This window comes from Oryza brachyantha, chromosome 4 (genome assembly GCF_000231095.2).
Source record: "Oryza brachyantha chromosome 4, ObraRS2, whole genome shotgun sequence".
In the NCBI taxonomy this organism is placed as follows: domain Eukaryota; kingdom Viridiplantae; phylum Streptophyta; class Magnoliopsida; order Poales; family Poaceae; genus Oryza; species Oryza brachyantha.
In genome coordinates, this window is record NC_023166.2 from 21,358,371 (window position 1) to 21,427,418 (window position 69,048).

The 69,048-nt window shown below is 43.3% G+C and overlaps 10 protein-coding genes across 17 annotated transcripts in view; 1 reads left to right on the plus strand and 9 right to left on the minus strand.

Annotated features, from left to right (window-relative positions):
• Positions 1-549: 549 nt before the first annotated feature.
• LOC102703391 (NDR1/HIN1-like protein 2) lies at positions 550-1,814 on the minus strand. Its single transcript, XM_006652992.3, has one exon. The coding sequence runs from the start codon at positions 1,510-1,512 to the stop codon at positions 895-897; it is 618 nt and encodes a 205-aa protein (XP_006653055.1). The 5' UTR covers positions 1,513-1,814; the 3' UTR covers positions 550-894.
• Positions 1,815-4,135: 2,321 nt separating this feature from the next.
• On the minus strand, positions 4,136-19,998 carry LOC102712632 (exocyst complex component EXO70A1-like). Of its 8 annotated transcripts, none has more exons than XR_001550138.2 (14): positions 19,790-19,997; positions 19,565-19,660; positions 18,344-18,552; positions 18,012-18,245; positions 17,773-17,911; positions 17,469-17,681; positions 17,104-17,309; positions 16,794-16,994; positions 16,625-16,724; positions 16,372-16,499; positions 16,131-16,277; positions 15,385-15,534; positions 12,164-12,291; positions 4,136-4,486 (listed from the first exon to the last, which is right to left on the minus strand). XR_001550138.2 is itself a non-coding variant. In XM_006653838.3 (13 exons), the coding sequence occupies exons 1-12, from the start codon at positions 19,943-19,945 to the stop codon at positions 15,387-15,389; spliced, it is 1,977 nt and encodes a 658-aa protein (XP_006653901.1). In that variant the 5' UTR covers positions 19,946-19,997; the 3' UTR covers positions 11,975-12,291; positions 15,385-15,386. The 8 variants fall into 8 exon arrangements, 1 of the variants encoding a protein (XP_006653901.1); XR_001550136.2 differs by lacking the exon at positions 4,136-4,486 and adding an exon at positions 6,647-6,842; XR_005811704.1 differs by lacking the exon at positions 4,136-4,486 and adding an exon at positions 9,522-9,580.
• Positions 8,194-9,351, minus strand: LOC102703676 (NDR1/HIN1-like protein 1). The gene has a single exon (XM_006652993.3). It carries the CDS (start codon positions 9,303-9,305, stop codon positions 8,643-8,645), a length of 663 nt encoding a protein of 220 aa, XP_006653056.2. The 5' UTR covers positions 9,306-9,351; the 3' UTR covers positions 8,194-8,642.
• A 786-nt stretch (positions 19,999-20,784) lies between the features above and the next one.
• Positions 20,785-26,723, minus strand: LOC102712908 (exocyst complex component EXO70A1-like). The gene is made up of 12 exons (XM_006653839.3): positions 26,350-26,723; positions 26,127-26,222; positions 25,164-25,369; positions 24,845-25,081; positions 24,296-24,434; positions 24,018-24,230; positions 23,377-23,582; positions 22,815-23,015; positions 22,607-22,706; positions 22,371-22,480; positions 22,125-22,271; positions 20,785-21,188 (listed from the first exon to the last, which is right to left on the minus strand). The coding sequence occupies exons 1-12, from the start codon at positions 26,488-26,490 to the stop codon at positions 21,080-21,082; spliced, it is 1,905 nt and encodes a 634-aa protein (XP_006653902.2). The 5' UTR covers positions 26,491-26,723; the 3' UTR covers positions 20,785-21,079.
• A 3,644-nt stretch (positions 26,724-30,367) lies between these two features.
• On the minus strand, positions 30,368-31,809 carry LOC102713185. The gene has a single exon (XM_040523366.1). The coding sequence runs from the start codon at positions 31,692-31,694 to the stop codon at positions 30,888-30,890; it is 807 nt and encodes a 268-aa protein (XP_040379300.1). The 5' UTR covers positions 31,695-31,809; the 3' UTR covers positions 30,368-30,887.
• Positions 31,810-33,719: 1,910 nt separating this feature from the next.
• On the plus strand, positions 33,720-37,381 carry LOC102713464 (nudix hydrolase 26, chloroplastic-like). The gene is made up of 6 exons (XM_006653840.3): positions 33,720-33,998; positions 34,106-34,156; positions 34,274-34,366; positions 34,578-34,675; positions 36,535-36,649; positions 36,725-37,381. The coding sequence occupies exons 1-6, from the start codon at positions 33,774-33,776 to the stop codon at positions 36,809-36,811; spliced, it is 669 nt and encodes a 222-aa protein (XP_006653903.1). The 5' UTR covers positions 33,720-33,773; the 3' UTR covers positions 36,812-37,381.
• Positions 37,382-38,625: 1,244 nt separating this feature from the next.
• Positions 38,626-42,813, minus strand: LOC102703960 (receptor protein kinase TMK1-like). The gene is made up of 3 exons (XM_006652995.3): positions 40,368-42,813; positions 39,440-39,984; positions 38,626-38,982 (listed from the first exon to the last, which is right to left on the minus strand). The coding sequence occupies exons 1-2, from the start codon at positions 42,682-42,684 to the stop codon at positions 39,467-39,469; spliced, it is 2,835 nt and encodes a 944-aa protein (XP_006653058.2). The 5' UTR covers positions 42,685-42,813; the 3' UTR covers positions 38,626-38,982; positions 39,440-39,466.
• Positions 42,814-49,575: 6,762 nt separating this feature from the next.
• LOC102713739 (GDSL esterase/lipase At5g55050-like) lies at positions 49,576-51,092 on the minus strand. The gene is made up of 3 exons (XM_006653841.2): positions 50,692-51,092; positions 50,412-50,548; positions 49,576-50,321 (listed from the first exon to the last, which is right to left on the minus strand). Exons 1-3 carry the CDS (start codon positions 51,029-51,031, stop codon positions 49,581-49,583), a joined length of 1,218 nt encoding a protein of 405 aa, XP_006653904.1. The 5' UTR covers positions 51,032-51,092; the 3' UTR covers positions 49,576-49,580.
• A 5,528-nt stretch (positions 51,093-56,620) lies between these two features.
• On the minus strand, positions 56,621-58,149 carry LOC102714012 (E3 ubiquitin-protein ligase PUB23-like). The gene has a single exon (XM_040523630.1). It carries the CDS (start codon positions 57,972-57,974, stop codon positions 56,745-56,747), a length of 1,230 nt encoding a protein of 409 aa, XP_040379564.1. The 5' UTR covers positions 57,975-58,149; the 3' UTR covers positions 56,621-56,744.
• Positions 58,150-68,060: 9,911 nt separating this feature from the next.
• The window catches only part of LOC102704416 (PH, RCC1 and FYVE domains-containing protein 1), a 7,230-nt gene continuing 6,242 nt past the window's right edge, over positions 68,061-69,048 (minus strand). Inside the window, exons 8-9 of the mRNA XM_006652996.3 lie at positions 68,633-69,048; positions 68,061-68,499 (exon numbers count right to left, since the gene is read on the minus strand). The exon at positions 68,633-69,048 is cut by the window's right edge and continues 105 nt beyond it. Of these exons, the coding sequence (XP_006653059.1) occupies positions 68,382-68,499; positions 68,633-69,048 (534 nt within the window). The 3' untranslated portion in view covers positions 68,061-68,381. The remainder of the gene's footprint in view (positions 68,500-68,632) is intronic.

Sequence of the window (69,048 nt, forward strand, 5' to 3'; positions counted from 1 at the left end):
AGGTGTCTGACCTGTCACGAACAATGAAAACGACGATTGTTTTGTGTCTGTATGCTTCCATGACAACGACGCAAACCAAAAGAATAGCTATCACCACACCCACACTTGGATTAGTTCCATAGATTGATTATTAGAAGGGGAAAGAAACTCGCAAGACTTGGACAGATACATCCACTAGCACCAGGAGAGGCACTGAGAAGTGAAAAGTCTGTGCGCTTTCTGAAACAAACGATGAGGAGGAGATTTTTCCTTTCTTTCTTTCTTTCTTTGATTTCTTTCTTTCTTTGAGGGTAAAGTTTGGAAACTTTTTCGTTGTGATTACTATGTGATATGCTCACCTGACCTGTGCTGTGAATTTCATCACGTCACGGCTTGCCCGTGACAAAGCTATCCAACAGGAGAGATTTTTTTTTTTTTTTTTTGACAATCACTGACGATAAACAGGTAAACACTGGCATCTTTCAGCATAAGAACAGTGAGAAACATGCTCGCAATTCCCAGAATTCTGACAGAACCAACGATGCATCATAACAAGTAATCACTCAGAGATGGTCACAGAAAGTAGTAGATATAAGTAATAGGTGAACCTGAATAAAATCTGAATGTATCAACATATCCGATCTGTAACAGCAGTAAGTAAGCAGTGCCCAAAGAGAGGGGAAAAATAAGAACAAGACATAGATCAATGGATCGATAATATGTGCATGACAGTCGCTAGAGAACCTAAACCGCGACCATGTACAGCTACATCCGGCGAGCAGCTAAATCCCTCATCAACAAATCGAAAGAAACAAAAGAATCCACCCATCCATCCATATAGAACATAGTGATAGTAGGCTGGCTAATAATCCCCAAATGCGAACCAATCCATGAGACAGAGAACGGTGGGGGGAATCAGAACCAGACTTTGCAGTCGGTGGGCTGGAATGCGGCGGAGTTGGAGTTGGGCACCGGGACCGTGATCGGGCAGCTAATCTTGGCCTTGGGTCCGGGGACCTTGAAGGCCCAGACCTTGACCCTGAGCTTGGCGTTGAGCTTGACCTCGATGTCGAACTTGCCGCTGGTCTGCTGCGACCTGAAGTTGGCGGCGGTGATGTCGCCGGTGAGCGGCTGCTGGCCCTTGAAGGAGGGGGAGAGCTTGGTGGAGGCCTCGGTGGACTGGAAGAAGGGGTCGAGGGGGGCGTATCCGAAGCGCTGGCCGTCGAAGAGGGCGAGCGACTCGACGTTGTCGTAGTAGAGGCCGACGCGCTTGTTGGGGTTGCGGACGGTGAGGTCGACGTTGAGGTTGTAGGCGAGGGCGGAGTTCTGGGCGAGGGTGAACTGGACGAGGGAGGCGGAGTCGACGGTGGCGGCGATCATGTGGGGGCGGAAGATGAGGTAGAAGATGAGGGCGAGGACGCCGACGGTGACGAGGAGGGAGATGAGGATGCTGCAGAGGCAGCTGAAGAGGCCGCACGCCAGGCACTTGCACGGGCAGCACAGGCACGACACCGCCCTGCTCGCCGAACCCATCGCCGCGCCGCCGATCGAGATCTGCTCCTCCTCTTCCCTTCTGTTCTCTTCTCTTGTCGTGTGTGTGAAATCTCTCTCTCTCTCTCTCTCTCTCTCTCTCGATCTCGATGCCCAGGAAACAAGTGGAGGAGGATGGCAGACGCTTGGCTTGCTGTACTCGTATGTATATAGGACAGAATGGCTCGGCGACGCGGTTGTTGTGTAAAACGCGTGGGTTTTTGGAGGTTTGCACGGCGACGGCGAGGAATAGTAAATTTGGCAGCTGTTGTGTTGGGTTTGGCCGAGTTGTGGATGGTTTGCGCTGCGGCGAAGTGGCGGAGATGATGGTGGTGGAGGAGTGCGGGTGCGGCCACATGCATGTGGTGTGTGTGTGTCTGACGCTGTTGATGCGGAGAAGACGTTCGCGTGGTGGAGCTGTAGCCGTTGCCGGCCTGCTTGCCCTGGTGGTGGTTGAGACCCAAACCCACGCTCCGCTCCACCTGATTATTGTTGTTAACTCGCCTTATTAAGACCCAGAGCGATTCACAAGCAATGCACCTAAACAATTCGCCGTGGGACTGTGCAAATGCGTATTTAGTCTTTGTTTTCGCGACTCCTTTATTTATTTTCCTTGGCTTTAGCCGGCCACGCGGGACGCTTTGGCAGGTCAATTTCTTTTCGCTGCAGCAACTAACTGCCATGAGGATATATTAGTAATATTTTTGGCTGGTTAATATAAAGTTATGCACATGATCACGATTCCATCTGATTCTTACCGTTTATGTTATATAATATCTTCCAGAAATGTTTAAAATTGATCTCACCGAAACTGATTTTTGAGAACTATGCTAGAAAATATGTTTTCAATAGGTTTCTAATTTATTCTTAATATTTACGCATGCTTAAAATCAACTCTATTATATCCTAAATTTGTGTATTTTTATGCCTAATTTTTTTAAGTAAACTTAATACCAAGTTTTGTGGAGTAAAGTATTAGCATTTTCCTAAAGACGCTCTTAGAGCATCCAATAACTCTTTTATCCCATCATCTATCCTAAAAATAGAGGATTGAGGATAAAAATAGTGCTCCAATAAAATATCTATTCCATCCTCTATTTTTAGATATTCTCTATATCAGGAGAGAGAACATTTATCCATCATCTAAAACTCAACTATCCCCACTTTGACCATTATAAAACATAAAACAAATGTATGGTAGTTATATATATCAATAAAATATAATAGACTAGAATATAGATGCTCTAATATGGATGATCTGTTGGAGCACACAAATATATAGAGGATGAAACTGTTTTAGATGGACATCCAAACTAAGATATAGAGAACCAAACTTAGATGAGCTATTGAAGATGCTCTTATAAGGATATTCACATTGGAACGACCTCAATTGATGTTTTTTGGCTGGCCTTATGACACCTCCCCTCCCCTCTCCGGTAGTATCACCTCAAAATCAATCATCTATGCTTCAAATCCATCAGTTAGTCATCGACCCCTTCTTTTTTCTCCTACGATGGAGGGTCAAGGTGGTGTGGGCCTATGAGAGGCGTGTGGGCGATGAGATCCATAGAGGGTCTCTTCTCAGCATGACGACCATGGTTAGGAGCTTAATGGTGCATCTTACCACATCAAGGTAAATCGAGCCTTGTGCCCCTATCAGATCGACGTTGCTCTCTATCCCTTTTCCGATCACAGAGGGTAACTCGATTCAACGATGATGACGATGGCCTATGCTAGGACACGAGGATGTAGAGCTACGACATCCCCTATGAGGACCCTTGCCGTGTCTTTGTGCTACTTATGCTGAAGGTGCGCATAACTTTCAAGACTACTCGCCCCGTTATCTCTCGAACACGACAGACCGCGTCAGATGTGGTGTGTGCCGTTAATGCTCTAAGGATGCGTTGGCATACTCGATATTTGCACACACATTTTCGAATAATTAAATTGTATGTTTTAAAGAAGTATATATATATATATAGTTAATTATTTCATCTTTAATAAATTTTTAACTTTATAGTAGTTAATTTATTATTTATACCGTTAAATAGTTATAGAAAACCGGATAATATTTCATATCTCATCCTTCATAAAAAAACGGAAACTAGATGGTTGTAAATCCTTGCAGACATCATCGTTGTTTCTGCGTGTCAGGTCCAAACGAAGCAAAGGCGGAAACATCCTTGCAGCGCAGATCGATTAGATTGCGCAAATCAATTAGATTGATGAAGCCGTGTCTGGTTGCAACGGCGATCGATGTCGCGGCATTAGTTTATGCGGGGCGACTCGTCACAGTTGAAACGTTCGCTTGTCCCGCGCTTGCTTCCCATCCCACTTTCTTCGATTCACTCAAAGGCCACACGATCCACACGTCGCTCACGTGTCACTTTCAAGTATAAGCCAGATCGCTTGGCGTTTCAACGGGAAATTTCGTCAAAACTCTGCCGGCTATTCAGCTGTTTAGCGCAACAAGCAACCGGTTTCTGCGTCAATTTATTGCGCAAACACGCGTGACGACTAACCTATGAGATTGCTATCCTTTTCTTTCCTTTTTTTTTTTCTTTGACCTACACGGCGTACGACTACTTTGGGCCTTTGAAGCAGATCAGACGACACAGATGGGGCACTTATCAAGTTGGGAATAAGTTCATCGTAGATCCCTTAACTTAACGTTGAATATGTCTTATGTCCTTTAACTCTAAAACCAGAAATGTATATCCCTAAACTTACATAAACCGTTCAAGGAATGCTCCCTGGTAGTATTGACTCCAATTTTTAGCTGGTTTCGCTGACGTGGCGTGTGGTGGGCCTCACGTGACTTTTTTTTTCATTTTTTTTCTTTCTCTTCTTTTTCTCTCTCATGCTCTCCTCTCTCTCATCTTCCTCTCTTTGCGGCGGCGGCGGCAGCGGCTGGCCGTGCTAGGGCTGCTCCAGGCTTACACATATCTACGTCGGCGCCAACCGGCTCTCCGGTAGCCTGCGAAAATTTCAAAGTCCTTCGGTTAGCCATAAGAAAAACAGAGTGAGCAAGAGTGTGAGATTGTTTTGTTGCTGACACTGAACGCACTCTTGCCGCCTCCCCTGGGCTTCCGCCCGAGCTTGTGGCTCCTTTTCTTGGAGCAAAGCATGTACAAGATGAATGCTATATATACACACACATCGTTGTGTTTTTTTTTGCACGAACTGTATGATACCAAAATCTAGAGCTAATCAGAACAAAGCTTCGAGCTCTTTTTAAGGCATGAATAATCATCGGGGAGAAGAAAAGAGGCTACTCGGTGATAGAAGTAAATCGGCCGTTGGAGATGGAGGCTCCAAATAATAATAGCCAGTCGTTGTCGCCGGCAAAGCGGCTGGCTGACGTTGTTGCCCAAGTGCGAGCACTAGCGCGTCGGCAGCAACCACCTGATCAGTTGCCAATGTGAGCTTCTGCACGCCAGCCATGAACTCCTCTGGCCGGGTGTGAGCTCGTACACGATCACCGCTCCCGTGTTGCCGCCACCGCCGCCGCTGACACGGGGTTTCTTGGGCGGCCGGCTCATTTCTCCCTCAACCGCCGCCGCTGCCGCCACCGACATGATCAGCGGATGTGGCCTTGGGCCGTGGATGCTGTGGCCTGGCCTCTTTGCCTTCGACGGCGATGGCGGCGGCGACGAAGACGACATGGTCCGATCGCTGCATCCTCGCGACGTTGTTCTCATCGGATGTAGTTGTTGCTGCTGCGTGGTATAGATATGAACACAGAGTGAGCACATGAGGTTGTTGAGCTGGACGAGCGAAGGCGGCAGGCTACCGGAGAGCCGGTTGGCGCCGACGTAGATGGAGCAGCCCTAGCGCGGCCAGTCGCTGCCGCCGCCGCCGCAAAGAGAGGAAGAAGAGAGAGAGAGAGCACATCATGAGAGAGAAAAAGAAGAGAAAAGAGAAAATGAAAAAAAAGGTCATGTGGGGCCACCACACGCCACGTCAGCGAAACCAGCTAAAAATTAGAGTCAATACTGCTAGGGACCTTCATTAAACGGTTTATATAAGTTTAAGGGTTATATAAGTTTAAAGGTATACATTTCTAGTTTTGGGGTTAAAGGACCTGATACAGATTCAACCTTAAGTTAAGGGACCTACAATGAACTTATTCGTTCAAGTCGTATTGCAGCCTGGGCTTGTTTGCGCAGCAAAACGCGCCCAATAGTAAATGGACCAAGCGACTCACGAGAAAACGTGGGCCGGTGTTGAGCATGACAAGAGGAATACTTGGGCCTCTGCTTCTTCTTCTTTTTCTGGTTCTGGATCGGACCAGCGTTACGTTCACCGATGTAAGTACCACAACCTCTGCAAAGCATTTCTATATTGTTTAACATAGTTTAAGAATATATTAAAATATTTTTATTTAGTTATTTTAGTAGTTAATTTTTAAATTTTGAATTGATTATATTTTATTTTTGAAACATCCGATTGCCTCTAGAGTCATTAGAATGATAGAAATAATGAGAATAATGACATAAATACTTATATTATAGTATAAAATTTAAATTCTAAAAATACTTATATTTTGGAACGGATGGAGTAATATTGACTGGTCTGATGCATGGCAACAGGCAATCGGCTGATGCTGTATCGATCCCAAATGAACGACATTTTCACACATCATTCACTGAACCATCATCCCTTGTGGACAAGTCCGCAGGGTCTCGAGGTCTTCCCTTAGAATAGCAGCCAATCCCCCCGGCCTTTTCACTTTCCCCACTTTGAAGAAACATCCAGGAAGCTAGCTAAAGTCGCCCTTGATCAAAAGCTATTTGCAGGACTAGAGTACAGTGTGTGCTACTATATACCACTGACCCTTACCCACCGATTGATCGAATACTATACATACACACCGGGTAGTTTAGAGTATCCCCAACAGCTCATCCATCATATCCTCTATCTTAGAAATAGAGAATGAAGAATAAAAGTTGAGCTCCAGCCAAACATCTATTTCATCATCTATTTTTGGATGTCATTCATATTAGGAAAGAGAGCATCTATATTTAGATGTTCTCTCCAATCCTCTAAATAGATATAGAGGATGTCATATATAGATGATTTGCTGAAGTACAAAAGAATATGAAGGATAAAAGTGTTTTAGATGTTCATCCAAATGAAGATATGGATGACCAAATTTAGATGAGCCGTTGGAGATGCTCTTAATTAGCTTAGCTACGTACGTACAGAGCAGCAGATAGGCAGGCACATCCCAAAATTATAAAGCCCTCATGGGCACGACATTCTTCATGCATGGAGCCAACCCTATCTCTGTCTCAGCTTCCTTTATATCATCATCATCATCATAATCACAACTGCACAGGAAGCTGCATTTGAATGTACACATACTAGCAGAGTAGCAGACATGGTGTACTGTGTACAACACTTCATCCATTTTAAATTAAAGAACACATTTTGTTTTATCAAAACAAGAGTTTAACTAAAGATTACTATAGTAATATATCACTTATGTGACACGGAAGTATAATTATAAGAAATAATTTTAAACATGAATACGGTAATACAAATTTTGTGTTATAAGAAGTATATACTAATAAAGTAATCTTTGGTCAAACATTTATTCGAACGAAACAAAATAAGCTATATATTTTGAAGGGGAGGAATTATACGATGTATGTGTATAACCAAACCAAAAAGGCAAGGTATCAAATTGATTTTGATAGGGCCAACATGTATTCTGCAGAATACTTTTGCTAGCTAGCTACCTACGTTGGTGCGAGCCGATCCAGCGAAAGGGACTCGCAACTGAAAGCGTTATCTGCTACCATCCATTCTCCTGTACCATTGTCTACTACTAGAGTAGATTAAAGATGGTGTCTATATCTATAATATGACGATATTATATACATTTTTTTTTCTGAAGAGCAGATAGTAGTGATCTGTATACGTGTACCATGCGTGCCCTAACAAAAGCACATGTAGAGTTTGGTTTAATTTGGTCGCATCTACCAACCATGCCAATTTGCCATGCATTCTAATCATGGCACGCGAGATCACAGATTAAGCGTCTATGCATGCATAATAATAATTCATCATGCAATTAAGATTACTTGTATTAATGTTAACTAGGCCATGGGTTAATTGGTCCATCATAGAAGCTAGCACCTCGCAGACTCATCGATGAATAACTAACTAAAAGGGAGACTACCTGTGAAAGAGTCACACGAGCTAGTCAATGAGGTTTACTAATACTAGCTGTTAAGTCATCACATGCTGTGATGCTGGATTGCTAGCTAGTTGACGTGTTCTTAGAGCTAGCTAGCAAGAAGCAAAGTAGCTTTCCTTAATTCCGATGATGATAAACATAAAAAAACGAAAGGCACCACAAATTGTCGATCGATCACTCTGAGAAAAAAAAAATGGCTCAAGATGGCGAAACAATAATAAGAGTTGCGTCGCCATCAGCATGTGCGATGACGTGCAATGGCTCTCCCCGGCCAAGCACAAGGAGGCCAGCTAGCGAGCGAGCTAGCTGCCCATTGGTCCACTCGCAACAAACTCTCATCGATCATCGATCGATGGCTGAACGGGAACTAGCTTAGATTTTCGTTGTCAGTACGTCTTGATCTTTTACAAAGGAGGCGCTTTAAACTAAAAGCTGAGGTCCAAGATAAAGGTCAAATATATCAAGCACAAGCTTTCATTTTTTAGAGAAAAGATTGAAAGGCAAGACGATCAGAAAACCAGGAGATATATAATAAACATATTTAGTGTACCCACCTTCGAATTATTGCAATGCAAATCGAATTATGCAGGTCCATCAATCCAATATTAATCCAACATGTATGAAGCAGCCTTCACGTCTACGCCCCAGCTGTACGTACGCCTATCTTTTCAGAATACAAATTTCCCTTTCACTCCAAGCTACACTAGCTCCAACCAACTACGGTCTAAATTATGAAGCTGGTACTAACTCCGGTGTGATCGATCGATTTTCTTCACTTATATGATACTGATTCTGAAGAAAATTAACCAAGAAGAGGAAGAAACTAACATATGTTTGTTGAGATCGAAATGAAAGATAAAGAAGCAGGAGAAATTGAGTGTGGGCTAGGAAATGGAAGAAAAAAAAGAAGCTGTACGGTACGTCTAGTCTAGACATCGACGGAGCAGGCGGCGGCCTGCTGGAAGCGGAAGTATCCGTCGCCGCCGCCGGTGGTGCCGCCGTAGCTGCCCTTGCCGTCGTTGACGGTGAGGAGGGCGGGGCAGTTGACCTGGAGGTGGTAGTGGCCGGAGATCCAGGTGCCAACCTTCCAGCGGACCCAGCCGTCGAGGCGGATGTCGATGAGGACGTAGCCGGCGGTCTCGTCCTGGGCGAGGGCGACGGCGAGGTAGGGCGGCAGGACGACGTGGTCGAGCGACTGGAGGAAGGGCGACCAGACGGACTGGTCGTAGTGGCCCTGGTACTCCACGGGGAGCTGCGTGGGCACGGTGATGGCCGCGCCCTTGTACTGCGCGTACACGTCCACCTTGTCGTAGTAGACGCCGACGCGGCCGTTGTCGTTGCGCGCCGCCACGGTGGCCTGCATGGTGGTGAAGAGGTAGGTGGACGCCGGCGGCGTGACGTTGAGGCACAGCACCGACAGGTCCTGCAGGTAGAAGCGCGGCTTGTGCGGCCGCAGTGCCACCCACACCACCAGCACCACGAACACCGTCAGCAGCAGCAGCGCCACCACCGCCCACACCACCTTCCGCCGCAGCTTCTTCTCCTCGCACTCGCACCCCTTGTGCCCGCCACAATCCTTTATCACCGACATCTTCTTCCTACTTCTCTTTGCTTTCTCTCGTTTTTGATGATCTTTGGAATGGAGGTCGCCGCTGCAGGTGAGGAGAGCTATATATATCGGTCGGTGAAGTCGCTCATGTACAGTGCAGCAATGGCAGATTGCTGATTGATTGATCGGGAATTTGGAACCAGAGCAGGAGGTGATCAAAATGCATGGAAGGCCAGTGTGAGCAGGTTCAGTTGTTGGCTGCTGCTGCAGTGCTGCTCACTTTTGGGTGGCTCTCTCACTGGACTTTCCACGGTTGCCTGTTTAGCTTTGGGGTATTTAGTTCGAGAAAAGGAAATTTTTAAATGTCATAATAAATATTTGACTGGATGTTGGAAGAGGCTTCAGACACCAATGGAAAAACTAATTTCAGAACTCGTCTGAAAACCACTTTACGAATCTTTTAAACCTAATTAATCCATCATCACCACATGTGGTTACTGTAGCACTTATGACTAATCATATACTAATTAGACTTAAAAGATTCGTCTATGATTTCCTCTCTAACTGTGCAATTAGTTTTTTTTATCTATGTTACTGCTCCATGTATGTATCCAAAAAATTCGATGTGACGTTTTTGCGGAAAAATTTTGGGAACTAAACAAGACCTTAATTTCACTATTTTCAGCTTTCTAAGCATTATATGTTTCAAGGACTGTGGCTGGTTTATTGTGATGGTGGAGGAGCTGTTGGGGGTGAGTGGTAAGCCACAAAAGGAGCAATGATTGATTGAAAGGCGATTAAGTTTTGTTAAGGATTAGGGAAAAACACCTTTCGTCAATACAAAAAGTGCAAAGGGATGAAGGATTCTTTTTGAAAGAATCGATCAATGAGAGAGGAAGAAAATTAAAGGGAAGGAAGAGCGTTGGGCGCACAGGTGAGTGAGAGAGAGAGTGCCTTTGCATCATTTGGAAGGCGAGTGTGAGAGTGACGAGGCGCGTTAAACCTTGCTTTACACGCCACATAGCTTCCATATCGATCCTAATATTATAGAATCACCACTAATTAAGCTATAACGGGCATTACCAATGTCGTCATTTAGTAATAAGCACAAATGACGCCGAGTGAGTCAAACAGAGATAGTGAGATATTGGAGAGTACTTAACGATGTACGATCTTATGACGTCTGCAGCTGAGCAACATGTGCAATCAATCGTCTCATGCTGTTCAATTGCACTAAGCACTCTGGTTTTACGCTTTTGACCACCTCTTGTCACATAAGTAAACATAACAATGAACTGTGTACCTAGCCATCAGCAGGTAATTAACCAAGCAAGGATGATTCATTATTGGCAGTAAGAGAGCCACCAAGCGGGTAGGGTGTCCACATCAGATGAAGACATCCAAAGGAAAGGAAGCTTGACAGGAAGAGAAGAAGCCGTCCCCTAGAACGATAATAATAAATGGGTCCCGTACCTCTCCTTGTCCTAGTTGCCTAACTGTAACCCTCATTCATCACATTTTTGCCTTATTTTTTTAAAAAAAATAGTGAATGGTAATTTAGGCCTCAATATTTTACTTTCTATCATCTTTAAACTAGTCCATTTACTTTAGACTATATATTTTTACCATTATCGTAGTTTAGATCACTCCAAACAATTTTTGATATACATTAAGTCCTAAAGCACATTTGCGCCTATGTTTAGTGGAGGAGAGACTCAACATACCTAGAAAAAATGGTTGGGTGGTCTTATCTGCAAAGATGATAAAATTATCTGGTCTAAAATAAAAATATTAGTTCAAGGTAGTTTAAAGTAAAACTTTGACAATAAAATATAAAATAAACAGCAATTTACATTTTAAAAAAATATACCATGGTAGCAAGCGTCAACGTCTGGCCACACTCATGTCTAGGCGTCTCCTATCATGTGCATCGAAGCACATACACAAGCAGGGATTCACTGACTCACGAAAATGGCTAAATTACCAGCAAATGGCTATATGAGTTTGCGAATATTAGGTGAGATAGAGAACCAGAAGCACGCTTGCGATTCTATCATCCATGTGCCAACAAGAACCAGCTTTAAAAAAACTGGAGGCAAATGTGGAAACAATCAGCCAGCCATAGTACAATCACACTGGATCGAAAGGAACGATTGCCTAGCGAGACACGTAAATGAATAGAAGGATGGATGAGACACTAAAGTACACAACCACATAACATGGAAGCTTCTTCTACAGCCGTCCTTGCACCATGTTTGGGCTTGTGCGAAAACGGAGGGCGAAGGCCAACTAATTTTAATTGGGCACTAGTCTAGCATCTGCACTCAGCAGGGTTGTTGGCAGATAGAGTCCAAAGTATACAGCTCACATTGGGAACCCATGTTAGGGACGGCTCTTACATGCTACGCCCTGTAATCTTCCAATACATACCATTTTTCTTTAGAGGTCCCTATCTTTTCACTTATGATTATTAAGCTATTTTTTAATTATAAAATTTAAATTTGGAGTTGTTATTAAGGTTTTTTCATCGTAGTTCATTTTCTAGCATTTGCTTTAAATTAATAAGAACACTTCTATCAAAATTTTACCCACAAATTATTTTTTTAGTAGTTAATAAATCATTTCACTTATGCTCAAAAAGAAAGATGATGTAGTGAATTTGTGGTACCAAAATGTCACATAGGAGTATCTTTCACACTAGTGCGCGAGACTTTGAACCAGCCAACCAGAGTTCTGATAAATTGATTGCCTCTATCTAATACGGTATGACATATTGCAAGGAACGGTGCACCCTCCCATTACTGCGCACCTGATGCCTGCCGTATAATCGACTAATAGCATCAAATGGCAGTAGGCACAAATGCAGTGTTTGCACGGAATGGAAATAGTTGGAGGCTCACCTGTGCTGCTGTGCTCAGTTGACATAGCAAAATATACCTCGTGCTTTCCATGCTCTTTAACGATGGCAAATTCTGAACAAGGCTGGGGAGCCTGCTGCCCTGTTCGATGACTTCTACAGGAGTCAAGCCTGAGGCGACCATGACATATAGAGACATTAATTAGGGGGACCAGATAAATAAAAAAATATTGACGTATGCATCACCTACATGACAGCCCGAGTTACAAAGGTTTCATGGACAAACAAATCCTGACAGCATAAAGTAAACATAGGGCCTTTTCAGAAAAAAAATAATTTATTAATAAAACTTTTATATATGTGTTCTTAGCGATCTAAAAGGTAAGACTGAAAAATAAATTATGATAAAAAACCCTAAGATCATGTAAATTTAAATTTAAAAATTTAAAATTTGGCTTATAAGCTTAGAAAAACGAAAAGATGGAGGTGAGAGAATTTTGGCCTTGCCTAATGGGTTTGGGGGGGGGGGGGGGCCTAACAGAAATAGCTCAAAAAGAAGCCCGTTCCGTTAAGGGTCTTGCCAAGACCTGTTTTAGGTACGGTTATTTGTTCCTAAAAGTAGTGGTTGATAAACACCTTTTATGATCGAATGGAAGTTTATCAACCTCTCTTTGTCACCCAGACAGAACTAGCATGCTTAACTACCCCGCGGCAAAAAAAAATAGCATGCTTAAAAATGATACAAAGATACGGCAGGAGTCAACGGCGAAAGCTTAAACAATGAAATGAATGTGTAAGAAGTAATTATGTAAGAAAAACAATATATATGTTGTTAAGTTCCCCAGGACAATGCCCTAAAGGAAAAGGATACCCAGAGTGGATTAACATTTTTCTTGCAATGTTTCGCAATTCTTCATGAAAAAGTTTTACACCAACATAGAAGGTGTGGGAGCACAATATTGCCATAAAACTACTAACAAGAACTCATCTTTCTCTACCAAAATCTTTACAAACCATGCATCTTTTCTAGTATGATATGAAATATCACAGGAACGATAGGCGAAAGCAAATATGTATGAAATATAAGGCATATATGATTTGCATTCACCAAATTAAGAAACAGAAACAGAATTCGTTGATCGAAACAGTTCCAATAAACTGCGAACATCATCCTTTGAAGCAGAAAATGGATGAGAAGATGATAAAGTTGCCAGAAGCACAACCAAGAACCAACTATATGCCAAGCCTCTAAGGACATCTACGAAGAAAAGGGAGCACCAGAAAGTACTGCAACCACAAAGGTGCTATCATCTTTCTTAGTCTGAATATAATGGGTCCTCATCCACTATGGCACAATGTCATCATAAAGGCAATAAAGAAGAATCTGCTATCAACTTTCTGTACATTAAGCTCTTGGATCTTTGCAATTTTGTTAACGAGAAGGGAGGAAATCATTTATGTAGGAGTAAAGAAACATATTATCCTGTCATAAGTGGGGTCATACTTATGCATCTCAATATACCAAAAGAACCTAACAGAATGATCCTAACTAAAAGGATGGATAGGAAAGAACTAGAATAAAGAGAGCAGGTGTGGTCCTAGTATATACGGTAATAATGGTGGCCAATTAGATTTAACTAGTTTGCACTAATCAGAAAAAGACAATACTTAACATACAGTATGACAGACATTTTATTTTAAACAAAATAAGGCATGCACAATGTAGGTTACAGTGGAAAATTTTAAACAAAAGAAGTGGAAGAAGGTATGTTCATTCTAGTATAATATTCACCCAACACAACCACTTCCTATGTAGGAGCTAACAACCTATCCTCTTCCAAAATGATTCACATTTGTGCTACATACAAAATGACATCCATAAGCTCAGTTAATGCTGTCAACACCAGTCGTTGTTAATAGTTGTCTTCTCCTAGTAGCGACAAATTATCCTCTTACTCCTGATGTAGTGTGACAGTAATAAAGTGAAATATGATAACTATTCACATCATTTATGGTCGATAACTCCATGTCAATTGAAAAACAGCATGTAAACTGCTATACTTTGCCCTGAATGAGCTGCAGAATGCTTTCCTGTAAACAGCCTCCAAAAGATGAGAAATATTCTTCCACCCCTATCTTTTGGCTTTTGCCTATGCTTATAAACCAAATTACGGTGTTGTTCCATCTTTTCATCTTTTGCAAAAAAGGAAGTATAACTCTTTCCACATTCCCCTCTCTTGCTATCTGGGGCATGCAAAGATCAAATGTTTTCCTTTTCTGCGTCAATGAATGATTCATGTTCATTGCTCAACAAGTTCAGTACGGATATTGTTCAGTGCTGATATCAACTTAAACTCACTTTTAATTTAATTCCATCTCATCTATACAATTTGAACTTGTTGTTACCGAGAATGGCTGAGAGGAGTACAGATCAAAATTTAAGAAATCGGGCAACAAAACTACTGAATACTGTAGATTTGATATTTATGGACTTCAAATGATTGTACTGTTACTCTGAATCGTTGTTTGAGTTTTGATTTTACCGGAATACACACACATACAATATACAAGATCTGAAGAACAGGGAAAAGAAAGCTGCAAGCAAGGGAAGCTGAATGTATATTAAAAAGAATTGTGTGCTTTCAGGAAGATAAATGTTTTCTTATCGAAAGTAGTTTCGTAGCAACACACATGCATGTAACTAGTGAAACTAAAATGTATGGTTTGTTCTTATACTAACAGGATCTGGAGGGTGGTGAAAAGTTGGATGGGTTTCAGATTCCAGCTCCAGGGAGAGACAGATTGGAGCCTGGCAAGCTGGTGGACTACAACAAGGAAATTTTGTCGGAAATGCCACAGGACAAACTTCGACACCAGTGTTCCTGCCTCTTGGTTGCTGTGGAAGGAGAGGAACGCGAGAATTTTCAACCAAAGAAACCGAACAGTGCAATGGTTTGCGGACTTCAAAGAAGAGGTCACAGTTTCGATGGCGGCTATTTCTTCAGGGTGCCAGAAGGCATAGGCTAGTTTCTGGCTTTTGTAATCTTCCTTCTTTCTCAGCTGTATCTCTACAGCTGCTACCTCACCTAGTGCCTGTAACTAGGTTTCCTCAGGTTGTACAATTGTAAATTCTTCACTTAATGAAATTGGGCGACCAATCTTGAGTCTTCCCGGCAAAAAGAAATTAAAATGCACTTCCTTTTGTTCCAATGCACTATGACAATATATAGTACAGATAGGGTTCAGGAAAGTCTCTTGACATACAGTTAAGCGGGATGCTTGTTGCCATCGGAATTCGTGGTGGCCTGATCACTTCGTAATTTCTTTGCAAATAGATTACCAAGGGCTTGCTCAAGTGATTCTGGAGTATACTTCATATATTTTAAAGCGCCAGGGCTGTTCTCAACAAGAGGCCTACATGATGAAAAAGATAATTAACAGTACAAATAACATGATTTGTAAACACAAAGCTATTATACTTTTCTGTTTGTATGTTCTGCAATGATAATCCTGAAGCTATGTGAAGACTGAATAGGAAGTATGGACACAATTGTTTTCTTCAAAAAGTGTGCTACACACTTTTGTGGTTAAACTAGATCCAGAACCCCCAAAGAGCAAGAAACACTAATAATGTTCAGATTGGCATTGTCCAGACCTAGCTAGCACACCAACTATTAAGGTGTTTTCATGGTTGCGCAGACAGGGATATCAGCTAATGAAAAACTTGGTCATATTCTTTACTTGGTATAGAATTCATCAGTAAAGACTGATAACTCTCCTAAATAATGGCTAAAGTACTTATGTCATTCACAAACCAGATTACCTATACATTCATGTTATCTGGTACCATTCCACCATTTGCCACTAAAAGAGTAAAAGGCAATAGCCAGTTGTTGTTCAATGCACCCAAAAGATCTAGTAACCATAAGATAAGCAACAAGAAATGTCTTGAGAATGCTGATAACGAAATAAAACAATGCCATAAAACCAAAGTGAAATTGGAAAAATACCCAAAATGTTTCAGAAAAGATCTGTAAGCAGGTAACAATATTTCAGCAATCGTAAGAATTAAGGTTTCTCGTAAATCTCTGTCGGGGACATCCCAATTTATCTGTGTTTGGAAAGTTTCTTCAAATCGCATGTTGAAACGTTTGAATCTGAGAATAGTTGAAAAAACAGCATAGTAAATCATGAGAACCACCAAAAACAGAGAACATACTACATTGAGTTTCTTTGGTATTTCAGCCTAACCTCTCCTTGATCACAGATCTGGAGGTTGCACTGCTCTTAATATTTCTAAAACTAAAACTTCCTTGAGTAGCATCAGTAGAATATCCTACTAGTGAAATATAACCTTGAGTTGATAGGGACTCCACTACCTGCAAAATAAATTTAAAAAAGGTTAAAAAATAAACTGGTCTGTCTGTAAAAATCACAAGAGATGCATGGTTAAATTGTGCTATCGAGGTTAAGCTTTTCCATGAGTTGATGGGCACTCCAATACCTTTAGCCACGCGATTCTTCTATATTGAGTAGCCTGCTGTTGCACAATCCTCCGTTGTCTCTCAATCCAATCAGCGCCAAATAAATCCTTTGCTTCTAATCTGAGAATAAGAAAATAGTTATATCATTCAGCTAATAAGATTTTAGATCCTTATATGATTTTTATTGACCTGTGGATAGACTTGACAATATAATGGATGTTATTCATTAAGAAAAGGTGCTCCAGAGAAAGGTCCTTGTATTGCTTTGCTTTCGTAGCTAGATTGGTCTCCAGAGCATGTATAACACCAAAAAGTTGAGAGGTCACATCGGTATCTTTTCGATCTCCAACACAGGACTCTCCAAAGATCTGCTTTAGCAATGGTTGATACCTGCATCAGTTTGATAGTTGTTAAGTCAGATTTTTATTAACAATATTAGGCCATATTTTATCAGAGGTTATGTTGAAGAAAAACTCCCGATCCGGCAGATTTCACTTACTTAAAATGAATTTTGATATGATCAGTAACATAGCTGGTCAGAGGATGCACAGCCCCATCAACAGTCATACTCATTGCCGAGTGATTCACAATGTATTCCATGAAGTCACCTAATGTATTTTTCACAGTCTGTGAGAGGCTTTTAATCAAAGCAAGGGCAGATTTCCGGTTTTCAGAGCATGCATTACCCACAAAGATTGCCTCAACCTATCATAACGGACCCAAGAATAATGATTAGTTCTTCGAAATGAGAAAACACACTCATCCAGAATGAAATTTATTTCTTTCCCTCATATTTTTGCCCATAAACAAAAAAAGGAATACAAGTACATAAACAGCAAAAGTAAGGTGTCATTGTTTGTTCACCTCAGGTTGAAGTTCCGATGTGGCTTCATACATATCTAGAAGTACACCTAATTTATCTGGCGATGTTTGGGATTGAACAACAGCCTCTCCGAAACTGAGTAGAGTCGAAAGGCTTTTTGTTGTTACTTCAGCAAAACAATTATCCTTCCATGTACACTTTCTTCCAAATACTTGATCACACAGCATGCATTCACTACCAAAAAGCAACTTTACCTGTTAAAATAAAATAGTCAAATATTACTGGCAAACAGCATCTTGCATTTTAAACAATACGCAGTAAGGGAAGAGAATCGAAGAGAATCACAGTAATTCGGAAGGACTGTCTCCAGTGGTGAATTTTAGCATCCAAGGTCTGAGCCTGAACATGCTGCACTTCTTCTTTTGTAACATATTCAACTCCCAAGTTCTTAAGACTTTGTTCCAAAGTTGAACCCCGAATTTCTCTGTGGGAATGATGGAAGATGTGAACAAGCAAGCAAAATCGGAATCTGAGACACAATACATTACGAATAGAAAAGAGTTTCAAACTTTAGTAGATTGCACCTGTATATTTCCATAAACTTCTGGTGGCAATCAAGTTGAACCGATTTCTGTGATAACTTTGAGAGCAAAGTCAAGTAACATGGATCAATGAGTGTAGGAAGAGTGCACAAATCATACTGATTTAGCTGTGCTTCAGAGTAACCATCAGCTGATGGGCCAATAAGGTTCTGACTTGACAATTGCTGATCCAAACTTGGAAGACAGTTGAAAATATGCTCAAACTCTACAGGTTTGCTACAGGGGAAATGAGATAGTAAAGCGGTTTATCATGAAATCCTTAATTTGTAAATATTCCTCAATAGATATGTGTCTAAACAAACAGATAGCCAAACCTGCATTTGGTTAACAGCCTCTGGAATTCATTCTCCAACCCATGGACTGCTTTAGAAAGCAATTCATTAACATGTTCACGAACGTCATTACCATCTCTACAGCTTCTCTTGGAAGTAAAAAAGTATTTGGCACTTCTCAATTTATCAACTGCCTCAAGATAGGTATTAAGATCCTCATTCAGCCTGTCCAATAATATCACATGCTCTGCCTGTAAACATGGAAAATCAATCAAATGTTACTAATAAGGAACCCAATTCTAGGCAAATAAGAAGCAATCTAACATGATCGCCCATAAAAGTCATCAAGCGAATTTTTACTCCAACCAAACTACCAGAGCCCTCTAGGTCCTAGCAGAAGTTCAGTTATGAGACTTGGAATCTAAGTATTCCTGTAACCTTCGGCCGAGTTCGTGCATATAGAGGCCGGCGTTCGATCCATTTCAAAATCATTCGCATCATCAATTCATCAAAAACTGACATGAGTGATTAGGATTACTACCAGCAGATGTCCTTACGGAGAACCGGAGCAAAACACAAACAATTTACCACGCGAGCATTGCACTGCAACCTCTCCCCGACCAAAACCCAAACAATTTACCATGCGAGCACTGCACTGCAACCGCTCCCCCGACCAAAACCCAAACAATTTAGTACGGCACAAGCAAAGGAAAGGGAGGAGGACGGGGAGGGCAAATGTCTCACCGCGGCGCGTCGTCTCCGTCGCGCTTGCTAGGCGGCATTGCTAGTCCTCCCAACCCCACCTCCTCCGACCGCCGGTCGCCACGCCGGAGCCTTACCCGCCGCCGCCGCGCATGGGGTGTGCAAGCTGATCGGCCCAGCCGGCCTACAAATAGAGAACCCGCAGCATCGCCGCCGCGGATTGGGGTAGTTTAGTGGGCCTTAGTTAGCTTATGGGCTAGATGGGCTGTAAACTAACTAGGTTTCGGTGGGCCTAAGGTAGTTTATGGGCTAAATGGGCTGTGGACTACTAACTCGGTTTCTGTTGGGCCTAAGGTAGTTTATGGGCTAAATGGGATGTAGACTACTAACTGGTTTCTGGTGGGCCTCCAGTCAATGCCGGGGCCCGAATTGAAGCTTGTAACCAATGCACTGGTAATCATCATTAGCTAACGAAATCCTCGAAACGCACGGAGGAGGAGGTGAAAAATGGTAATTAATCCGCTGCTTGGCAAGGAGGATCGAATCAGGAAGCACATTTACCTCGCTAACAAGGTCGACGTGCCGCAAGATCGTCCCGGCCGCCCTGAGGCTCCTCCTGACGTTGTCGTGCGCCCTGCACGCCATGTGCGTCCTCTTCTGCACGCACGCACGCATGCAAACACCAGACCCATTCATTCCCAGTAACTCGTGCTCTACATGCGTCGTCTTCTTCCGGCAGGAGAAATAGACAGATTAAAGATCGAAACGAGAGCGGATTACTACCACCTTGGCAGGGCGGATGGCGCCATCAATGGCGGCCTTGTGGCTGCTCAGGGAAGTGCCTATCACGGCAGCCTCCTCGAGGATCGCCTCGCTGCTGTGTATCGCCTCGCGCAGCTGCTTCACCTTCGCGCGGATCGCCGCCTCCGCTGCTCGCTCCATCGCCCTATTGCTAACGAAAAGGAAACACGCAGGTTGAACGGTGGACGGCTATATAGTCTGTTGTGCATGTGGAGAGATAAGAGCAATTTTGAATGGAGGTCGCAGGGTTTTTTCCCCGTCTCTTTCGCCCACACATTCTTATCGCTAGTTTGTGTACACGTATAGCTCGGGTCGCTTTTGTATCAACCATGTGTGCATATACCACAACTCCAGGTTCGGTCCACCGCATCTTACGTTAAGGGCACCTTGATTTTAATCTCACTGTTCTTTTATGAGTGAAATTATTAAAGAAGCAAAAATATGTTTTCGGGCCAATGTAAGAAAGTAGAAAGTAGAAACTGTGGTTATGTGCTCTATTGGTCCCAAACTAATGGGGTTTTCTGAATTCAGTCTTTTTTTTTTGGGTGGGGGGGGGGGGGGGGGGAGGTGCTCTTCTGTTTTCCATAATTACAAGGTCAGCTAGAATACATTGAAATTTCACTTTGAGTTACCTAGAAAATGAACTAGAAAATGAAATGGGTATAAAACTTTTTGGTCATGCCTAGATTCATTTGTGTATCTAACACATATAAAAAACATATACATCGATACATGGATAAATCTAAGTAAACTATAATATAGAATAAGTAAATTATAATATAGAATAGAGGGGGTAATAATTATGGAGGAAGCACTAATAAAAGTTGACCCTGAGTTCACAAACAAGGAAAATAAAGGTTAGCCTGGACCGCGCATATGTGCAAGTGCAACCAAGTCAGCAATGTGGCAAACAGTTCCCACTTGCGAGTTGCGACTCGCAACTGCAAAATGGAGGCACTAAAAAAAACATTGGACAATTATTGCACACTGGCACACTGCTGAATGCTGATACTCGATAATGAATGCACTAATAACAAGAGTGTTTCCAACATATCAGACCGAGCCTAGCTCCTACCAAATCAACAAAAAATCATAATTGGCAACTAGGGCAGTATCTATACAAATCATGCACCAAATCACGGAAAGGTGCACATAGCAGCGGTTCTTTTTCTGCGTAGCAGGACTACGTAAACAAAAGATGCTAATAGGGCTCCAATTTACAGAAAATTGAATCACATCTTCACTGGTGTATATTAAGCAGCCACATATCCAACATCAAGTACGCTCTTGTTTTCCTTCAAACAAATTGCCAAGCAGTACCTCGACTTGCTCAGGAGTGTGCTTGACGTATTTTCCAGGTGCTTTACTGTTCTCAATGAGAGGCCTATAGATTAACAAGGTAAGTTTAATATGCTTCACCGACATCAGTCATACTGCAAAACCATATCAATAGAAATATGGAAATAAAAGAAAAGGAAGAACACTTTCATTTATTAAACAAAGAGGAAATAATCGGATGGCAATGCTCAATCATCAAAATTCTGCGGGCCAGGGCTTGACTGGTTTAGAACAAGAAAATTTGTTTTCTTGGTAAATGAAACAAAAAGGACAGGCAAATTTCTTAAAGAGCAAATCAGAGATGATACAAGGAACAATTATTTTGCCGAATGACAGCCAGTCAAGTCCAGTTCCATGTGGCATACGCCAAACCTGGGTATGGTGAAACCACCAAGAAAGCTTTATTCACACTGACTACTCCAGGGTCTGCTGCTATATCTAGTTTTCTAATAACAAACTGATAGCAACTTCCAGCCTAAACATTCAGAACCAGGGTTCACTTTTTCAATTGAGTGTCGTCAGATCCTGACCCCCAGCAGTATGACATTTTTCAACAAAATTTCAATCAAATTTTAGTTAAATTCTACTTTAGAATTTGAATTCATAAAAAACATTTGAAATTTCACCCAGAATCTACTTTTGCCCCTTGCTAAAACCTCAAAATCTCATGTTTTTCGTCGAAAATGTAAACCCCGATCAGGATTCAGGTCTAAATGTCTAAAAGTAGTATCAGGTTCTAGGGATCTATCTGCAAAATGCTAGAATTTGCAAAGAATCAAATTGGCAGGTACATATCATCATGGTTTTCTTTTACCAAATTTAATAACACAACTGTGGCACAACCAAGAAATGCACCAACTCACATATAACTGCTAGAAACAAATGCAAGACGACAGGAATGTTTGAATAGAAAAAAAAAGGAGAGTTACAGTCCATGCACCAATTCACTATTTACATGTAATGAGGTATCAAGTAAACATACCCAAAACGCTTTAGGAAAGATCTGTATGCAGGCAACAGAATTTCGGCAACTGCAAGTCTTAGTGACTCACGCAGCTCTGTATCTGGAACAGACCAGCCACACTGTTTTTGGTAAATCTCCTCAAATAGCACGTTGAAAGACCTGAATCTGGTCACATCACAGTGGGCGAAACAATGTTTGAGAAATTAAATGGTAAAACATAAGTCATTAAAAAGCAAACTGGAATTATTAGCGTATATGACCAACCTCTCCTTGACTGCGGCTCTTGAAGCTCCACTGCTATTGCCTCCCTCGCTTCCTACTTGACCACTACCTCCTGATGAAGTCAAACCTTGACCAGAGAGGCATTGCAAGACCTGCAAAATCAGAATATAGGCATAAATATTTACTAATCTCACTCTTCCTATTAAAGATCAACATTAGCAACAAAATGCAAGAGAATTAAACAGCAGATTTTATTCAAATATGTCTAGCAAATGGACCTTTGACCAAGCAATCCTTCTATATTGATTTGCATTTTGCTGTACAATTCTTCGATGCCTTTGAATCCAGTCATCCCCCAATAAATCTTTGGCTTCTGATCTGAAATGAACGAAATAAAAGAAGGGCATTAGACTGTATGCACCCATGCACTTACTGATCTATTGGCTATTGTGATTTTGCTTGCTACCTTACTTCATAGGAACATACCTGCGGACAGATTTTACAATATAATGAATGTTATTCATCAAAAATATGTGCATCAAAGCAGGATCCTTGTATTGTTTTGCTTTTGCATCCAGATTATTCTGTAAAGCCTGCATGATACTCATGGTTACAGTGGCCAGCTCTGAACCTGTTCCATCTTCCCTTTTAAACTCCTGGAAGAGCTGTTTTAGAGTTGACTGATAGCTGCACAAAGGTTAATTGCTGTCAATTTATTTTCGGCAAACTGGCAAAGCTATAGCCAATTGCAGCTTGGTAAAAACAAAACATTCTGAATGGACATTAAATAGGTAAAAATCAGATATCATGTCAAGACAATGTTTGGAAGAATGGTACAAAGAAGTTTAGCTACAAATGAGTTTGATTTTTTTTGGTTTTGGTGTATAAGTTCATCCAAAACAAGAGAAATACAACAGCAGTCAGCAATGATTGCAAAACACAAAGATTAGCATACTGGTGGATAGGATTGAAGAAGTAACACATGAAAATATAGCCAGGCACCTATCTAATTACAGGAAAGGTTAAGTGCACATGATCGTATACTTACTCAAATAAAAATTTAACATAGTTAATCACATAGCTTGTCAAAGGATGCACTGTCCCATCGATATGAATATTTTTTGTTGCATCCTTTTCGACAGCTTCTTCAAAATCACTGAAAGTCTTCTGCGCAGTTTGTGCTAAGCATTTTGTCAAACTCAATGCAGACTCACGCATTTGAGAGCATGATTCTCCAACAAAGATGGTGTCAATCTACACAATCAATTAAAAATATATTAGATATTACTTATTTCCACATCTAAAATAATTTGCATTTGGTTGGCAGTTTAAATTCTCCACAGTTACAATAAGATTTGTCTAGTAAACTGCATTTTTATTAAAGAATATGCAAACATGAAAATCCAAATACCAAAGACCATGGTGAAAATTGACTTTTGATAGAAGGTAAACTTAAGTACAGATGGACCAGCAGTGTAAGTTTGGAAATGTGGTATCAAACTGTCCTATGAGTATAATAATGCCCCATGTACTACTCATATTTTTAAATCTGCAGTGAGAAGTTTGGCATTTTGCAACATTCGTAGAAACTTACAGACAGATCATTATCGTTATGCAATTCTGCACAAAAGGGTTGTGGCTGGCCAATGGAACAATAAATAGATAGTTATGGTATGATCAGAAACTTACATCTGCTTGAAGTTCACACATTATTTCATACATGTCTAGAAGCACAAAAAGCTTCTCTGGTGATCTTTTACTCATAGCAATTGCCTCTCCAAAGCTGAGTAATGTAGCCAAACTATTCTTAGTTATTTGAGAAAAGCATTTATCCCTCAAAGATTGACTGCAATCAAAAACTTGGTCACAAAGCTGACGTTCCGCGGCAAAAAGAAGTTTAACCTGTTTAAAGCAAGTGTCAGCAGAGGAATATTGCAATATATAGTAGATAAGAGAAAAATCCTTACCGCAATTCTCATGAAGTGAATCCAGTTCCCTATTTTAGACTCCAAAATTTCCCAAGGCATTTTCTGCACTTCATCTTTGCTGAGTTTTTCAACACCCAAGCTCTTCAGGCTTGACTCTAAAGCAGAAGCACGGGCTTCACTGTGCAAAAGAGGAGAAAGTGCTTCAGCAAATCACTTCAACAATAGTAAAGCTGCATAGGAGGCAGTTAGCACATAGGTCCATACAAATACTGCAGGAGACAAGTGCTTTGAAATTATTCACTGAGATTCCTTTCAGCTGGGAATTGGTAGTGCAAACTAAAAATCTTTTTTCATGATTTTGACAAAGGCCAAAAGGGTTCACAAATATACTCAAATTGGCAAGCATGGCAATAGCTGCCTGGCGTTGCTCCTATACCCAAAATCTTTCAAAGTGAGCAGTTTCTTTATCTATATGAGATCAAATGGACAAGCATAACCAAAAGTTCTAGATTAACAACTTTAGTGTCTACTTATCCATGAAGTGATAAATAGGTACGTATAACCTGAAAAGATTTTTCCTCTTTTTACCTGTATATTTCTGAGCATTGCTGTTGGCATCCAGCTTGTACCAACTGTTGTGCTAATTTAGCCAGAAAAGGAATGAACCTTGGCTCAATAAGAGCGGGAGGACTGTATACAGCAGCCTCCGAGTTCTGCTGATTTTCGGAATGTGATGGGTTTTTTCCACCTTCAGGATGAGATTCAGATGATGGTCGAAGAGTACTTGGAAGGCAATCAAAAAGACGATCAGGCTCGATAGGTTTGCTGAAATCAGTCAGGAGAGTGCACAATGCAAGTTAGATGACGTTGAGGTAAAAACAATCTAAACTAGTAACTAAGACACAACCTGCGCTGAGTCAATTGCTTCTGGAATTCATCCTCCATCTTCACAAGAGCCTTAGAAAGGAGGGAATTCACATGGTTGAGCACACCATCACTGCTTCGGTAGCTCCTATTCGAGCTAAAGAAACGCTCGATACTTCTCAACCGATCGACTGCGTCTAGAAAACCTTGAAGATTTTCATGTGGCCCCTTCTGTATTTCACGCTCTGCCTGCACAGATGACAACGACTGTAATCAGACCTTTCTTCCAAGCAGTCCAACAATTTCGAAAGATAGCTAGGTACAGTTTTTGCATTCAGGGTCCTCAAATACCCATCAAAAGAAAATCTATATCCAACCATTTAGTTGCCAAACCCAATATGGTCAGCAAATACATGTTAAAGAAAAGATAGATGCCAAACCCAACACATTTTGAAATACTTACTGAAATGCATGTTAAATTTTTTACATGCATATGACCACATGCCATGGAGAATTCTCCTTACATATCTAACCAATTCATGCTGACCAATTGGTACCACACCAATGGCACATTCCCTCAGCAGTGATGTAATGTAAAGTATAATTGGAATAAATTCCAATATCTAAAAAATAATTTAAGCTAAAATTGTCACAGCAACATGCAGGCAAGACATCAAGGACAATCGAGAAGAAGGCCAATGGGAGATAAGCTCCTGCAAACAAATGAGAAGGACTGTGCATGCTGCAGGATTGCTGTTTTGAATTTCGGAGGAAACATGCATTTCGAAACTTAAAAAAAAAAGAGGGGCTAATCCACCGTGCAAGCTTCCAACAAAAGTGTGCATCACCCAGTGGAGTGAGATCACACCAACTACCCGTTCCCCACACCCATCGGGCACGGAAGAAGCCGCTACAATTTCAAGTTCCATTCATCCACAAGCGAGCACATATATTGTTATGGTAGCATGTAAGAAGTAGGGAAAATCGGGTTGATGCGATGGAGCACCTCTCGAGTCCGATCGAACTGTGTGAGGATGACATCAGCGGAGCGCAGCGTCCGGTCGATGTTCTCGTGGGCCGTCCGCACGGCGTGCGTCCTGACCTGCACACACAGAGCCATAGAGGAGAGGGCGGGCATGAGAACACCAGCCAGAGAAGAGAACCAAAGCCTCTGGCGAATTGAACCCTAGCGAGCGAGGGAGTAGAGTGAGCGAGTGAGCAGGCGGCACCTGGATTGGGCGCATGGCGGCGTCGAGCGCGGAGAGGCGGCTGTCGAAGGAGCCAAGGATGGAGACGACGGCGTCGGTGACCGACTGGCTCTTCTGCAGCGACTCCCGCAGCAGCGCCGCGCGCTGCGCCAGGGTCTCCATCGCCCGCCCCGCCGCTGATGCTCCTACTGCTACAGGTCGGCCGCCGCCTCCAGAAGGTTCGAGAAGGGGGAGGGGTGGATCTGGGGACGGGGAGGAGGGAGGGGTGGCTTGGTTGGGGAGACAGATCGACAGGGTGGATGGGAGATGGAGGAGGAGGAGGAGGACCCCACCGGCGGCAGGCGGAGGAGAGCAAGCAACGCAACGCAACGCAAGTCGATTGCTCAGCGGGGAAGGAAAGCGAGCGAGGAAGAGTCAAGTGCAACGGTCTGTGACTTCTCTGTCGCCTGGGCCGCCAGACGCGGCAGCTGTACTTGCGCACATGGAACGATTTTCAACCCTTTTTTCCCCTTGGAACAGAGGACATTTGAGGAATTTTCACGATAATTATGGTGTGTTTAGTTCGTGAAAAAAAAACTTTCTGACTATCATCGGATGTCGGAAGGGGTTTTGAGCATGAATGAAAAAACAAATTTTCATAGCTCATTTGGAAACCGCGAGATAAATCTTATGAGCCTAATTAATTCGTCATTAACACATGTGGTTTATGATAGCACTCATGACTAATCATGTACTCCCTCCTTTTCATAACGTAAGATGTTTGACTTTTTTAGTTATAGTGTTTAACCACTTGTCTTATTCAAAAAATTATGAAAATATCATTTATTTTGCTTGTGACTTACTTTATTATCAAAATAACTTTAAGCATCACTTGTCATTTTTTTATATTTGTACTAAATTTTTAAATAAGACGAATAGTCAAACGTTAAAACCAAAAATGTCAAACGTCTTATATTATGAAACGGAGACAGTAATAATTAGGCTTAAAAGATTTATCTCATAATTTCCTCATTAACTGTTGCATTTAGATGTTGAAGATTCGATTTGATATTTTTGAAAAAAAAATTTGGAAACTAAAATAGCCCTTAGGTTTGGGTTCTTTATGCGGTTACATTTGGTCGATTATGAACACGTAAAACGAGAAATTGATATTTGATTAATTGATTATTTAATATAGAAAAGGTTGACAGGTTTATTTGTTTATTTTGTTTAAGAAACCCGTATGTATACAATTTTCGTTGATACGCATGTTTGGTTGTTAGAAAAGCGTTAACTAATATAGATGAGTAGCCAAGCTCTGATAGCCGCGTACGGCTGGCTTTTCAAACTATTAAACGGTGTATTTTTTGTAAAAATTTTCTATAGTAAAGTTGTTTTAAAAAATCATATTAATCTATTTTATATTTTTTTAATAATTAATAATTAATTAATTATATACTAATCTATTACTACATTTTCCGTGTCAGTGTCAGAGCATAAAGTTAACTTATGCACACCAGCCGAACGCGGCCTAAGTGTCCTACGAAATTTCTGCATTTAAAAGGTGCTCATGTCTTTTTTTTTCTCAAAAAGTGTGGAATTTCAACCGTGTAGGGAATAGAAAATTGTGTGTAAAAAAGCCTGACAAGAAATAGAAAAAATACCATATGTTATACCAATCCACAATCTTTAAAAACAATAAAAATTTCTAAAACTACGAATAAAACCGGGACACATGTATAAAGAGAGACAATGGGCACGTGTGTGTGGTAAGACATATGATTGGGTATTGCATTAGAGAAAGAAATAACTCTTTTTTAATCAGGAAAGGCAGTGGAACAAATATTAGTGATGAGTGTAAAGGTTACTCGTCAACATGAGTGCATCAATTAACTTGTCTATTGGTAATCCATGTGAGGATAGCCCGGTCGTATACGCACAACTACCCAACTAAAGTAACTGTTTGTTGCATATAATCGACGCAAACATCCATGAGGTTTAATTTTCTCGCCTTTTCAGTACTCACGTTTTATGAAATATTAAATGTTAAATATTGTATATTTTTTAAAAAATAAAAGTTGCTTAAAAATTCAGATTAATCCATCTTTCAAGTTTATGATAACTAATATTTAATGAATCACTCGATAATAACTTTCATCGTTTTACATGCGTCGAATAAAATTGCGTTTGCGAACATAACCATTTACTTGCGAGGCAACAGTACGTAAGTTGTGGTTCGCTTGCTTTGGTATGTCCTAGCCGGGCGTACTGTGGCCTGATGGGTTCGTTGTTAAGTAATTTCTTTTCCTTGAAATTTGTTTGGGTAATTAGTTTTGTTTACTGAAATATAATTGACTTAGTTTTGAAAAATAGCATGTAGACACGCTTTTACTTGACGTCAGATATGAAGTAAAAAATAATATAAGAGATTTTTTTTTCAATCAAAGACGCTAAATTAATTATCTTTGCCTTTTTTCTGTCACCCCTTCTTCTTTTTTCCTCCTACACACTATACAATTGTGTAACATATATAAATGTTTGTTTAGATATACCACCAACCCCTGCTTGTTTGACATAATCCTATGCTTCATTGTTCATTAACGAAAACCAATGGATAAAAGCATCTTTGGACGGATATTGCTACGTTCATATTTGATTTTACTAGTCCAAAAGAGGCACGCGTAAACACAGGAATATTATAAGATGGATTGTATGAGTAGATCGAAGATGTTTCTAGCTCTAGACATATAGAGGTCGCTGTTGAAGAGGCTGACTGATTTTCGACAGCTTTTGTTTGAATACTAGAAATAGCTCGGTCAAGCTCTCTGTCATTCGTAGGATCCAAAACAACAGCATGGAAAAAACGATAGCAGTACCGAATTAACCAACTTGACGTTTGCAGATCTTAATTAGAAAACAACTTGGGAGAAGTTCAAATACTATATCCATTTTAAAATATAAGTATTTCCAAGGTATTTTAGCATATATTAAAAAGTTGCCCAAAAATTATTTGTAGTCACCTTAGTGGTTAACTTTTGAATTTTAAATTTATTATATTCTTTTTCTAAATATTTGATTGGCTATGGAATCATTTGTATGATCAAAATCATAATAATTAGAAATTGGTATAAAAATTATAAAAATAACTATATTTCATGATGGAGGAATTAATTACTAATGGATCGGCCGTTCTTGAAAAAAAAATCAGGGATCGAGTTTGACTTGTCACCTAAAGGGAAAATCCGGCATCACTGACCAATCCGCCCGTGTACCTTGATCTCGACAAATGGAGAATCGATTAGAGAAATTCTGAAAACGGTTGGAGGAGCAGGTCGTGACAGGTGGAACAGATTCTGTTCATAATTGTGTCATTTTAGGCCTCTCTAATGGAACGTAGACCCGGCCCGATCGTCGATTTCATCATGCATTACGTGATAACAGTAGTACGTTCCCCTGGCCGAAACAACCAGCTGCCGCCTGCCCATTGTTTTGGACCATGCGACCTGCCGTTGGCTGACAATAAATTGGCGGCTACAGCGTTAAAAATGGGTGCATTTAGGCATATAATAATGGACGGGTATTAACGCACACGCCACAACACAAACTGAAATTAAAGCGTAAAATCGCACGTTTTAGCTGTTACGCAGTAGTACTGTGATGTATCCTCCCCTCGTGGTTGATATGTTATTATCCGTTCCGTTCCATGTGTAGGAGTTTTTTCTTTTCCATGGTTTTGTGAGGGCGGCGTGAGCGATACGTACAAACCTGACAGCGCTTCACGTCGTCGTCAAGCGAGGCGAGAAGCCGAGAGAAAGTGTACGTGCGTACCTGCGAGAGGACCATGGAATATCCGCGTCGATAAACACGACCCGTGGAACGGCCAATCTTGTGGATGAATTTTCGCCACCTTTTCCCCCCAAAAATATCAAAACGTTTTGGTAATTGGTTTCGTACACCTGTCTGCCTGCTTGGATACACAACATACAGCTCTTTCACGAACACTTTATAAACAGACAAATGAGAAAAAAAAAAGCTGGAGACAAAATTCACCACATACGAGTTACTAAAATGTGCTTCTGCATATACCACTTTGATATACCAGGAACAAATGGCAGCATCAACCATTAGGCAGCTCTCTTCTCTCATGAAACAACAAAAAGGAAAGATGGGTTCCAGAAATGTTGGTGCAAATCTCTGGAATCGACCGAGCCACATTACTCAGGCTTTGTACCACCACGGCACCACCTCATACCACCTGTTACATACCACTAGTAGTAACAGCTAGTAGGAGTAGTAACCACTAACCACCCCAAGGAAAAAGGGAAAAAAAGAAAAAAAAAAAAAGAAGGAAGAAGATTTCTTCGTAACAGCTAAGCTGCAGACTCCAAACGTGTCCAGCTCCTCTGGACTCGTTCGCACTTGGCCGCTTACCCAGAATCCATTCTAAAAAAACCATCTCCTTCTCTCCTCCTCTGAGCTGCGGTGCACCAATCCAACACGCAAACCTACCCAATTCCCGTTTGTTCTCCTCTCTTTTTTGTACAGTTTTCTTTTCCTCCTTTTCTTCTAATGGACGACGGCTAGTAAACGGGCATCATCCCGACGAACGGCCGCGGCAGGGGCGGCGGCGAGGGGGATTTCTTCGCCGGGCGCTCAATTGGCCCCACCGGCGAGCGGAACCCGACGGTGACCGCGTCGCGCACGCACCAGTGGAACCCCGGCTCCCGCATGGCGCACGCCGCCGCCTCGCACTCCGGGCAGGACGAAGGGGGCGTCCCCTGCCGCAGCGGCGGGGAAGACCAGAGGGGCGGGTCCTCGCGCTCCGGCGCGAGCGGGAAGTACGGATCCGCCGCCGCCGTGTGCATGAGGTACCACTCGCGCTGCCGCTGCAGCTCCTGCAGCTGGGCCTCGTAGTCCCACACCCCGAATATCGGCGACGGCACGGGGGTCGAGGCCAGGGAGGCCAGATCCGTCGGCGGGAGGCGCTTTAGGATGGTCCTCTCCTGGGTCTTCGCCGCGGGGGGCGCGGCGGCCGCTGCCGCCGCAGCCGCCGCCTTCTTCTCGCGGCGCGAGCGGCCGCCCCGGCGCTCGCGGCGGGACCGGCGGAGGACGGCGAGGACGTAGCAGCCGGAGCCCTCCCGCGCGACGGCGGCGGCGAGGTCGGTCCCCTCCTCGAGGGGCACGCGGCGCGCCCTCCGCGGGCGCGCGAGCGTGGCCAAGATCTGCTGCGGCGCGAGGCCCACGCGGTCGGCGACGACGGCCTGCAGCTTGCGGACGCCGAGGGAGGGCTGCACGGTGACCGTCCCCAGGTCGACGCTCTGGTCGCCGTCGACGAATACGACGGGCAGCACGGCCGCGGGCGGCGGAGACGCCGCCAGCTCCCCCATGGCTCCCCCTACCAACCACCACCGATCCCACCTATCAGATTCCGGCGGGGGCGGAGGGCACAAGCATCGAATCGAATCGCCGAACCGGGAGCAATTCGCGATGAATCCCCGAGGCCGAAATGGTGCCGATTGGGAGAGAGGGGGAGCGATGGGAGGTTTTATAGAGGGAGATAAGGCGGTTGGGGTTGGGAGGGGCAGAATGGTAATTCCGGGAGTCCGGTGGGGGGCGTGGGCTGAAGTGGTCGCTTTCCTTGGGAACCAAGGCAGGCCAAGGCGCTGGAGGGCCCACGCGGCAGAGACCGCCATGGGCGTCGAGGTGGCCCCACGCGGCGACTGGCCGATCGGTGTGCCACGTCGGCCGCTTTACTTGCCCGCGGGTGCAATCGCGGCGTAGACGACGATGCGGCCGGTTGCCTTGCCTACGTAGACCCTGCGCGCGAGGCAGGCAGGCGTGGCCAACCGAGTCGGGTGACACGTGTGCGCGAGCGGTGAGACGGGCCGGATGGGTGGCTTTCCGTTGCTGTTGTGTTGCCCGGGGCTCGGCTGACGGCCGCGGCGCTTGCGACGAGGGGTGAGATGGTCCACGTGAATCCGCCATGGATTTGGCGTGATAAACGCGTTGGCGGCGGCGGCTACATGGACACCGTTTCCGCATCCCTCCTCCGTCACCCATAGCAGCGTAAAGCATTCTGTTTTTCTTTTTCTGCTGTTTCTAAATGCCTCGAGTAAATACTCACTTAATTTCGGGTGTTTTTGTCCGTATTGTAGTGAAATTTTCTCTATATAAATATGCATAACCCAGTGGAACAGTGTGGCCGTCTAAATTGGAGGACAGTTACTCCGAGATTTAAACGTGCCATTTGTATTACTACCTCTGAATTAAATTACCGCGATCAAATCCTACTATAAATTCCTGCAACATTAATTAAGCAGATCCTGACAAGACATGTACAGCAGGGCAAATTAAAAACACCGTTAGCACTAAAGATTTCGTCGGAATAAAACAGGCCGTGCAGCCATATATGTCATTTACTCATTTTATTATTGCTCCTTAAAAACCGATTAAAACACGGTAAAAGTATGCCCACATCAAAAAAAAAAAACAGAACAGATCAAACAGAGTGTTGTCGAAAGGAGGGGGGGTGACTGTTGCTGCAAGTTTTGTGGTGGTCTTTGACTGGGCTGGGCCGCCTTTCCAGGGTGTCCACAATTTATTTTTCTCCAAGATATATAAAAAAATGGGCCGTGTTTAGACTCCCAGCAACGTAGTCCTGGACAGGGTGGCCCAACGATATATTTTCGGTAAGCCTGCTTTGCCTGTCTTTTCTGGAAGGAACCTGCCTTCCAGCCAGCCCTCGTGTGAAGCTTCTTTTTATCGAAAGTTCAGAAACAAATGTGTATAGTAGAGTATAGTGCACTATTAGTCAAACAGTAGAAGTTTCCTCGAATGCTTCGACGAAATCTGTCGAAATTTCTCGGATTGTCTGAACGGAACTAAACATAGCACAGCAGTGGAAACTTCGCTTCTTGTAGCGGCAAGCTACGAAGTAGAACGGACCTGCCTAACTTGCTTAGCGGAGAGGATTTGGATTAAGCTACAAATAAAAGGGATCACAGGGGATTTGGATTTTCTTTCTAGAGAGAAACGAGTCGCACGCTCGAGTATCCACTATATAGGTGTTTAAAAAGGGCCTTTTCACATTGTTTGTTCTTAGCAAACTAAAATCAAATGCTGAAAAATAAACTATAACAAAAATCTCAAAATCAACTCAAAATTTAAAGTTAAAATTTTATATTTTGGATTATAAGAATAAGTGAAAAATGTGTGGCTGCAACCAAAGTGTTACAGTTGATGATACCTTATCAAATTTCGTTAATTCAGAATTTTCCAGCTTGATTTTTTTGGTCGCAGGCGATGGCAATCGTCATATTGGACTGGGCCTAGCACGCGGCAAAATAGTGTGGGCTGGGCCGAAATATTAACGGGCCCACATGTCGCCGATGCCGCAGGGCAAATCGGTCGGAGCGTGATTCTTCCCCGACGATCCGTAGCCGCAGGCGGTGGAGTGAGCGATATCGATGGTGGTTGCCGTCGCACGCCTGCCGTCGATTCTGAGCCCTATCCGCACCACCACCGCCACTCCCCGTCGCCTCCCCTCCTCCGCTCTCCGCCTCGCCCGCTCGCGGCCGCTCTCCTCCTCCTGCTCCGCCTCACCGCTCGCCGTCGTCGCCTCCATGGAATCGCCGCCGGAGGGATACCGCACCAACGTCGGCATCTGCCTCGCCGACCCCTCCCTCACCAAGGCAAGCGCCCGCCCTCCCCCCCTACTCTAATCTTCTAGTAGTGCCATTTTCCCTTCCCTTCCTCGCTGCTCCTGCCTGATTTCTTGAGCCCTCCTGCCTGTCCCCAGATTTTCACCGCCTCCAGGATCGACATCGCCAACACATGGCAGATGCCTCAGGTGATGTCTACTATTCCTACGATGTTTTGTCTCTCTACTACCTAGACTAGTTGTTTAGCGTTAATCTGCAAGGTTGTTGAGTGTTAATCCGCAAATGCTATGCTATGTTCGCCACAGGGTGGAATTGATGCGGGAGAGGAGCCGAGGGCAGCTGCTGTCAGAGAATTGAGGGAAGAAACTGGTGTTACGTCTGCAGAAATTGTGGCTGAGGTCAGCCCTAGTCCTTTCGCTGCTCCCAAACATAATTGTTTAGAAACATTCAGCATCTCTCCTAATGCTATGGGTTTACAATGGGAGCTGTTTGGCGTAATCAGTCTCATGACTAGTTTTGCTGAGTGAGTTGCATATGTTCATGTTTTTAGAAAAGAGGTTCATGGCCCAGCTTTTGATTGAAAGCTGAATGTTGCATATGTTCATGTAGGTTCCTGTCTGGTTAACATATGACTTCCCGGCTGATGTGAGAGACAAGCTGAATTCTAGGTGGGGAGGAACAAATTGGAAAGGACAGGCTCAGAAGTGGTAAGTCTTCTAAGTTCCTTGAACCAAGAATGATGCCAGTAACCACCATTTGCTGTGATCCTTTGTTTAGACCCGCAATAGTAGTCTGAGAAGAATTGACTGATATGACTACTGCTACTACTACATATATAAATAAGCATAGCTACTCAAGGTGAACATATTTCTGGTAAACCTTGTGCTGCATTTTTTTCTGAATAAATCAAGGAGAGCAAGCCACAAATTAGCAGGCATAAACTCCAGTTCAGACTAAACAGGGTTAGATTGCTCTTGTTTTAACTCTGTGCTAGTGAAACATCACTTTATACATGAAGCACACTGATTTAAGTGATTTCTAAGCTAAATATGATATTGTTTAAGTTGTTAGCGCAATCCAGCATAACTATTATAATAACTCTATATTGTGGAAAATCATCTATGCCACAGCTGCAGCATACTCCCTCTGTTTCAACAAGGCTTTAACCAACAATTACCTCATTAATATCATTTATGTGACACAAAAGTATAGTCATAAGAAAATACTTTTGAATATGTTTAACACCTTATACCTAGCGTTCTTAGGATGTTTATATAGATTGAACCTTCAACTGTCAATGAATCATACTTTGTGTTTGTATGTGATAGTGGTACACTGGACACGCTTGTTTCGCACAGTGTGTGCACACATATGAATGCATGTCCAGCTCTGATGCACTGGAAAGTTTTTATATGAGATAGGAACAGAAATTCAAATAGGAAATTTCTTAGGGAGGGGATGGGTAGGAAAATCAGAAGAGCCATTAAACTGAGAGATGGACAGGCAAATCTACCTGCCTCACTTACACTCACTCCCAAGGGCCATGTGGCCCATTCTTGTGCTGAGCCAATGTTTCTGTATGGCGTCCCTTGGTAGGATTATTCTTTTTTATTTTTGTGTCCATTATATGTAGCTTACCATATAGCCACACGTTCCAGTATTTAGTGGAAGTATGGAAAGGTCCTTTGTTTCAGTTTTACTGATGGATTACAATTCCTCAGGTAAACTGGTTGTAACTCTTGACCAAGTGCCTTTTGTGTGATATTCTGATTAAATCTGATAAGTTTGATAGCACCCTAGTAAATACCTGTCCTAAAATTCTGATATAGATCGATGGCTGGTGGTTTGTATGATATAACTACCCAGGTTGTTATGTTTGTCGATGGATACATGGTGCTGACTGAAGCCCATTTATGCTATCACTTAACATCTCTCACATACTTACATTTGGGCCAGGCCTGGGCACGGACTTACCTATTGTAGACATAAGTGACATGCCTTCCAGCTTGATCAGATTTCGTTCAGTCATGTGACGCCCATGCACAGCATTCAAATACTAACATGTGCCTGTAACCTATCCCAGAGTGACTTTCGAACCTATCGTGTATCACCCATTTATGCCATCAACTTTACATCTCTTACATACACTTGGGCTGAGAGTTGGGCCTGGGCTCATACTTGTTATTTAGGCCTAGTATAGATTTGACTAAATTAGAAGACCACAGTTTGCCAATATATGGCTCAATTGTGTTAATGCCCATGTGTGCCATTGAAATACCAACACATAAAAAGTTTATGACTAAATTAGAAGACCACAGTTTGCCAATATATGGTTCAATTGTGTTAATGCCCATGTGCGCCATTAGAAGACCACAGTTTTATGTGTTAATTTGACTAAATTAGAAGACCACAGTTTGCCAATATATGGTTCAATTGTGTTAATGCCCATGTGCGCCATTGAAATACCAACACATAAAAAAGTTTATGAAGGACTCATATTTAATCGCTTTTGCTTGTTCTTTATGATCTGTAAGTAACTTATGAACATATGGGTGCAAATAAACAGGTTCCTATTTAGATTTACTGGGAAGGATGATGAGATTAACCTTAATGGTGATGGATCTGAGAGGCCTGAGTTTTGTGAATGGACATGGATGCCACCTCAGCAAGTTATTGAAAAGGTGGGTCTATTTACCAGCTCAATGTTATCTCATTCCCTGCTTTGGCAGCATTTGATATCATTTCATATTGAACAGGCTGTTGAGTTCAAAAAACCTGTATATGAGGAAGCCCTGAAACACTTTGCCCCATATCTACAGTCAGATCCAGCAACTTCTTCATAACTGCAACCAATTTCCTGAAGTTCTTTATATAGAGCCTTCTCATATTGCCGTAGATCCAAAATAATTTATTATGGAGTAACGGATACTAGTATTTTGCAATACTTGTCATTCCAGACAATTGTTATCCCAACATTGGATCGACTTGTGCAACCAAATGTGTGTAAACTGTTACAGTAATGATCTTATACTTTACTCCCTACCATATTTCTACCTCCAACATCCTAACAGGATGAAATTCTGAGAAAAGGACCAGTTTCTTTGCCAACAAATATCAAGGCATGAAGGTTGCTGTGGCTTTTGTTGTATAAGGACAAACTGGACTTTATGCTTTGTACTGTCTCATGATATTGTCCCCTATGGAGAAAAGGAAATGTGGTTAGGAACATGTATTGCTTGCTCCACCCCCAGATGTGCACTGATTACACAAGATTTGTACTAGTAGCAGCATGAAGTATGTGGATTCTTAAATGGCAATAAAGGTAGGCCTCGAGCATTGGTGAGGAAAGCAAGTCGACTGAATTTACTATAGTCCGAACTTTATTTCATGTGTGTCTGCTTTTCCCTCATGAACTGCGCAGCTGCAACCTTTAATTTACACCCCTTTCCTGACGTGAACCATTTGATTCAACAGCTGTGGTGTCATACAGATTACTGTGATGCACCTGAACTGAACAAAGGTATTTACATCTGCTAAGATGGATCATCTTGTTATCTTTAATGCTTAATACATATTTGTTGCTACTAACATACCCCCACAACGCGCCCTAGTAGTGCAGTAGTACTTGAACATTCTGGGACCAGAGCTGGAGTATTAGCAGAGAGTCTGGGACCCATGACAAACCCCCACAACGACCTCATCTGACCGGCCTTGATTGAAGCCGCAGATGCAAGAAAAAATGCAAACAGGGCGCAATTTTCTCTTGACTGCAACAGGAGGCCATCCTTGTCTTGAACGAGAGGTGACAAGTGGCAAATCTTCCATGTGGAAGGCAATGGCAATGTCCCTGCTCCTCCAAAGAAAAGAGAAGAAGAGGAAGAAGAAGAGAAGAGAAAGACAGAGGTGAAAACTTCCTGTGCCACCACATGGCGTTCATGTTTCCTTCACATGCAAAGCCTCGTGCCCAAACTCACACTTGTTCCCTTCCTTGTTATTATTATTCCATCTCATCTGCCTGCCCCCCTCTTGTGATCTTGTCCTAACCGCTTCTTTGATTAACACAAGTTGGGGGGAAAATGGGTGTATTGTCTATCTTTTCCTGCGCAGTGTCGTGTACATACGCAAGTGCTTCTTTCTTACGTGTCCGTATGCACTTGCACGGTAATGACACCTACTTGGGTTTGGACCAGAAACCACTGAAACCAGTTCAGCCCAGCTGCTGCTGATGATGAAGTGATAAGAAGCAATCGTGGTGTATAATACCAATCGTACCGGTGGCGTTTGAGCATTTTGCTCGTACAGCTTTTCTACGTGATGCAGATGGGCTACCTTACAGGTGATTGAGGCCGTGATGGCCATTCAGCGGCTCACGGCGAGATCGTGAGAGCTCTTTCCTTGGTCACAGCTTATACGGGACTATCTGATACTACCAAACTAGATAGAAGTATCTTTCTTCTCTGCAACTCTGCAAAACCGTACCCAAGAATTCTTCAGAAGCATATTCCACTATACGTACTACTACTGACTTCTCAGGATGTACTGAACAATCACACATGGTGTGTACACTGTATGACAACAGAGTTGTGCACATGAGTCCCCATGCCGCGATGAAAATTTGCAATGATATAGCACGCACAGTACAGATGCAGTCAAGCAATGAAGAAAAGAATTTGTATGTATGTATGCAGGATTGCAGATTGTCAGTGAGCTCACTCGAACACCGACGTCGTCTCTTTCTCCATCTATCTACTCCGTCGGCCACAAAGTTAATGCATGCTAGCTGGCCATAGCGACGCATCATTAAACAACAAAATCGATTGATAGCGCCGGTGAGTCCTCAAGAATGACACCCATTATCCTGAGATGATGCTGTCTTTGCAAGTCACTGTCAGGCCAAAAATCTAGAGGAAACAGGGTTTAGGTGCCACAACCAACCATCACTAGTTTCGCATCATTTGTACAGACTCTATTTGGCGTTTCCAGCCGCCCTGAATCAGTGGAGCACGAATAGTAACTGCAAGCAAAGTTGAGGAGAAAGCTCACAATTATACCTGCGCTCTAGTAATGTAGAACACTCATAATTATCTAGGCATGATGCACCCTGCGTAGAGTTTCAGAAAAGTGCCAAATGCAAGCCTGGATTTGTACCAATTGCTCCCTAAACAGTATGAGACTAATGATATGTATGTATGGTTGAGCTGCCCCTTGCAGCATGAGATACTAGATGCCATTGCAAAAAATTTCAAGTACAGTAAACTAAAGAAACATTATATGACCAGATGACTAGAAAAGGCCAGAAACTTCAGTCTCAAGATTGGAATAATAGGAAAGCAATCCTACCAAAAATGAAAAGAAAAAGAAAGAAAGAAAGAAAGATGTCTATCTACAGAAGCAGAAGCACATGGACAATGCACTCTTTTACCTACAAGAACACTATAGGGAAGCAGGAGAGGTCCAGAGGAGACATGTACTTATTTGTGTTGTAGATGTATTATGCTTCACCGGCCATCAGCTGAGGTGAACGATTCTGCAAACCCGGCAGGCCGAGCTGGGATGCTGCCCTTGCTGTCTTCAAGGCTCAGGATGCTTCCATCTGTCATACTGGCCTCTGCGTCCTGCCAGCCCTTCACCATCTGGAGTAGCGGCTGGTGCAGATCAATGCCCATGTAGTCCTCAGTCTCGTCGTTCACAGGCTTCCATTTCTCTACCATCGGGACGAGCACGTTCACGGCATGCCCCATGTCCGGTCGCTGGGTGGGTTCCCGGGATGTGCAGTGGCCAGCAAGCTCTGCGATCACGGAGATGCTCTCAAAAGTCTCATCAGTGAGATCCAGAGTAGGATCAATTGCTGATCTGAGCCTCTCTTCATCCTTCCTAATCTGACAGAACCATGAGGCCAGATAACGGGTATCCTCATCCAGACGGCTCTCATCAATGGCAGTCATTCCAGTTATCAGCTCCATCAGCACTACCCCAAAGCTGAAGACATCTGCTTTTGTTGTGATTTTCCCAGTCACTGCAATGGTCATTAAAGCAACTTGTCAACCATAAATTCAGGAATCATAATGATAACAAAGCAGTATAACCAACAGGGAAAGGACAAATACTAATGCAACCTCCATCAAATGATATCTCAGATTGGCTGCATTTCAAGGAGGTCGAGAAGTAGTGTATTCCAAGCTAGTGGTGAAGAATTTTTAAGAATGATTAGTTCATCTGGAATTCAATTATATCTAGCATAGCCTTAACTCCTCAAAGGCATTTTCCTAGGCTATAAGTACATGAAAATCTAATTCACGTGCCGTATTTTATTGATAATTTCTACAAGACTGGAGAGAACTACAATCTATTAATCCAAATTAACACGGTGACCATACTTCCAGATAAAGCAATTCTTACCAGCATATTCAGGAGCCAAGTAGCCAAAAGTTCCAGCTAGTCTGGTTGCCACAGAGAAGTTTCCATCCGGGGCATGTTTAACCAGCCCAAAATCCGATACCTTTGCTCGGAAATCATCACCAAGGAGAATGTTTGCCGACTTGAGATCCCTATGGATGTAGCACTGATGTGCCAGGTTGTGCAGATATTCCATCCCACGAGCAACATCCAGCGCAATATTGAGCCTCTTCTTCCATGAGAGGGGCTCTAGTTCAAACTGTTTCCACTGGAACAGATGCTTGCTCAAAGCCCCATTGGACATATACTCATAGACCAGAAGCCTCTCATTCCCTTCAATTGAGTAACCCAGTATTGACACCAAGTTGCGGTGTCGGACCTTGGTTAGAATGGCAATCTCCGCTTGGAACTCATCCAAGGCTTTATTGCTGATCACTGCAGCCTCCATCCTCTTCACAGCAATCATCGTGCCGTCATGCAGCTCCCCCTTGTATACAACACCAAAGCCCCCACGGCCAAGCACATTGTCCTGGGTAAAGTTCTTGGTTGCGCCACGAAGGACCTGCACAGCAATCACAAAATTGCCTGTATCGATCATGTGAACATCACTAGCCCGACTGCTGCTCCCACTAAGTGTATTGCCCTGGGACGAAGTACCGTTGCCATCGTGGTTATCCACCATGACAATCTTGACCAAGTTGTCTGGATCAGAACTCTCACGGGGATGGACAACGACGGAAGCTGCATTTGGCGGAATCGATCCCCTTTTCTTGCGGAAGATGAGCACGCCACACACTGAAACCAGAGCCACCACACTGACTGCAACCGGGATGGTTGTGGCCAACAGAACAGCTGATCCTTTCTTCTTATTTTCTGGAAGGGCACCACGGCCAGGCAAGTTTGGTGTGCTGGACGACGGAGACCCAGATGCATCCTTGGGTGGCTCTCCTGGTGCCGTCCCGTTGAAGTTGAGATTGCCGGTCACATTCACCCTCACACTCGAGCTGAAGGTGGGCAGCGGCCCCGTCAAGTCATTCATGGACAGGTCCAGCTTCTGCAGCGACTTGAGGTTTGCCAGGCTATCCGGCACATGCCCGGTAAGGTGATTTCCGACGAGGTTGATGTCTGAGAGTGTGCTCAGATTCCCCAGACTGTCGCTGATTGTGCCATTGAGTCCATACTCCGGCAAGTTGAGCACCGTCACCTTCCCTGCAACACAGGTAACGCCGAGCCACCCCGTGCAGGGGTTGTTCCCGGACCAAGTGCCTAGCAGCCTCTTGGGGTAATCGACCTCAGCGAGGAATTGAAGCAATGCCATCACCTCAGGCGAGCAGGGAACCCCAGGCTTGTCGGCGCAGAACCCGTTCTCTGAGTAGGTGTAGTTGCCGGCCTTGACCGCTGGGACGGGTCCCAGGAAATCGTTGTTGTCGAGCTGCAGCGACTTGAGTCCGGCCATGTTCTCCAGGGCGGGTGGCACGAGGCCGACGAGCTGGTTGCCGTTGAGGCAGAGGTCGTTCAGGCGCTTGCAGTTGCCGATGGAGTCCGGAATGGGGCCGGAGAACTCGTTGCCGTGCAGCCAGGCCTGCTGGAGGTTGGGCATGGTCGCGATGATGTCGAGCGTGCCGGAGAGCTTGGAGACGCCGTGCTGGTTGTTGAGCCAGAGCGTCTGCAAGCCCGAGCCGTTGAAGGTGGGCGGGATCGGGCCGGAGAGCGCGTTGTAGGCGAGCTTGAGGTCCTGGAGGCTGTTCATGGTGCCGAGGAAGTCCGGTATGGCGCCGGTGAGGTTGCAGCTGTTGAGGCTGAGGGTCTGCAGCTGCTGCGCGTTGGCGACGTCGGCGGGGAGCGTCCAGCCGCCGGAGGAGAGGTTGAGCGGGTTCTGGTCGAGGGAGATGACGAGGAGGGCGGTGAGGCCGTCGAAGAAGTCGGCGGGGATGGAGTCGAAGGAGTTGTTGTTGAGGAAGGCGTTGCGGAGGGAGGCCATGCCGCGGAAGGACGGGAGCGGGCCGGAGAGGTTGTTGTTCTGGAGGCTGAGGTCCTGGAGCGCGTCGAGCGAGCGGAAGGTGGGCGGCAGCGCGCCGGAGAGGCCGGCGTTCTTGAGGTCGATGTTGTTGACGCGGCCGGCGCGGTCGCAGGAGATGTGCGGCCAGGCGCAGGCGTCGGCGGCGGCGGGGTCCCATCCGAGGGCATCGCCGTTGGTCAGCGAGCGGCGCAGGTCCTGGAGCACGGCCAGGTCGGCCGGGCTGATGGCAGCGTCGGCGGCGGCGGGTGGCCGCAGGAGGAGCGCCGCGACGACGAGGAGGAGGCGGAGGAAGGCGTCCATGTAGAAGTGGTAGTGGACGTGGAGGAGGGCATTGGAGATGGAAGCATGCGGCCTCAGGCGGCGGCGCGCGGTGGCTTGCAGTTGCTGTGTTTGGGAAGAAGAAGAAGAAGAAGAAGAAGACAGGGGAGGGGGAGGGGGAAGGAAGGGGATTTCATTCCTGCCGGTGGACTGGACTGCTGCTGTGTGTTGGAGGAATGAATGGATGGATGGATGCTCATGCTGGCCCGCTTTTTTTTTCTCCTTTTTCTTTGCTCGGTTTACTAATATTATTATTATTTTATTAGCTTTAAATTAGTTACATTCCTTTTTCAGAGGGTGGGTAGTTTCTGCTCGTGTTTCTTTTACGTTATCGCTTCGCTTATACAGCTCTCTTCAATTTTTTTTTTACATAAGCTAGTTGACTAGTTGACTTGTAGGGTCATGTTTAAGTATTCGTTTTATTAAAAAATATGATTATTAATTATTTTATTATAATATAATTTATTATATATGAACTTTAAGTATGACTTATAATTTATATATTTGGATTTAAATTTTAAATAAGATAATAGTTAAATAGAGGGGTACTTATTAATATAATATAAGCTGAAGCTGGTACGATAATTTACTAGTGACAAAAGTATTAATTTATGCATAAAATTAATACAGATATTCTCTTAGAAAAAACCCCAAACACCAACTTTCGGCTTCGGGGTCTTTGCAGCTTTAAATTGTTCTTCTTCAATCTCCCATAGTCCCATACTCCCATGTGAAATTTTATAGTTTGTTTTCTTGTTTCTAGGTGCTTAATTGATAGGAGTATGCTAGCTAAATTGCCAATGTGTGTGGCAATCTGGTAAAATAAAAAAAACTACAAGGAAAAAAATAAAAGTTATGAGTGAAGTTGATCGATGCAGTTGCGGGCGTGACACAGGACACCGGAAACGCGCCGGGATTGGCTCCCAGATTAATTTTCCCCTTCCTTCCTCGCTTGCCGTCACTCATGGCGTGCCTGCCTCTGCCTGGACCAACAAACAACGGTTATCAACAACACTGTACCACTTTACTCCAACCGTCTCGCATTACTCTGTCTACCCAGTCAAAATATTTTTAGTTCATGGTAAGATTTAATCAAATTAAAATTCCATCTATCGATAATTTCTTAAATATTTATTTTAAATACAAGACAAATGATACGCATATATTCTTCTTTGATATCACTATTATAACATCATAAGCATATTGAATTTTATAAATTTACTATACTCAAAATTGCTGGTTGGAATTTTAGAAGTTTCATCAAATCTTATCCTAAATGATAAATATTTCTAATCAGATAGAGTATAGGATGTTTTGGTTATATCTAAATTTATTCACAAAATAATACGTGTGCTTTATTTATATGTCCAAATTAATTAGCATCATATAGATATAAGAAGGAACAGAATATATTATAACGTGAAAAATTAATACCATTTTTCTTTTTGTGCTGGAGTATTATATTGGAGCAACAAAAATATCTACCGAATCAAATATATATGCTCATTGAATTCAATTGCATGGCATAAAAAAGAATCATTCATTTAATCATTTTTTTGTTAGTTACAACGTGAGATACGATATATCTTCTCTTTTATTATCTACCGCGTGCCAGCCGGTCAAATATGGGAAGGTGGTGATCGCATCATCGAAGAAAGAAACGCCATGTTTATACTCTGCTAGGATGGAATGCTGCAATTACATGCTGCATCGTGGGAACAGCTAACCACCAAATAGGTTAATCACATCCAAATATGTTAGATTCTTCGATCCCCTCGCTAATTAAATGTTAAATTATCTCACACTACTGCCGCTCCTGCATTGCATCACGCATGCAAGCTCTGATAATTGTAGTGCTAGATCGTTTTTTTTTTTCTGTTTGCAATCCATTCTCCTTCATACGTTGTGCGTCAGTGCGTGAGGACAAACATCTCACGTCTCACGGCTCTAAATGGTCTACAGCTACCTTTAAAGTGACATAACATCATCGTCTCCATCTTGTCCCTTCCTCCGTCGAGTTATACTTTGCATCATAATAGGTTTTAACTATCTCTGTATACATGTAATATAAATTTTGATGAAAAAACCCTTAAAATCAACTTCAAATTTAAAATTGAAAATTGAATTTTTTGTTTATAAGCATAAATAAAAACGAAAAGATGTAAGTGAATATGTGTAGCAATCTAGCAATCAGCCTAACCCATGCATCTATACCTACCATAGTACTCCAAATGGACAAATTTCACACGCAATGAGCATAGAAGTTTGCTTATTTTCAGTCTTGATGAGTTACTACACGATTGGCATTACCAGCTACAGTACACATTGCAGTGAAGCTTCCTCTTTACTTTTCGTTCCTGTTTGCACTTTGTCCATTCTTTGTTGGGAGTTGAGGGCTTTAGTGATGGAGATACATACTACTCCAGTCATAGTCTGGTAGTGATGGCCATGCATGCTCCCAGTTTCCTTTCATCACTCAATCAAAGCATATGCAGTTTTTTTGCTTTCCTGTTTCTGTGTGTGTTTTTGTGGCCTTGTCTTGACAGATTAGCTTTCAGTAGTACCAAGGAAGGACCATGCGGTGCAATGATTCTGTTCATCAGGCCCTCTCTCAAAACAGCATGCACTGCAGCTGCCGGGAAATTGTATCTATGTTCCTCCTTCGTCTGGGCAACGCAAAAAGATAGCCATCCCTCTCAACCTCCTGCTGCGTTGTTCCTCTGAAGGACTGAAGATGAAGATGTTAATCTTGCCCTGTCTGAATTTTCATAAGATTCAGAAAAATCCTGTACTATAACAGATAGATTAGATATATGGCCAATAATGTAGAAAATATAGACATTGCAGCCTTCTGCTGCTTTCTTTCTCTGAAGATGAAGATACTAATCTTGAGTTGTCTGCATTTTCAGAAGATATACAGTTAAAGGAATAGCTGCTGGTTCATACATTCTGCGTGTAAAAAATGAGAGAGGGAGCTAGAGGGCAGGCATGCATGGATGCATATGCATGTGTATCAGTGTATGTGACTAATCTTGTGTTGCAGGAAAGGGAGAAATGGAGAGTACTAATCTGTTGTCTAGCAGTTACGAGGCAAAAGGTCAAAGAGAGAAAGCAGCATATATACTGTACTATACATACATATATACGGTCAAAAGAGCAAGCACATGGCCATACTACTTCAGTAATCCACTGATCTATACAATTGTACTCCACTTGTGTGGATTGTGCAGTTGTACTGACCGGAGGCACGCAGCATACATACCGCTGCTTGCTCATCCATGCCAATTAGTAGCAGTACCAAATTGCTAATACTCTCTCCTATGTGCTGTGCATGTTACTGATCAAATATTCCAATCCAATGTGCAGATTTGCCTCCTGGAAGACGCTAATACAGCTAGCTAGCTGTTCAGCATTTTGCATCGATACTCCAGAAACACATGCAGGCGGTGACGATCGGATAGATCGGTTGTACTAGGATTACGCTGACCTTGCAGGCTATCTCCAACGAAGCCGAAAGCTGTCTGCCTATATATCTGCAGGTACGTACGTGCGACCGAAGCTACCTGCTGTGGAAGTAACAGGAAACAGATTGCTGCTGCGCATGCAGATGCAGATCCACCTGAATTGATCGGTGGAGTAATATTCATTATCCGGCGTATGCTTATACTTTCAGTACGTAAAATGGGATGAATCTGCATTCAGAAGTTAACTTTCAGAGTTTCAGACTTGACGACGACCTTGAAAGTTTCCAAACTGGCCTGCTTCCCATTTTCTTCATATTAGTATGAGCTACTCCAGCAAAATTTTCAACAGAAGCAAGAGCTGGCACGCATGCTTGCTAAGCTTCGCAGCTGGCTGCTGGACAGACCGACGCACGGGCTGGCCGGGAAAAAGAACAGCTCTCCGGACAGTTCCTACTAACATTGCACCCGAGCTGTTCTTAATTACAGCCAGCTCTCTCACCAGTCTTCAGAACGGCAAAAAAGAAGAAAAAAAAAATCACTAATGAGCCATAAACTAGAACAACCGATCTCGTCAAAGAAGGTGCATCGGGTAAGCACTAGCTAGTCTCGATATGTACTAGTTCCCTTGATTATCTCCAGTACTACTACTGGTAATTAAGCAAAGCCGTCATAGCCTCTGATTAATTTGTCGGGTGAATTAATGGTGGAGTGAAGGAGCCGCAAGTACTCCTTGCTGTGTCGACCCCCTATGCCTCGTCGCCGGTCGTCCTGACGCCGCCTCCTGGGCCACCACCCTCCACCGACGCTCCTCTCCTCCCTGGCCTCTCCTTCATCGCCACCCACTGACTGATTAGCTAGAGTACTTCGGTTCAGTGACTAATTAGTACTAGTAGTATAAAGTTGCACAGGATCTTAGCTAGTCTGATCAATCAATCAATCAACCCGGTTGCTAATTTCATTGGCGTGCGGCTCTGCAAGCTGATAGTATGATGCCTATTGGATGCCAGCGAGCCTTTCTTTTGGATTGAATGGACTATTTTTTACAAAACCTTTATATATATGAAATTTTAGAAGACTGTTTAAAACTTATTTTTTTTAACTTTATAATAGTTAATTTATTATTTTATACTACATCTGTTTCATAATGTAAAATGTTTGACTTTTTGATTACAACATTTGATCATTTGTCTTATTCAAAAATTTAGTACAAATATAAAAAATAACAAGTGGTGTTTAAAGTTCTTTTGATAATAAAGTAAGTCACAAACAAAGTAAATGATATTTTCATAAATTTTTAAATAAGACAATGATCAAACATTGCAAGTAAAAAGGTTAAACAGATGGAGTATTCAGGAATAGTTATCGCAAAATCATTTATTCAGTTAGCTATTCAATACAAAAGAAAAGAGCAGACCCTCAACTGTGTGCTTGAATTCTGCTTAACTGGCAAACCTTACTTAGACATCAATTATAAGTGACACGAGACACGCAAGCATGGTATGACCCACGGAGAAGAAGAACACAGAGATGACATGTCGTACGCGTACGTGGAACAAACGACAGCGGATCCATCCAGCACATATATGTAAACGACAACGGAGTAGTGGGAGCACTATATAATCACGTGTTCAAATCGTATTAGGACCTGGCATTAATCAGCAAGCTTTTTTTTCTTTTTTCTTTTTGAAAAAAAGATCAGCATTAATCAGGCTGGTATGTCAGATCAAGCATGCATGCAGCAGCTGGGTAGATCTGACACAGTGGCGTCGTGAGTTATCCGAATGAGATAAGTGTAGTTTAACAGCTGGGATTCCATTATGTTCTTGTGCTGTCATGCTGATGCTGATTAATATATTCTTATGCTGACACGAGAGCTACCCATCCGTCCTGTCTGGACTGTTGTGGCAGAGATCAGAGATTGAATAAGCTCGCTACAAACCACTATTCATTCAGCTCGAGCTCAGATCATCATCTCTATGCATGTGGCTGTCAAGTGGCACTACTTATCACTAAACCCTACTGTAGCTACACACACAATTCCGTCTGCAGCTGCAGCCTTGCAGGTTTCTTCACTCTCTCCTTGGGGCTGCAAACATTTGGTCAGGAAATTAACAGGCTATAAATACAAACAGCATTTCTTAAAGAAATTTAGAGAAGTACTCCCTCCTACAGTCCCACTATATAGTAGCAGTAGTACATAACAACAGACTTTCTTTTTACAAAAATAAAAAGCAAACTTCAGTTAGTTATAAATACTGACATCTTTCTGCAAATAAGTAAATAGATACAGACATCGTTTTTGCATAAGGTCAGAGAAGCATGCACTATAGTAGTTAACTCCAGCAAACTTCGGTTGCTTAGCTATATAAATACAGAGCATTTCTGCAGAAGTGTTCATAGAAGTATATACTATGATGAACTTCATCGGCCACATTGAGCATAATTCCGTGAAAATGGAGTACATAATATGAACTAGTAATCTACTAACATAGTGCTAGGAGATGATGAGAAGATAGCAAGTATAAACAAGTGGTAGCTAGGTCGATGCTCGAGGATTATTCCAGCTTGCTCCGTGGATCTTGCATTGCATGTGGTCCTTGCCCTGCTATCATAATGTCCTCTTCCAACACATGATTCACTAAAGTATTCCTAATACTGTAGGAGCATCGTTTTATTTATCTTGCAAATTGCAGTGCATGCTGTGCTATCATAATGTCCTCTTCCAATACATGATTCACTAAAAGTATCCCTTTTTGTTTCTTAGTGTTCTTGAAAACAGCAGGCAGGAATGCAGGATAGGGAAGAGAGAAAAAAAGCACATGCGGCACGGCACGCGAAGATGATGGGCCAGATCACTAGGGCCCAGCCCATGTTGACAAGCCCAAGACGGATCTTATGATAGACTTATTGGGCCTTCATGGGCTTCATTTTGGCATTGGGCCTTCAGCGCGGAACCGCGGATATATATTTCACCCCGCTTTATTAATATAGGACGGTGCATGGATACAAAGCAAATATAATAGTGATTTTTTTTATTTTTTTAAACATTTTAATAAATAATTTTATTACTAAATATTGAAAAGAAAATATTTTCACCACATGAACATTTTGGTCACACTATTGTTGGTGATGTGGCAAGACAATATTGACACTTAAGCTAGTTGGCGTGGCAGATTGGCAAGACAATATTACCACGTCAATGTATTATGTGTGGTAACGTTATCTTGTCACGCCATCAACAATAGCGTGGATAAAAGGGTTTGTACGGTAAAAATATTTTTCTCCAAGGTTTAGTAATAAGATTATTTATTAAAAATATTTAAAAATAAAAAAATTTAAGTAGTACCATGCAACTGCAAGCATGGGTAATTAATTAATACTCCTGTGTATATATACAGCAGGAGGGGAGGAGTGCTAGGCGGTGGCCCATGGTGCAGAGGAGGAGCGGGCCGAGGCGAGCTGTTTGAAGTTGATGGGCTTGGTGTACTGGGCCGGGCCGTCGAAGTAGGCGTTGGCGCTGAGCATGCATGCACGCTGGCACGGGTGGATGCGGTCAAAGAAAGCCACCTGGTCGCGGTCGGAGCACAGCGAGCACCCGCGCTCGCACTCCCGCTCCGCGCCCAGCCTCCCTCCGCCGCAGCACGCCGTGTCCACGCTCCTGTACCCCGACGCCGCCGGGTCGGCGAACGCCTCCTCCGCGAAGCCGAACGAGTCGGCGAGGGAGTAGGTGAACCCCGGCAGGCGCGAGGCGAGGCCGGCCAGGAGGGAGGCGAGCGCCGAGTTGAAGCCGGCGGCGAGGCTGTTGAGGCCCCGGCTGCAGTCGCCGGCGGGGCTCTGCAGCCGCATCAGCGGCACGCAGCCGACCAGCCCGACGTTGATCACCCCGAACTTCCTCGCGCCCATCCTGTAGAGGCCCGTGATGGCGTCGGAGTAGTTGCCGGCGAGCGCGGAGTAGAAGGCGGCGACTTGGGTGGGCGTCGCGTTGCTGTTCGCCGTGGCGAAGACGAACATGTCGTTGTTGCCGACGCCCAGGAGGAAGAAGGAGCGGGAGAAGAGGTCGGCCACGGTGCGGTCTCCCACCTTGGCCGCCATCGCTGCCCTCGTCGCCTCCATGTTCCGCATCTGCGCTGACAGCGGGATGCACTGTCCTACGTTCTGCATGCCATACATTGATTAATATTCATGCATACAGTTAACTAGTATATACGTTAAACGAATTGCACTCCTAGCTTATTAATTACGTACAGTGGAGTCGAGAATGCCAGCTCCTCCAGAAGCAAAGCTGACGCCGTCGGTGAGAGCGCTGAGAACCAGGGTGAAATTGAGTGGCCCAACCAGCGACATATAGGCCGGAGGGCTCTTGGCCAACCCCAGCTTCCGTGCTGCAAATACATACATGTTCGATCGATCATCCAAGCTAACCATACTAATAATTGACGAATTATATCACGCATGCACACATGCACATATATACAAACAGATAGAAAGATATATTGGCTATATACCTAGGTAATTAAGTACGTACAGATGTAGTCGGCGACGTTGTAGCCATTGCTGAAGCGTCCGGTAGGCCGGAGGAAGCCCGGGAGGTAGTCGACGCCGTAGTATGGCCTATTGGCCCTGAACACGTCCTTCCCCGGCAGGTCGTTGTTGTTGCCGACGTCCAGCGTGGAGTCCCCCAGCACGTACACCGGCGACGCCCGCAGATTTAGCTGCTGGAGCTGGTTTCCGCCGCCGTCGCCACCCACTGCTGCTGCTGCTGCTGCTTGGATGGACAATACTATTATCACCGCCATTACCAAGCACACACCACGAAAACCACTACTAGTGGCGCCGCCGCCGCTCTTCTTCATGGCCATCATCATCTATGGAGTGAGCTCTCTCTGGATGGATGGATCTCTCGCTACCTCAGTAAGTAATTAGCTTAAGCAGTTGATGCTTGTTCATGGGGATGGCAGCTGCATGCGCATACTTATAGGCGCATGCTGAAAATGCAGGCCCTTGCGTACTTCTACCAACTAGTAGTAGGGGCTTCTTGCCCTCTTTAGTTTGAAAAATTGTCAAATACTTGCTCCGTCTCAGAAATAACTTTATTTTTTTAGTTTTTGAAAATATAATATTTGTTTTTACGTCTTATTTGAATTTTTTATTAATAATTTTATTTTATTAGATGATAAAACATAAATAGTACTTTATGTATGACTAATTTTTTTTAGTTTTTTAAATAATTTTTTTAAATAAGACTGATAGCCAAACGCTAGATAAAAACCAATAAATAAAGTTTTTTTAGGACAAATGTAGTATCAATTGTAAAAGTTGAATTGTCTCATGCGAAAATTGACTAAAATTCCTACGTTTCGAGAGAGAACCCCATGTCGCCTGGAACTGGAATTGTTTGCTACCATGTGAAATCTTTCTACGTACTTACCTAACTTGCTGACCTTAGGATAGGAAATGCATATTACCAGAAAGAGCTAGCCGCACGGCTGGCACGCTATGAAAGCACTCACGATTGGCTGGAACAGAAAGCTCAATTTTTTTTTTTAACATTTCGGAGAACCCAGTGATAAGGATAAAAGTGTATATTTTGCATCTTTTTTGAAACCTCACTTAACTGCTTTGATGGTTATTGTCCGGTAAAAAATGTTATTTAAAATTAGAGCTTTTTTTTCATATTTGAAAGGTATCTAGAGCTACTATGTTTTCTACTACAGTATAAAAACATGTTACCTTAAAATAATGTATACTTATAAGTGCTAAAATTTTATACAAAATTTTGATAATTTGATGCTTGTAGATACTTTCTTAAAGACCGTAAATTTTTTTATCTAAAAAATACAACATCGACCCACATGCATGCACTACATATTTATAAAATGAAATAATATTACCATATTATGTAATTAATTAAGTATGTTTTAAACTAAATCTATTCATACTTTTATTTATACATCCTCTAAATATTGAAAAAAACATATACATATATGTGCTTAAACTTTTAAAAGTTCCACGTATCATATATATGTCAAATAAAATTTTTAATGTTTGGAGGGATCGATGGAGCAAGGGTGTGTTTAGTTGGCAAAATGAAAATTTTTGCTAGTCACATCGAATGTTTAACCGGATGTCGGAAGGGGTTTTCGGACATGAATGAAAAAACGAATTTCATAGCTCGCCTTGAAACCGCGAGACGAATCTTTTAAGCTTAATTAATCTGTTATTAGCACATGTGGAGTACGCTAGCACTTATGACTAATCATGTAGCCCTCCTAACTGTATAATTAGTATTTCTGTTTTATCTATGTTTAATACTTCATCTAGGTGTCTAAAGTTTCGATACGATATTTTTTAGAAAAAATTGGAAACTAGATAGCTATATATAATACCAATCGTACATATGCACTGTCTGCAAGAAAATTTAGGATGCAGAGACATGCATCCTCAGCAAGGCACAGTATACATCATGCATCATCAATATGATATGTACGTGTAACATCACAATATCAAGTAGAAGTGATGCTTCAAACTTAGGGACATTTTACTTTTTGCTACTCTTATGAATGTTGATAACAAATTTGCTACTAGACTCACATTTCATAGACTTATGGGGGTCCATATGTCATAGACAGCGGATGATAAATCTGTTTTGTAAGAGTGATAAAAAGTTAAATTTCTCTATGGAGCTAACTGAAATACCCCGGTATCAGTCATTCCTCGAATTAAAGTAACAATAAACGCCATAATGCGCATCTAGCAGTGGATGAATACAAGATATTGTGCAAGATATGGTGCGTGTATGCTTAATTGGATCGTACGTGTTCCAAACGCATGCAGTCTCGATCGGTGTCGTGAATCTCGTGTATGAATATGATCTCTAGATACTCCCTCTGATTCATTTACATGACGTTAACTAACAATTTATATGAGTTAAAAAAAGAGCAGTTGTTATTATGAGTTTTCTACATAATATTTTGATGGTATATGGATATATAGAGTTTTTTCCATCTTTAAAATAATACCTTGAGTTAGTCTCTTTGGGTACGAGTTACTTAATTTAATTTAAGGTACTAAAATTTTACATGAAATATAATATATCTAGGTACTTACTTTCTTATATAAGCACCATAAGATTTCCCATTATAGATAACTTAATTATGTACTAGTTGTCTATATATTGAAACCAAACGCACCCCAAGCTATTAGTGACCGTCTATATATTGATCATGAACAGACGACGTTCTTCTTCCGGTTGTCTCTCTCCTTCCTTTTCTCTCTCTCTCTCTGTCTGTACTCATCAAAATTCGTACGTACCATGCATGATGCATCTCATTTCAGCACATGGCAGGCAGGTGGATATGCATGAGTAGCATAATATTGCATGGTCCATGGAGTTGCTATACAGTGCTATATAACTGTTTAATTAATTAGCACAGCGGACGTGCGTGCTACACATGTCTGCAGTCGTCGTCTCGTCGATCTGAAAATATACTCACGTCAATTGCTGCACGGATCAGATCGATCACATTAAATCATCATTTACCTCAGCTCGCGTCAGATTAAGACACGAGAGCCAACAAATCATCGAGTGAGAGGCTCAGTATTTGGTAGAAAAAGGAAGTTTTTATTGATTCTACATGATTACATCAAGATGATAAAACCACATCGAAACCATTCTTGGTCTCTACATAAGTAAGATGCACACAGCCAAAAATCACTTGACTGATAGTTAATCGTTTATTAAAAAACAGAACCTAGCTAAGATGAAATTCTTAATGTAGACTGTCGACCATTTTTTTTGAGTGGAAACTATCAACCATGTTACTAGGTGAAAACTCCATGGCCACCAATTCGAAATGTTGACACACCATGTCAACCGTATTATGGGAAACATGCTTTTAAAGGATAGCTCATGTATGGAGCCAGTGGATAGTAATAAAAATAACTAGAAAAAGATAATATATTTTTGTCAAATACCATGTCATTCCTGCATAACTACAACAACTAGCAAGTAGATGCCGCCCCTAGCAAGATAAGTGCCTTCGTTTCTTTTTCAAAACCCCTAACCAATTACCAACATATGAGTAACATAATGAGACTGAGGCTGACCTAAAGCCACCTGAATTATGGACCACACAGATCTAGCAAAATGACAATTGAAAGAACAAATGTAGAATTGGTTCATTTTTGTGACAAAAACAACTACTCTTACTGCCCTACCAATTTCATTTTGCTAAATTATCCCTTGTCAAAATTACCCACGACGTAAATACTTTTTTTAAAAAAAATTGACTTTAAGTGGAACCTTTAATTTGTAACGTAACTTGTTGATATTAGGAACATCACAATGTAATAAGATTTTACTGAAAATTCTTTAAATTTAGTTAAGTGCCAACTTAAATCATCCTAAATCTACGTAAGCTATAAATTAGTGATTCGTAGTTCGAACACAATTGGTCGGTGATGATGTATAACATTCTCAACTGTATCTTGTTTAGGAAACTGTATCTTGTTTATTCCTAGTTATTGCATGCTTGCAAATTGCCTGTATGCAATGACATGTTCGTTACTCCAAAGAAATACTACAGTAATATAAATTGGTAAAATACTTGCAAATTTTTCGTATGTTGACGGATAGGTTGACTACTATCGAAAAAATAATTAACCATGAATACTGGCACGTGTGCCAAGTATAGGACTTGACCGGGTGAGCACGTTATACCACAAGGGCTACTACCAGGGTTTCAAAAGCCGTAACAAACTAACAATTAATCGTGACGATTATCGGGCCTGCCGCCAGGGTCTGGCTTCGGTTAATTTGGTGGTTTGGTCCGTGGGACAATGTGATTTGAGCTGAGTTTATTTAAAAAATATAAGAAGGGGCACTGTTTATCCGGTCCAACTTGGTCTAATGGGGACAAAATATCCTCCCCGACCAACCAGACTTTATATTGCTCTATATTTGTTCTTTAACCATAGAGTTAAAAAATAGGCCTTCCAATTTATTCATAATATTTTCCTGGTTTTTCTCATATTTTTCCGCTACCAACTTTACAAAGGACAATTTAATTATAGACTACTCCCTCCGTTTCATAATACTACTTCTGTCCCTAAATATTTGACGTCGATAACTTTTTTATACACGTTTGACCATCCATCTTATTCAAAAATTTATATAATTATTAATTATTTTTTATCATTTTATTTATTGTTAAGTATACTTATATATATAACTTTACATATTTTACAAAAACTTTTGAATAAGACGAATGGTCAAACATGTATAAAAAAGTCAACGGCGTCAAACATTTAGGGACGGTGGGAGTATAAAATATTTGACTTTTTTTACTTGTAATGTTTGACTATTTGTCTTATTTAAAAAATTATAAAAATATCATTTATTTGCTTATGACTTACTTTATTATCAAAAGAACTTTAGCACAATTTATCATTTTTTATATTTGTGCTAAATTTTTGAATAAGATGAAATGGTCAAACGTTGCAACAAAAAATCAAACATTTTACATTATGAAACGGAGGTAGTAATTAAAGTTGTTCGTATTCCATTTGGTCAGCGTCTCTGATTAGAGTCAGCACACGTACAAAGTAGATTTTCTGATTGTCTTCTTATTTTATGCACCAAGAGTCGATGTTTTATTGACTCATTGTAAACCAACTTATTTTCTCTTTTATATTAGCGAGTATACATCGAAAAAGACGACGATGAGAGTCCCCTCCTTACTATTCGTTCGTTTCCTAGTATTAACAACTATCTTTGGTGCACGCAGAACGAACCGACTCATTAACGTATGAACATGTTTTGATATATATGGAGGGGGAACGAGCAAGCGTGCGTGGAAAGAAACAGAAAAAATTTCTATATGGAAGCCCATATGCTGTGCGACCCATGATGATATGCCCAAGATGGGCCAAGTACCGGGCCCTTGACGGGCTTCATTGTCCCATTGGGCCTACACCATTGACTTGGATCGGGATCAGGATTTGGGATCGTCCCCGTCGACGTCTACGCCTCTACGGTGGCCAAGTCGCCATGGACATGCATGGAAGGTGGAATGCCATGGATGCAGAAAGCATATGAGGTGTACTGCATGCATGCTTCAGCGTGGTTGACGGAGGAGCCGGATCCTCACTCAGCGACACGCCGAAGGGAGCTAGCTAGGAGCACCCCCACCGCCGAGGACATTGCCGGCAAGGACGTCGATCGGACTCCGGCGATCTAGCCGTCCAGCACTCGATCTGTTCTTGCATTGCATGCATGGATGATGAATCTCCGGTGTACGGAAACATTGCAGGTAACGTCGACTGATCAGGTCAGGTTGCATCGGCGGCGATGATGGAAAAACTAGCTAATTAAGCTAGCAGCTCTAGCTATGCCTGAGTTTTCTGCGTAAAGAGTTCCAAAATCGAAAGAATTTGAACATATATTGACGATTATAAGGAGATTTTTAGAGCCCAAACAAAAAATAATTGCCTCTCTGTACACTTTGATTCTAAGCTACAGGACGGGCTACATCAATGAATCAAACGAAAAGGAGTTAGATTTTGTGCGATGAGCAAGAACTAATAAGGGTAGAGGGCCTGGAGGTGAGGCTGCAAGCAAGGTGAGTTCCTCCACGCCCTCGCGTGCAGCCGCAGCGTCTCCCGCGCTCGCTCCCGCGTCCTCTCGCCGCACTGCTCCGACTGCGCCACCACGCACAGCTTCCCCACCGCCCCCGTCTGCGCCATCTCCTGCACCACCGCCGCCGTCGCCGCGTGCCTCGCCACCGACCGCAGCACCCGCACCGCCTTGTCGCTCGCCACCTCCGACACCCTCAGCACCTTCCTCCCCACCACCGCCACGCCCGCGCCGTGCGCCACCAGCGCCGCCCGCCCCTCCGCGCACCCGCACAGCCGGTCCAGCGCGCCGAGCGCCAGCTCGCACCCGCGCCGGTCCGGTCCGTCCAGGAGCATGTCGACCAGCACCGGCACCGCCCCGGCGTCGACCGCCTTCACGCGGTTGCGGCCCCACGGAGTCGTGCCGACGAGCACGTGCAGGGCCGCCCTGGTTGCAGGGTTGGACACCTTTTCTCTGAGCAGCTGCACCACCTCCCCGAACACCTCCTCCGGGAGGGACACCAGCCAGTTCGACGGCATGACCGCCGTCACGGCCTCCAGGAGGAGCGCCGCGTGCGCCCTGGACGTGGTGTTCGACCGTTGCAAGGTCGCGACGAGCGCGTCGACGAGCTCCTCGTTCCTCTCGACGACGCCCATCAGGCACTGCTCCGAGAGCTGCAGCGAGCAGATGACCTCAAGGGCTTCGTCGCACGTGGCCTTTGCATCTTGACACGACGCGACGACGACGGCGGCCAGGATGTCCACCGCGCCGGGGACGGCCGCGAGGAGCTTCCTGTTCCGGTCGCTCTCGGCGGCCACGTCCTTAAGCTCACGCAGCGCGTCGAGGAGGCCAGCTGCAGAGCTGGTGGCGGCCTGGACGCGGGAGACGAGCTCGGCGACGCGCTCGCGGTCGACGGGGGGCTTGGGGGTGGGGACGAGCTCGACGCCATGATCGGCGTGGAGGGCGCACCATGATTGGATGAGCCGACGAAGCGTGTGGTTGGGCGTCGGGTCGCAGTCGGCCGGCACGGACTGCTTGGTGAGCGGGCAGGTGCTGGCGGCGAGGAGCCAGCGCTCGATGCCGTCGCGGTCGTAGGTGATGCCGGTGGGGAGTGTCACCGGGTCGCGCATGATCTGCAGCGAGATGGGGCACAGGAAGTAGGACGGCACCTCCACCTGCTCTTGCTGCTCCTCCATTGCCGTTGTCGCAATGCTCGTCGTCGTCTTCTTTGACTCTTGCAGGTGGTGGGCTGATAAGAAGTTGGAGGGGATCACAGCAATGGCGAACACGAGATCGAGTGGGCGAAGAGATTGCAAGATTTATACGAAGGAGAGGAGGTGGGATGGATTCAAAGACGTGTGCAAGTCCACACGGTCGGGACGGGGTTGCAATGCAAGAGTGAGCACGAGCATGAGCTGCCCGAATATTAAAGAAGCTCGGTCGGTCAAGCTAAGCTAGGCTTATTGGCTGTTGCTAGCTTTCCATGAAGGTGACGCCTCGCTTAATTAATTAATTAATCCTGCAACTTGATTCTCTGGTCATCCGCCAGTTTTTAATATTCAGTCAAGTATTTTTTTTTCAATTTTCAGGATCGTATTTTCGGATTTCAACAATAAACCTTTTGTCTAAGCAACTATTGTTGACTAGGCCTTGTTACCCATAATTCTATACCACGTGGCAATATTGTCTTCTAACAGCATTGTAATTGACGTTGTGAAAACGATTCGCCAATTGGTTTCTCATGTTTTATAAAGAAAATGTTCGGGAACGAGAAAAAAAAATCATCGTTATCTTCCTTCCGATTTGCCAGTAATTAACTGTGGTTTTGTAGTAAACGGAATCAGATTTCATAATCGTAAAAAATATGAAGGATATATATAATCGACCCATGCGCATTTCATGGTGCACTTTTAATTTCAAACAACACCAGCTTGCGCCAAATTAAATTTAAGTTTATTAGTTCGTGCGAGGGTGAGGCTGAGAGACGTGGAGCAAAAAGTAGGACAAAACTTATGGAGCTGTTTTTTTTTTGGGGGGGAAAGGGAGCTGAAAAGAGTTGACGAGGTGAGATAAAAACAACCGCATCGAGAGTGAAAATGGCCAATGACTCGAGGTCTCCAACGCCTAGGAGGTCGCTGCGTTTCTACTAAATTTGCTTAATTTACAGTGGATTTTTCAATGTTTTTGGACCGCTCCCCTTGTTGGAGACGTAAGATTTTGTGGTGAATTACAAGGCAGAAACGAGAAATTTGCCTAGGCGACCTCTAATGACCAACAGGGCATCTTTGACCACACTTGTTAACTAATCACAATTAATTAGGAAGCTGATCCCTCCAATTGTTTACAAGTACAGTAGGAATTAAGGGAGGTTTGCATGTGGCAAGTAAAAAACCAAGCATTTGTTTGTTGTCTCTTCTTTTTTTCTTTTTTCTGATACCAGTGTGCTCATTGTTTTCTTGCGCTAGGTGAACCGAATCGAACGATTACATAATCTTCCCCACCGACTCTAGATCTGTCCGACCTGACCCCAACTATAGATTTCATTTTCACGGGGCAGTTTATGCAAAATAATTATAATTTATCGATACGGATGATGGTGGCTTGCCATCTGTGGATGCTTAATCAAGACGTTGTTTTAGGCCTTCGGCACACCGTTTAATTTCAGTGAATGATAACAGAGACTCTTGTTATTCAGTTCATCTGAATATATGGAACCTTTAATTTATCTCAGCTGGCACACCGATCAAATAGGTTTACTTCTACATTTGCGGCTAGCTGAAAACGTTACGAGCAAGATTCAGAGGAAGAATAGGGTCAAATGAACAGGACACGATGTGTTCCAAAGAGAAAAATTCAGGACATGAGAAAGGCCAAAACTTTGGTAAACGGTAGGCCTCGGTCTGAGGTGTACAGCGCTGGATTCTAATCTGCGGCTAATTACTTTTAATTAAGTGGTCGCTAAGCTGCTGCTAGTTTGGTTGATTAATCCAGCGATTTGACTTGCGATCGAGAATGAGACGAAATGCTGGGTGAGGTCGCCCGCTGTCTCTGTCAAACCGCCCGAACGTGAGTACAAGCTAGGACAAATTAAGGGGAAAAAAGATAGAAAGTTTGGAGGAACGAGGAGACTATAGTATACACGTAGATGGCTAGCTAGATGCAAGTGTAAGTAATAATCCGATGGATACTTCATCGATCGATGTGATGGCAATGGCCAATAGCTAATACAGTAATAAGCATCCTATGAGGAGAAGTTTGTTTCTTCCATTTGACTAGTTGCGCCATAGAAATTGCTCCGGTACTTGCTAGCTGTTTGCTTACGAATCTGACCAAGATTAGCATTCATCTACCACTGTGTTTGTCAGCAAGTGATTTCTGTATAAATCTTCAACAAATAACTCCCAGATCAAACAAAAATGTGCAGTAATATTCAGAGAATTGTAATGATCTTTATATTTAACCAGAACGTTATGATAGTCTTCAAAGAATCTACATCCCATACCACTTAGATAAACAGGAGAGTAGGTAGTTGCAAAAAGGAAAAGAAATTAAGATGAAACGCGCATGCACAGTGCCGACATGGCGACAGCGTCTTCTTGCAGCGATCGAGCAAGAGATGTTTTTCTCTTATTGTTTTATTATTATTATTTTCGTTTGATAGTTTTGACTGGAAACGCGAGATGAGGTGGGGTTTGACGCCAACGGTGCACAGTTCTCCTAATCTTCTCTGCGACTGGCTGACTTTATCGGTTAAATCCATCATCTCTGACTAAACTGTTCCTTCCCTTAATTCTGTTGTAGTACTGGCTTAACTCATAAATGAATTGCGACGTTCAGGCAGCAAGATGTACACTACTTGCCTACGCGTAAATTAAGATCGATCGATCAGTATTCAGTCATATAATGTGATGTGCCCCTTCAAGTATATGAACATTTTTTTTGAAACTAATTCAAGTATATAAACATTAGCTAATGAATGTAATAGTAGAAAAATAAAATTTGGTTGTCGTATGTATTCAGAACTGTGGAGAAATTCAGACATGAATGATGAATTGAGGATAAGTTATGTCGTCCAGAACTGAATCGGACGTGTGTGTAGAATCAAATTAAGGTGGTTTATGCAAATGAGACACGGATTGGAAAAATTATTGGGCTTGAATAATGCAGCATACAAACAATCAGTATCGGTTTGGAATGGGATAGCAGCTAGGTGATGGGAGAGTCGAAAAATGAGACTCGGATAGAAAAATCATGATCAGCAACTTGGAATATAGATCCTCTGATCTGCAGCGATGAGACGCGAATGATGAGGTAGACAAACCGGCGTGGTCCGCGCCTCAACTTCGTGGACGGTAGTATCATGTAATGCTGTTGACGAACGGAGCAACACTGTTGCTGGCCGTTCGCTGAAAATCTGACCGATCCACTCCATCCGTGCAATTTAAGGACCAGTGTCTCGTGGATGGAGTCCGTTCTCCATCTCTCTCTCTCGCTAAAGGGGGAAAAAAAAGGCATCGATTTTTGATATGTTTTTAGGGCAAGTTTCACTATATTGAGATTCTTCGATATAACTTTCGTCACTAGTACATGAGTCTGGATTAAGACACTCTTACACTTCCTCCATGCTGACCTGGCCTATATGTGCGGCCCATTTGTAGTCAGGCCGGAACGGGGCTGGGGATGAACGTGCCGCCGATATGTTGGGCCGGCCGGTACATCCGGCCCATATACATTCAGGGTCGGAACGGGAGTAGAGCGAACATCCGGCCCATATGTATTGGGCTGGAATAGTACGGATACGTAGATAAGGCCCATATTAGTTCTGGCTCGGATCATAGGCCCAAGAAATTAAAACGATCCCCGCCCCCAAACGGCGGAGGTCGCGAGTCGCCCTCCCGTATCGAGATCCCTCCGCCGTGGCCATCGCCATCGCCGGCGCCGTCGTCCGTCTCCCTCTCGCGGGCACTTGCTGATACGGTTTGATCAAGACAGCATCCCAACAGCGTAGACCATTCTTACTTTTCTGTCAATTCTTCCTATATGTTTCAACTTTTGGTTTTGTTTGATTATTTTTCGTCAAATTGAAGGGTCTCTTTAAGACCTAGAATCTCGGTTTTGGTTTTCATCGGACTGCGTTCTTTGTAGCGTCTAGAGCTTCGCTTTTTTTCTCGGTTTCCGTTAATCCATTTTTCAAACTAGCAAAAATTTACTTAAAAATCAAATAAATTTGGTTTTTAATTTTTAATAATTACTAATAGTTAGTTAATCATACTGTTTCTCGTTTCATGTCCGACTAATCGGCCAAAACCCACCGTCGACTAGAACACAGATTGCACGATGATCGATGGGGCCAAATCTGCATCTGATCATTGTACTTTTGCTGCCCATTTTACCTGAGAATTTGGAGGCCATTGAGGCCAATAGAATAGACCTTGGGGGAAAAAAAAAAGGAAAGGAGAAACGAGACGTGAGCGCACACGAGCGCGGCCGGATTGAAGGCAGCAGAGGCAGGGGCCCTTTGAGGCCAGCTTGCTTTTAAACAAGGTGAAATCGTACGAGGTTGGAGACATGCACGCACGATCCATTGTCGCTGCTTGCTCGCCTGCTCCTGCTGCCATGGCTTCCTTCCTCCTACTAGCTCCCTCCTCTTCTCATCTTCTTCTCTCTCTCAGGCAATGCATTGCAGCGCAGGACGGCGCTGTGAATGTAAGGCTTGTTTTAGGTTGTAAAAATATTTTACAAAAATATCACATTAAATGTTTATACACACCTTTAGAGTATTAAAGGTACTCTAATTACAAAACAAAGTTCAGATTTCGCCCAGAAACCGCGAGACGAATCTTTTAAGTGTAATTAATTCATCATTAGCATATATCGGTTACTGCAGCACTTATGACTAATCACATTCTAATTAGGCTCAAAATATTCGTCTCATGATTTTCTCTATAACTGTATAATTAATTTGTTCAGGTATATTTAATGCTTCATTTAGATGTTTAAAGATTTGATGAGATGTTTTTGAAAAAAGTTTTTATGAACTATACAGGACCTAACTATAGCTATAGAGATAGAGATAGCACTAGGGGTGATGTCTACCTTACCAGTTACCACAAGTCATTTCTCAAGTGACTCCTCAAGTGATGTCTACCTTACCAGTACTCCTCTTCAGTCCATCACAAGTTCAGAGCCATACACCACATCCTGTTCATCTCCACTTCTTTGATTTGTTCTGTCCCCTAAAATAAGTTTATTTTTTATTTCTTGGATCATTTTATTTAATTTTTATGATTAATAGTTTTATCGTTGTCAGAGGATAAATCATGAATAGTACTTTATGCTTAACTAATTTTTTAAAGTTTTTCTAAAATTTTTTATTTACATGGTCAAACGTTAGAAAAAATATAAAAATATTTTGGTACGAAACTAGTGCTGCTACACTACAGTAATGTTTTTTTTTCTTGCAGTAGTACGGCCTGTTCTCTAGTCAAGCAAGGAAAGCCCAGCAGCCCTGATGTATCCACAGTACGCCCTGCTTGCCGCCATATGCACGTCTTGTCTATTTTTTCAGTCAAAACAAACTCCCGCACATGTACTACATATTATATTTAAACGTGTCATCCTCACCAATCACCGATTAAACAGTAGCCAGGATATATATTGGTACTGGTGTTAACTTTTCCAGACATTTTGTAAAATAAAATAGTCCTATAGGACTAGCTAATAGAATTTCAGTGTCAGAAGAAACACAAAGAGAAGGGCTATGTCTGTGCTTGCAATTTCATTCTCATGAATATTGAAGAAATAAAATCAATGGTTAAAACAGACAAAATGACTGAACAATCATTCTGCCAACCTTTTGCTGCACCAGATCGGCTTCAGATCTCTCATAGTAGTAGTCTTTTGCTGTGGCTTGGGACCGACAGTATCATTCAGTCAATGATAAATATATACAGGCAAAACAAGGATGACGCAAAAGGACTTTCCCTTTCCCTTTAACCAAAGAAACAAATCAAAGGTGACATAGCTAGCTGAAATATCAACTGTTCAAAAATCTAAGAGAAGCAGATGGAGAGTAATGTGTACATAGAGCTAAACCCCAAAAGAGAAAGATGTTAGGGAGGATAGTGACATGCAAAAACCATATGTCTGACAGACCAATACACTCTACTATGGAGTAGTACTTAATTACTGGCTAGTATATGACAGACTCTACTGATGACCTTCTCCATACGTGCTAATTAATGGCGTTACCTTCAGAACCTGCAGGTGATCAAGGGCAGGTGACTAATCGATTAAGGCTTCCTGATCAGCTCATCCCCATCACTCTCCGGCCCAACGTCGTTGTGCCGCTCCGACGGGCCGGACGGCGGGATCAGCTTGGCGCGCGGCAGGTAGCCGAAGAGCCTCCCCGAGCTCACCGCCGTCGCCGTCGACACGGAGGGCGGCTTGTTGAGGTAGCTCGTCTGCATGCTTCTCGCGCCGTCGACGCATCTCGCGAAGAAGAATGTGGCGGCGAGGAGGAAGAGGAGAGCAATGGCTATGCGTCTGCGCGGGTGAGCCATTTGATATCTTGATTCTTGAGCTGAGAGAGTTTGGAACGAACTACTGCACACAGTGAGAGGCTGATGGAATGGAAGAGAGGAATGCGTTGCGTGAGGTAGATGACAATGCTGCCATATATATACAGGGAGGGATAAAGGTGAAGTCGCCATGCTCGTACGGCGGCAAAGCTTGATGGGACGAGAGAGAGAACGGAACGTGAGGTACTGTAATGGAGAAGAAAGAGAGAGCATAGCAAGCGTGCATGCGTATGCAAGAATCTGGATAATCTGATCCTGGAGACGATAAAAAGGGTGGCTTATCACAAGGACTAGACTAATTAAGTAAGCTGTGAGTGAGGTAAGCAGGTGCAAACAGAATGTTCGAGATTGGTGAACAGTCAGTCGTAACAGGAATATGTTAATAGTGCTGCTGTTTGGGCCGATCGGTCTGCACTGCACACCTTTTCTTTTGGGTCCCAGGATTCATCCAGGTTAGTAATTCGGAGCAACTTTTGTAGTACTCCAGTTTTTTGCATGATGCAAACCGGTGCAGCAGTTAAAATTACACCGTGGAAAGAAGATCGCTTCTGTAGACAAGCATTCATCATGATCGATGCTGAGAAGAAGGGAATTGAAAACGTTGCTGGATTGTTCCTGTCGAAATGAAATGAAATCATTAGCTCCAAAGGCTTCTTGTACCTTATGGGTAAAACCAGAGCATTGTTCAACAAACATCCGCCTCGGTCGTCGAAGTCTGAGTGCCGGACAAGTCAGTACGTACGTATACTAAAGGTCAACTCTTTTTTTTCTTCAGTGTTTGAGCCCGTGCTACCTGAATCGGGAAAAAGGGAAATACTACTCCTACTCGTGCAGTTTTGGGTGCAAAAATGTATTAACAAGAGTCATGCAGCAGGTGCCATCGATTACGGGGAGAGATTTGTGCTAGCGGTAGCTTGCTGGCGAGTGTTGTGTGGCAGCTTTGTGTGATTTGGTGAGGTTTGGTGAGAGAGAAGCTGTGACAATTGAGAGACGACGTGAACATGACCTGCTGCTGCAAGGCTCCAGCTCAACATCGAGCACCGGAAACACACAGCCATGGTGGGATTGCTGTAATTACTAGTCAGGTCCGATCAATGGATGGGACTTCTTCTTCCTCGCCTTGCCTTTCCACACTGGCTGCCTCTACCTGACGGGAGTACAGCGCAGTACAGTAGGCGCTTGCTGATTGGAGTAAAATCTTTGTGCTTGGCTGGGTCTGGATCTGGGCCAGGTGAGGCGATGTTTCAGGAGCCGAACGGTGATGAATGACAATGAACAAAAGGCCAACTCGTCGATCAATGTTTCCGTGCCGTGCCGACGGTTCAGTGCTCTGCTGCTCCTGCATCATTTTGGCCGCAGGTAGACTAGGCCTGACCAGGAATGTTGGGATTGGAACCTGCACTGTGTGCTGTGCACCTCTTGGGAAACGATTGGGATACGCTGCTACGAGGGCATGCAAAGTGTTTCGAAATGGCGTGTGATTTTAGCCCACCACGTTAGAGCAACCATACATATGGACGTGAACCGTGTTCTCGCAGAGACAAAAGCGTCTTGGAGAGAGCATCAACGGCCTTGTCAGAGAGAGCCCCTATATGGGCCCATAAAGCCTGAGAAATGAGAGAAAGACGTCGATGATGAATAGGGGAAGCAACTCAGAGGATGAGGTCACGCTGGAGTTAAAGCCATCGAGCTAGCCGCCCCACCGAGGACAATGATGCTGCATAAACCTTAGACAGCTCACCTTGCCCATCTTATTTGCTACCTCACTTGGTTCTTGCCAACCTAGATCCCTTAAACGGAGATACCACTTTGGATCGAGGAAGAGGGCATCCATAGGTGCCAGCAAGGTTGGGATGCCCCTCCGCCATGGCACATGTCGCTCGTGGGTAGGCCTTTTCAAGTTGGGTCTGATCTAGACCGAAAAAGCCCAAGTCCGACTTGACCCGACCATGCACTAGTTCGGAGTCGGGCCTACATATTGAATTACGAAAGAAACACAAAAATCATGAAAAGCCGAAGAAAGCCTCAACACCTGAAAGACCTGGTCCAGCCTGAGAAAACCTAGGGGCCGTGGGGGGCCTACCTTTTTTTTGTGAATTGTTAGGCTCAAGCCTGCCTTTTTTGTTCAGCTTTTTCCAAGTAGGGTCAAAGTTTGAATATGCCTACTCATGGGTGCCATGGTCGTCACTGCTTTGATCAGCTGTTGGGCACACCCAATCCATCATCGCACTTTCGATCAATCACCGAGCACACCTGGTTCATTGTCGACCGCCTCGATCCATTGCCAAGCTTGCTCGACTAACGCTCGATCCACTGTCAAGTGCCTCGATTTGCTACCGAACCTACCGGATCTGCCACTGAACTCACTCCATTTCTGTCAAGCCTGCTCAATCCACTACATATGGAGAGAATGGTCATGCTCAAGCAAAAGATTTGGGGGAGAGAGAGCAGGAGGGGAAAAAAAAGAGGATGTAAGGGGCTAACATGTGGGTCCGTTGGATTTTATGGGCATGTATATAACTCCAATATCTGTCACAGGGTCTGAAATGCAAAAGATTTAGGTGAGCAATGGAAGGTTCAGGCTGCGTTCGATGGAGGTGGGGATAAGTTAACTTACCCGACGCGAAAAACGTAGTAATAGATAAGTACATAATTAATTAATTATTAATTATTAAAAAATATAAAATAAATTGATATGATTTTTTAAAATCAACTTTCCTATAAAAAATTTATGCAAAAAATACACCGTTTGGTATTTCGCGAAGTGTGCGCTGAAAAATAATAGGGATAAGTTAACTTATAGCCTTGCCGAATACGGCCTCAGTCGTGTTCTGATTCCACTGTAGCCAGTAACCAGCAACGGGAAAGCAGGAGCGAACGTAACAGTTGGACACAGACAGTCACTCGTGCAGCCGCAGTGGTCGCCAGTGGACATCACGCCACACGCACGCGTGTAGTACATTTGAGGGAGGCGACTTGCATGCCATTGGGCTGACTGACGCACAGCAAATCGTCAAGCTCTGCGCTTTCCTCAAGCTAGCAGTAGATTGGTGCGTTTCTTCCACCGTCGGTGAAGTCCAGCACTGCAGGTAATCCAATCTTTATAAGTATATAGTATGGTATAGTAGGAGCAGGAAGGATCTATCCAGTTAAGGAATCCACCGTCGTCATCCTTACCTGATCCATAATCTACTTTACGGGAGCATCAGCCCTTTTGGTAAGGTTTAGGATGACATCGCATATATGTAGTCTGAGATGGAGCTGTGTCAGCCTTCGCCGACCACCCTCGATCTCACCAATAAAAAGCCTAATTCTAACCTTATCAGATCAAATGCACGTATATGAACATATCCATATCCCTCCAGCCTTCACTGCAATGCACTAATGCCGCGTATGCATGCAAACATTTTCGTCATTGCTTGATTCCTTCCTTTCCTTGCGATAAGCACCGGCCTCTCAAACCCTTCAGACAATACCCTGACTTTCCTTAAACTCACTTCAGAGTTCAGACACACACGATGGACCAGGAGGATCCATCTTCAGTTAAAATCATGGTGTGTCACTGACATGTGGACACAACGAAACCCGGAGAGTCACTGTGATAGTGTGATGACACCGGGCATCGGATAAGGAACGCATTTCAGATCAAGAAACCCATCCACCCATCCAGTGTCCACTCCCAAGTTCCAAGATAAATGCAGGACAGAGATTTCATTCATGAAAATGCAAAATGCACAACATGAAGGAACCTTTGCTAAAGATTCATCCATTAACACCCCACGAATATACACACACGGCCTTGTATCTTGGTCAATAGAGCAACAGCACTGTATTTTTGCCCTATTCATAGGTCACACACTCAACACCACGAATTATGATTCTTCTATACAACAATAGTGTACAGGAGATAGTCAGGAAGAGAGCACTGGTTACATTATGTGACAGGCAAAATGGCGAAAAAGCCGTGCTGGTTTCTCATTTCTGAACCAGACTTTGAGCATTTACCTTCAAGCTGGTATCACACTACGCTGTCATCACTGAAGAAATCCGATCAGTTCCCCGCACGTTGTACTTGTCGTAAACCTTTTCACGGTTGTCATTCCACCACGATTCCGCCTGATGCTCTCCAAATCTTCTCCGGCTGAAAACAATACTACCTCCATGTCAGGCTACTCTTATTCAAGACAACTTTCAGAAGTTAACAGCAAGCAAAGAAAACTTAACAGAAAGAAAAAGGCCATGTTCTTTAAACACAAAAATGATATTTTTCTTACCTGAACCGCACTCTTTTCAGCTCTTTGGTTCCATCACGAAGAGATACTAGTGTTAAGTATACCCCAGGTTCGTATTGTTCTATCCATTCAGCTTCGACTTGGTTGCTGGGTGAGCTAGAACCTCTCATGTTGAAACCATGAAGGTTTATTTGGAACCTTTCTGCTTCCCGCCGATCATGATCTTCTGTTCTTGGACGATACCCTGTCATTCCACCACCATTGGCCATCTGCTGCACAACTGGGAACTCCTTTGCATTGCCGTTGCTGTCATGCCTGCTGTCCTGTGGAACCATGGTGTTACCATTGGTTTCACTTATTTGATGGGCTTGAGATAGGAACCCATTAAACCGAGCAGATGCAACAGAAGTGGGTGTTTGTGGGTACTGGAAGCTGCCTGGCTCATATCTCTTTTGGTT

Coding starts and splice junctions, on each gene's coding strand:
- LOC102703391 (XM_006652992.3), bottom strand. CDS start 1,512: ATGGGTTCGGCGAGCAGGGCGGTGTCGTGCCTGTGCTGCCCGTGCAAG.
- LOC102703676 (XM_006652993.3), bottom strand. CDS start 9,305: ATGTCGGTGATAAAGGATTGTGGCGGGCACAAGGGGTGCGAGTGCGAG.
- LOC102712632 (XM_006653838.3), bottom strand. CDS start 19,945: ATGGAGCGAGCAGCGGAGGCGGCGATCCGCGCGAAGGTGAAGCAGCTG. Junction 18,553..19,564: donor ACGTCGACCTTGTTAGCGAG/GTAAATGTGCTT, acceptor CCATGTTTACAG/GCAGAGCATGTGATATTATT. Junction 17,310..17,468: donor CATCGGAACTTCAACCTGAG/GTGAACAAACAA, acceptor CCGTTATGATAG/GTTGAGGCAATCTTTGTGGG.
- LOC102712908 (XM_006653839.3), bottom strand. CDS start 26,490: ATGGAGACCCTGGCGCAGCGCGCGGCGCTGCTGCGGGAGTCGCTGCAG. Junction 26,223..26,349: donor CCGCCATGCGCCCAATCCAG/GTGCCGCCTGCT, acceptor CTGTGTGTGCAG/GTCAGGACGCACGCCGTGCG. Junction 25,082..25,163: donor AAGCAATTGACTCAGCGCAG/GTTGTGTCTTAG, acceptor GACTGATTTCAG/CAAACCTATCGAGCCTGATC.
- LOC102713185 (XM_040523366.1), bottom strand. CDS start 31,694: ATGGGGGAGCTGGCGGCGTCTCCGCCGCCCGCGGCCGTGCTGCCCGTC.
- LOC102713464 (XM_006653840.3), top strand. CDS start 33,774: ATGGTGGTTGCCGTCGCACGCCTGCCGTCGATTCTGAGCCCTATCCGC. Junction 34,367..34,577: donor CTGCAGAAATTGTGGCTGAG/GTCAGCCCTAGT, acceptor ATGTTCATGTAG/GTTCCTGTCTGGTTAACATA. Junction 36,650..36,724: donor CTCAGCAAGTTATTGAAAAG/GTGGGTCTATTT, acceptor CATATTGAACAG/GCTGTTGAGTTCAAAAAACC.
- LOC102703960 (XM_006652995.3), bottom strand. CDS start 42,684: ATGGACGCCTTCCTCCGCCTCCTCCTCGTCGTCGCGGCGCTCCTCCTG. Junction 39,985..40,367: donor CTTGGCTCCTGAATATGCTG/GTAAGAATTGCT, acceptor TGACCATTGCAG/TGACTGGGAAAATCACAACA.
- LOC102713739 (XM_006653841.2), bottom strand. CDS start 51,031: ATGATGATGGCCATGAAGAAGAGCGGCGGCGGCGCCACTAGTAGTGGT. Junction 50,549..50,691: donor CAACGTCGCCGACTACATCT/GTACGTACTTAA, acceptor ATGTATTTGCAG/CACGGAAGCTGGGGTTGGCC. Junction 50,322..50,411: donor CTGGCATTCTCGACTCCACT/GTACGTAATTAA, acceptor TATGGCATGCAG/AACGTAGGACAGTGCATCCC.
- LOC102714012 (XM_040523630.1), bottom strand. CDS start 57,974: ATGGAGGAGCAGCAAGAGCAGGTGGAGGTGCCGTCCTACTTCCTGTGC.